General features: G+C 41.6%; 1 protein-coding gene and 1 long non-coding RNA gene across 2 annotated transcripts; both read left to right on the forward strand.

The window, feature by feature from the left end:
- The first annotated feature begins 28,360 nt into the window (after positions 1-28,360).
- On the forward strand, positions 28,361-57,809 carry LOC308077947. Its single transcript, XR_013932475.1, has 2 exons — positions 28,361-28,583; positions 56,485-57,809. It is a non-coding gene; the product is annotated as an uncharacterized lncRNA (long non-coding RNA).
- LOC308077946 (WD repeat-containing protein 5) lies at positions 45,983-57,809 on the forward strand. The gene is made up of 14 exons (XM_080418968.1): positions 45,983-46,128; positions 48,145-48,254; positions 48,479-48,587; positions 49,105-49,178; positions 49,261-49,350; positions 50,911-51,000; positions 51,527-51,610; positions 51,774-51,829; positions 52,709-52,755; positions 52,921-52,996; positions 53,850-53,883; positions 54,807-54,881; positions 55,039-55,126; positions 55,229-57,809. The coding sequence occupies exons 2-14, from the start codon at positions 48,177-48,179 to the stop codon at positions 55,327-55,329; spliced, it is 1,002 nt and encodes a 333-aa protein (XP_080275094.1). The 5' UTR covers positions 45,983-46,128; positions 48,145-48,176; the 3' UTR covers positions 55,330-57,809.
- Positions 57,810-72,089: the final 14,280 nt, after the last annotated feature.

Genomic DNA, 72,089 nt, shown 5'->3' on the forward strand with positions numbered 1-72,089 from the left:
TGGAAGCTGCTTCAGTATTCTTAGTTAATTAGAAGTCAATCTATGGTTAGATGGGGCAGTCATAGATCTTAGCTGTTAAAACACAGATCTTAGTCTGTTCTCACACAAGCAGCATTATGTTTTATCTGTGGCTCATTTGTTCATCAGGTCATGTCCCATCTTCAGTTTAAGCTTTAATTCAACAGAACAAATTTTAACCATCTGCATATTATCAGTTGGTGCACAGATCAACCGTTCTGAATAAAATGGTCCTTAGTGCCATGTTCGTCATGTGCGCTAAAATGGGGAGTTCTTTGTTGGCTCAGGATGTAATGAATACAAGTGTTGTAATAGCTAAATGTAAATGGTAGTTCTGTTATTACCATGCATATCTGGTGGTCGCTGGGTGAAGGTAAGGTGTAGCGTGACTTCAAAGTCATGTTAAGTTTTAAATGTTTCTTTAGTTGGCACTAAAGAGTTAAGCTGGTTGCTCAAACTCAAAAAAGTGGCATCATGGTTGATGCGGTTGGTTTGCATCATGGCTGATGCGGTTGGGTAATAGCATCACGGTGATGCAGTTGGCTTGCATAAGAGTTGATGCGGTTGGGGGCATCAGTAGGATGCGGTTGGGGGCATCAACTCTTAACACTAGGCATGTTAAGTTTATGTAGTATATTCTTCTATGTGGCTATTAGAGGAATGGTTAAGTGCTGCCTGTGCATGGCAGCTAAGGCCTTTTAGTTCACATAAAGTTAGTATGTCCTCGCTGATCCCAGACGCTGGTCTGTGGTGGATGGGATATCAGCTTGGTCAATTGGTATATGGGTTTGAGAATTCACCCCACACATAGTTTTAGTTCACATAAAGTTAGTATGTCCTCGCTGATCCCAGACGCTGGTCTGTGGTGGATGGGATATCAGCTTGGTCAATTGGTATGGGTTTGAGAATTCACCCCACACATAGTTTTCCTATCATATAGAATAAGGCTTACGGCAAGCGTAGCCATGGCTTCACATTCAAGTTCACATAATGTTAGAATATCCTAGCATGATCCAGAATTGCTAGCTGCATATTCGTCACTGTCTCCTGAAGGAGTCTATTGGGATATCTGCTAGGATGAATCGGTGAGCGTTCACCGTAGGGCGTTCTTGGTTCCGCGTGTTGGGGGTTATGTTAGAATATCCTAGCATGATCCAGAATTGCTAGCTGCATATTCGTCACTGTCTCCTGAAGGAGTTTAGTGGGATATCTGTTTGGATGAATCGGTGAGCGTTCACCGTAGGTCACGCGTGTTGGGGGTTGTTATGTTATGGTATATCTATCTCCCTGCTCTTAATGGTTAATGATGGCCGTATGATTGTGCTGAGCAGGGAGAACAAATATAGCAGAGCCTGAACGCCAAGATAAAATATTACTTCCACACTTGTATTCTCATTCTATTATATTGCTTAAATATATTCGGTCTATAATATTGGTTCAATCTATTCGTGAGTTATCTGACAGAAATTATACGTAGCCTGCGAGTTAGTTCTGGCAGCATACACTCGAGAGGTTACATGCATTGCTCATTCTATATGGCTGTTTACAGCGTCATGCAAGATCCTTACGTCATACACAGACGTGGCAATCAGCTGTCCAATTGGGCGGGTATTTAAGTTGTCTTGAATCGGGCATTCCATCCGGTTGTGTCTTCTAGCTTGTTGTCATGCAGCGTTTTCTCCCACCACCACCCCAGCACCACCAGTGGGCTCTGCTATTGGTCTGTTCCCCATGGGGGGTTGTTATGTTATGGTATATCTATCTCCCTGCTCTTAATGGTTAATGATGGCCGTATGATTGTGCTGAGCAGGGAGAACAAATATAGCAGAGCCTGAACGCCAAGATAAAATATTACTTCCACACTTGTATTCTCATTCTATTATATTGCTTAAATATATTCGGTCTATAATATTGGTTCAATCTATTCGTGAGTTATCTGACAGAACTATGTTATAAGTAAATGTCTGGAATTAAAAATGTGCTTGAGTAAAAGTACCAAAACATTGGTATCTAAATGTACTTAAAGTACCAAAACTAGAAAGTAGGCTACTCATTATGCAGAATATCCCATTGCACAAGTTGTCAAATGTGTGACATCTTTTGAAAATAGCAGATCTACAAGATCTGTGAGCTTGTAGATCGGCTATTTTCGAATGGACTAAATGTTTATAGGGGTGAAGTGGTTAATGTAAGTTTTGTAATAATAATCGAAATCTACGAAGTAGTACTGAAGTTGTCAAATAAAAAAAGGTAGGCCTACTGCCACATAACACTACAGGCCTTCACATAATGAACATAGGCCTACTGTAGTGTGCACATAACACTATAAATAGCAAGGTTAACATTAGCCTAGTACTGTAGTAGTTCAGATGACACCTTGTCAAAACAACTATACAGGAAAAAAGCAACATCACTGTGGGTGGAAACACGATCGCATCGTCCGTCACCAGCGTCATGGCCGAACTTCAACCAGTTTTTTGCACTTTCTCCATTACAACCAGAGATGGGAAAAGTACTGACATTCTGTACTCGAGTACAGTTACTTGTGTAAAAAATGACTTTGGTAAAAGTAGAAGTACTCATTCAAATAATTACTCGAGTAAAAGTAAAAAAGTACAGGCTCTGAAATTTACTTTATGAGTAAAAGTGAAAGTATTTTTACCGGATATTTCTGTGCAAAGCCAATTTGTACCCCAAGGTTATTAAACTTAAAAGATCCCCAGCAAACACACGTCTTAAAACTGGCCCAGGATTGGTTTCCAAACTGTGATGTGACGAATCATACAAGTAGTCGACCCAACTCTTATAATCAATAAGTGGTTCTCAACCTGGAAAATATTTGCTTCTCCAAGTAGGCTACCACCATTATGACTGATGTAACTGATGTTACAGTAGCGTAGTCCTACCCCATCCTATTCAGCTATACTACAGGATACAGATAGGTGGGCACTAGGGACATCTGGGCACCTCGATGTAAAATTAGGTCCAAAATGTTAAAAAAAAAAATATTTGAAAAATGGTCTAAAGTAAAGTATACATGATGTGAACATGCACGGTACATCATTATCAGACTTAATGTATCATTCAACTTCTAGTTTATGCGGCAAAATGACTAGATATACAGGTTTTGTAGGAATTTGTAGCAATTGTAGAAATATTAGACCTTAATTGTCGAATGTTTATGCATGTTCTAATCATATAGACTTTACTTTAGACCAGGGGTCTTCAACAGGGGGTCCGGGACCCCTAGGGGCTCCTCAGAGCTACTATAGGGGGTCCGGCAAATATTTGTGTGATAGAATGTTTTTTTTTTACATTAACCACTTGAACCCTATTGCATCCCTGTTCTCAGGGGAACATTAGCCGAAAATAGCCGATCTACAAGCTCACAACGCCTCGCGCTGCAAGGCGTTGTGAGCTTGTAGATCGGCTATTTTCGGCAAAGAGGTTTGGTGTAGGGGGGAAAAGGAGGAAATCAAGTACTATGTAGCCTATTGAAGGTTTTAAGTGGTCAAATGTCTGAAATTAATTAAAAAAAAAACATTAATTTACACAACACTGATGACAGCCTAAGCTATTCTCTGAAATCTATGAAAATGTTTAACACAATTTTATACAATATGTAGTAGGGGTCCCTGCTTCATCTCTCTCAGCTAAGGGGTCCCTGCTTCATCTCTCTCTCAGCTAAGGGGTCCCTGCTTCATCTGTCTCAGCTAAGGGGTCCCTGCTTCATCTCTCTCTCAGCTAAGGGGTCCCTGCTTCATCTCTCTCTCAGCTAAGGGGTTCCTGCTTCATTTCTCTCTCAGCGAAGGGGTCCTTGGCCTGAAAAACTTTGAAGACCCCTGCTTTATAGACCATTTCCCCCCAATAATTTTTTTTACAGTTTCAACAAAATATTTTACATTGAGGTGCCCAGATGTCTGTAGTGCCCACCTATCCTGTTACTGTTACCAGACAGACAGACAGACAGACAGACAGACACAGCAAGAGATGGCATTAACAACTGTACTGTACTTCATTCAAACACAGCAAGTGAGCCCACTAGACAAGCCTACTTCGAAGTAAACGCACACGCATGCTCGCGACCGCGCACGCGCACACACACACACACACACACACACACACACACACACACACACACACCAGGCTGACATTATGCCGCTCGCTCGCACGTTATGTGCTTGATTTGTCGTTCTATCGGCACTTTGTGTTTGGTTGTTGTAGATGAACTCACCTAATGATGCTGCAGAGGTTGAAAGAGTTTGACAAACTTCTAGCCTTGTTACAACTATGACCGTCTTGATCCAAGGCTACCACACTTCCACAGTACAACAATGTTTAAGTCAGAGGAGCATGGTTTGGCCAAAACCTGCGATTAATCCACGTGTTGTTGTTTATATTCGTCTCACCCGGTACGCACGCACGTGCGCGCTCGCACACACACACACACACACACACACACACACAGGTCTCAGACGCGATCAGACCGACGGTCATAACAGCTCGTGATCAACAGAAACTAACTTCCCCTAAGGAGTTCAAAATAAGAGCCACTGGTAATGATTGATTAACTTAGTTTTATTTTGGTGTGTACTTACAGGAAGTATATAGCCATTTGTAGTAACGTGACACACAGAGCTATAAATAATAACTCTTGCGCTTATTTTCGTTTGATCTGCGCGCAACATTACAACTAAAGTAACGAGCCTGTTTTGAAAATGTACTGAGTAGAAAGTACTAGTACTTGTGTTAAAATGTAACGGATAAAAGTAAAAAGTAGTAGTAATAAATACTGAGTAGTACAGATACTCCAAAAAAGTACTTCGTTACAGTAACGAAGTACTTGTACTTCGTTACTTCCCATCTCTGATTACAACCCGTACATCTACATAAACGTTCAGGTTTCAAATATAAAGTGCGTACCCCATGGCCATGGATGTTACAATTATATACGGGCCGTCAGAAGTACCCGTGTCTTCCGTATTGTTCAATGAAAAGCATCCTAATTCGATCAATGGCCTCTTTCTCCGAATTTTCTCCATGCTTTCAACTAAGCGACCCTAGTGGTTGGGAGGTGTATTGCACTCTGATACATTGTAACTGTATGAGGAAATGGTCGTCGATCGGATTAAAATGCTTTTTATTGAACAACACGGAATAAACGGATACTGTTGAGGAACCGTACATCATTATAACGTCCGTGGCCACGAGGTAAGTACTTTATATTTGAAATCTGAACGTTTATGTAGATGTAGGGCCTTAAATGGAGAAAGTGCAAACACCAGGTTGAAGTTCATCAATGACGGTCGTGACAGACGATTGTCTTAAAATCAGTAGTATATCCATTGTCAGACAAACCAAAATACGAAAATATCTCTGGCAAACACAATAACGCGCGCGCGCGCACACGCACGCACGCACGCACGCACGCACGCACGCACGCACGCACGCACGCACGCACGCACACACACACACACACACACACACACACACACACACACACACACACACACACACACACACACACACACACACACAATTCAATTCAATTCAATTCAATTCAAAGGGCTTTATTGGCATGAGAAAACATACGTTTACATTGCCAAAGCAGAAAGCATAATACAACAATACAGCAATACAATCAAAACAAAAAATATGTACATTTGAAAGTCAGAATCTAATCTGTGGGACAAACACACACACACACACGCACACGCACACGCACACGCACACACACACACTCGCGCGCCACGAGGGAGGCGGCATGTTGTGGAACCCATCATCCAGGAGAATAACAGGAGGATAGATTCCATAGCCCGAAGGGACAGTCATGTGTTTGATTGGTTGTTGTTGGTTGTCATGGCAATATCACAACCAATCGGTGGACGGACATTTAATGATGACGGGTGTTTCAGACCCTTTTTTAGCAAACCCGCCCCCTTTTTCCAACAGACCAACCAGACTTACCCAACCCCGCCCCTTTTTCACCGACGCCCCGCCTCTCTTTAAATAGCTTCAGAGGTTAACTCCCCGTTTTGGCCATTTGCCTGTTATCTGCGTGTTAGACTGGAGCTACTCTCCAGTCAAAAAGGAAAAAAAAGCTGAAAATGGAGTTAGCTGGTTCCCGCTGGACAGCAACGATATACACAAAGAAATGCACGCGTTAAGAACGTTACACTGCATTAAAGAACAGCATTTCACAATTGCCACAATCCACTTCCATTTTAGCTGCTACTGCAACTGCATAAAAAAATAAAAAAATAAAAAAACTATTGGACTAGTACCAACAAGGTCGACTAGTGGTTATACTAGTCGACTCGTTGGTGAAAGCCCTACTAAAGAGATACTGTGTACGGATTTGAGTGATGTTTGGACAATCTGTAGAAGTAATTTATTGTGTGTTTCGCAAAACCTGCTGCCTATAACAGGCCCATGTGAAAAATCTGGGGCAGAGGTTCTGCTCTGGCATCCAGGGAGTGTGTGCACAGTTTCACGTCGATCGGTGCCGGAGATTAGCTGTTCACAGACAGACGGACAGGGTGCAAAACATAGTCTCTGCCACGCATCCAGCCTGGCGGAGACAATTACACCCATAGGGGGTATGCAACACAAGTCAGTTTGTTGCAGGGTTTGTTTTTTCACCAAATTAGGTACAAATGGTCTCACAAATCATGTGACAGGTATCTCTTTAAGCATTTAGTAACATGGAGTGGTGTAGAGATCATAGATTTGAGTTTGGCATTTCAGGTGTAGAGATCATAGATTTGAGTTTGGCATTTCAGTTTTCTAATATTTCTCTTTTCATTCCTAGGAGATAATGCCCGAGCGTGTGGACAGAAGACCACATATGCAGTAATGCCTTTTTTGATGGCTTACCTGTCCTTGAGAAGACACGCTACACACGTTTCTCTAAGGGCTACTGCCAGAAGATGTAAATTTACTACAAAACAAACAGGATGGACCAGACCATATGCAGTAATGCATTTTTGGATGGCTTCCATGTCCTTGAGAAGAAACACTACACGCGTTTCTCTTGGGGTTACTGCCAGAAGACGTAAATTTAATAAAAAATGTAGCCTAACCCTCATTGTCTATGTTGAGAAATCACGATGCATGCAATCTTTGTGTAAAGCTTCCCCTTGCTCTGCTGCCCCCAAACTTTGTATTTCAGGCCGTCTCTCGCATCTGAACGATCATTGGAGATCATTGGAGGTCCTTGAGGTCCTCTATCCTAGGTTTGATCCATTTACCAGCTTTGTGTCCTGTCAAAGTATGCTTTAGGTAGCCTTTGCACATTGAATTGAATTTATTGTAACTTGCTCAGGACATGAGTATCACCCAAATAACCACAATTTACACTTATAGGGAACATCTGGACATTCCCGAGCTCCAAGATATCACGTTTGGAAAGGATGGAGACGTGAAACTGGCAGGTATGGTGTTTTTTATTTTAGTTGGCTGTCTTTTTGTAATTAATACGTTTTGGATTATTTTATTTGTAATTATCCACCATCATTGGCTGACTTCTGGAGTCTCCCAGGCGTTATTATGGATTGCACTGGTTCTAGGCAGACCCCACCCATAGACCTGCCCTACCTGCCTCTGATTAGCTTCTTGGCAGCAAGGGCCAGGAAGCCCAAGCCCAAAGCCACAATTCGAGCCCGTTGTGTGTGCAATTCTATCTCCTAGCAGACCACTTGTCAAATAAAAAATCGATCATGGGTCTGACCTTCGGACCGCTACTTTTATTTGTTAGTTTAAAATTGTGTTTGTTCTTTGCTCATTTTTGGTTAATTGGCAGCACACAGGCGCAGTAGGCCAACGGTTGAAAGACTATTCAACTCTGCCAGTGGGTGGGGGAGTGCATGCGATGAATGAACATACACACTTGTATCAGATTGCTCATTATACCTGCCCCATAGAGCTAGACCTGCTCCTTCACCATCTGAAAAGTCCTTAATGCTTAACCAAAGCCTTCCATAATCAATGAAAAGTTTGTTAACGTTGATTAGTCGGACTGATGCCGGTTTATTGAATGATCGGTGACACCACCGATCGTTCGGTGGCCTTGCATGTCCCAGCACCCAAAATATCTGCCGTTTCCATTACAAAAAAGTACCCCCCTCCCTTCTTGGAGGGGATCGACTTCAAGCGACTCCCTTCAATGTCTCGATCCTCTCTCTAACGGTAGACGCTAACGCGAAGAGAAATCTGCACTAGGAATACATTTTTATAGAAGTGGTGGACGACGTTTATAGGCCGTCTGGTCAAGGCCCTTTTCGTTCAGTTTCGTTCCCATCAAGTGGATCTAAATAATCTCTGCTTCTTAAAAAAGATCTATTGGTAGTAAGTAAGAAACAAAAAGTTCTCCATCTGCTTTCCTGCAGTATTTTTATAATCAGTGTTTAAAGTCGGTACTATTTCTTACTAGGTGTAGTAATATTTAGTGTGGTTGCCCTAACAGGGCAACCAGACTATTTTGTCCCGCTACTCCTCCCACAGTTTTTGCGCCACACACTTGTGCCATATGTCAAAATGACCGGCTTCATCAGGAATCGTGTGCGTGTATTTTGCTAAGAGATAAGTTGTATAATTTAATTGATATTAATTTATTAGTGAATTCATTTTCCCCATTGACTTGCATGAGAAAATGCGAAAACAACAATTTTTCTCTCCAAAACCGTAAGGGCTACAGTTACAAGACTTGGAGGGGAGGTTAAGAGTCCAGTGCCAAATCATTTTTAAAAGAATTACACAAGTTGACCTCATGAACCCGCTATAACAGCCCACTTTACGTTTCGGCCTATAACTCTTGAACGGTTGAAAACCTGGATTCCTTGGGTCATGACGCAATAGGCCACGCCCGTTTGCGTCTGGATAGATTTTCAGATTTTTAGATGTTCAAAACACAGTTTTTGCACCTTCTCTTACAGATTTTGTCCAAATCTCACAAAAATTGGTACACATAATCGCTGAACCCATGCGATAAACATATCAAAGCGGAAACCATACCGTTCGTCCATAATAGGCTTCCAAAGGGGAGGGGCTTGTTTTACAAATGATGCCAAAAATCATGAACAAAACTTCCAGTCAACCCCAAATTTGAATCACATGTCAACGGTGGTTTACTCAACAACACTTTGATACATAGGGGGTGCCACAAATGCGCAAAATGTAACCGTTTGATGCAAAAACATGATTTTTGGGGGGATCAATCCTCTCAAAATGAAATGCAAGTGATCTCAGGAGTGACTTGACAATATAATTGGCTTACAACATTTGTGGGAGGGGCCATTTTCTATAGTGGGAGAGGCTTACTTCTTAAAATCAAAACGCCATGTATCAGGAACGCAGGATCCGATCTGCACCGAATTCGGATCGCACGTGTACGGCCTCCAATGGTATTCCTCCCGGCGTATTCCTCGTGTCCCAGCGACCGCAACCCGCGACTCGCGTCGCCGCAACCACACTTGCAATTTCCCAGAATTGCGAATATTCTAGTTTCAATAGGGGTGGTGCGGTTTTCGGTCACATGCATGTTGTCGGCCAATAGGATGGCCGCCAAAAAAAACACGCTTCCACTCTGACCAAAACAAAGCAAAAATATTTTGTAAAATTCTACCGGTGTTTTATTGACATTAATGTGAGAGGAAAATAGCAGATCTACAAGCTCACAATGCATCTCAACGATTTCATATATATATATATATATATATATATATATATATATATATATATATATATATATATATATATATATATATATATATATATATATAATTGAGCCCAAGGCTGGGAGGCATTGTGTGTATGTATGTATGTGTGTATGTATATATATATATATATAAATACATATAATTGAGCCCAAGGCTGGGAGGCATTCACTCCTTTTGTTAAGAAGACTAAAGGTGTTGGTTATTTTGTTCAGATCAAGGATATTGACACTTATGTGTGAATTCCATGCTGCTAGTTTTGCAGCATGGAATTCACACATAAGTCATAACATCTATTTACCTTCTCATGGACACTATGGTACATACATAAACACCACAAGTATGTCTTTTATAATTATGGCAAAACAAACCTGTAAAAATATCATGCATCTACAGTGAGAATGTATAAACATGTTTGATCTCAGTGATAACTCAGACATCTTTACATCTTTGACAGCTAATACACCAGATGTTGGTGTGGTTGATGAGGTGTCTGTATTAGAGATATCCTGCACTTTTGACTCTAGCCTAGAGGAAGCCTTTATGACCAAGGTCATCAGAGGACAGTGTTACTTGAGGAGACAGGAAGTTCCAGCTAAACTAGTTTTTTGTTCGTCTACGTAGCTTCAATAGGTGTGGTTTTCATTAAGGTGAACAGGTACAGTAGACCTAATCCATGTTGATGAGAAAGCATGCCGATGGGACAAAGGAAAAAGACTTGAGTGTCAAAACAGATAATTGTGTATGATGAGTAATTCATGAAGGGCACGGCATGATCTAAAGGAATGCAATGTCACAATAGTTTGATTCAATGGTGCCTAACTTTGATGAGAGTTGAGGAGGAGGTCTCATGGTGAGGCTGTGGATCAAGGGTTTCCATGGATTATGCTTGTTGAGTGTTATTATAATTGAGTTGTTATTGTTATTATTGGACACTTTGAAACACCTTCTCTCAAAAAAAAATATTATGGAAAAAAGAAAAAGAAAAAATTGCCACGGACATAGAGTTTCATACATGTCCTGCCTAGGTATTTTAGGAAAAAGGTTTGGTGATCCAGGGCTGCAAGACATACTCATTGAGTCTGAAGTTGGTGCCCCAGAATCCATCTATGGTGTGATCAGTGGTCATCCACAGGAGATGCAGTCTGCACTTTCATATTTTGTCATATTTGTATACTATTTTGCTGCTGTTGCACTGTCTGACAATGTCACACCTTTCTCTGTGTGAGTGACACAGAAGGCCTGATCTGGGGGGTGGGTGGGGGGTTGATGTACAAATGACACATGCTGTGACACACTGTGGTATTTTAATACATATTTTGTAATAATTTGCAGCTTTAGTGTATTTATTTTAGTCTAGTCTATTTTTGGCATTATTCCAATAGGGGGGCGTGGTAGCATTTTGATTGATTTTCAGACATTTTGGGCCAAGGTGTGCTGTTTTTTTTTCTACCTTTCATTACACAGTAGGTTGTGATTTTTTTTGTGTATGAAACATAAGCTTTTAGCTAAATGTACTATGTGTATGTGTACTACAATGTTTCATTGTGCTGGGTGCCAATCACTTCCGTAGATGTGTTTTCTTTAAACAAATTTGCTACATTTCATGATCTAAATACCAATAGCACCAATACTTGTTTCAGATGTTAGGTATATGTATTTATGACATTTGAGAAAGATTTTGTGTTGCCAAAATCAATATAACACATTTTACAAGCAAAAACAGCAGCACAAGATCTTCGTTTTTTGATTATTCACTTTTATATACATTTCTGGCTTGTGAAAAAATACTGCAGGATATTGTGCGGAGACCTTTTAACCCAAAGTACACAAGGGTATTGTCTATGCAAAAATGCATTGAAAAAGTAGATCCAAGACGTGGGAATGAAATTCATTTTCTAGGCCCTTTTTGGTGGGTCACCGCACGGCCTATGAGGCACTCCTGACTCTGGGAATACCCATAAGGGTTCAGCGCCATCTAGTGGTTATTTGTGGGAACCTTATTTTCCACCTGGCTACATTTACATGACAGCAATAGATTCAAACACCTTCTCTCTGTTAGAGGCTTTTTCACACCTGGTTGCGTTTGACTACTTTGCCATTTGAAGAAAGATAATTTAATGGACTGTAAATAGCAACACAGTGCTTTTTTTTTTTACAGTACAGATGAGTGATTTACATTTGACAAAAGGCTATTGATATCGCACTGTAGTTAAATTATTTGTTATGTGATTTAATTATGGTCCAGTATGATGACCGGAGATGCAGTTGATTGGATCCACTCTGCTCCACCCAGGTTCCTCAGGCTCCTGATTCATCATGCAACTGTTCATCTCTTCGATCTCTGTATCAGTGAGATGCTTTTGTAAACGCTTCTCGGCCTCCACCTCCAGATTCAATGCGGCCAAACGTTTTGCAGATTGATCAACCATCCAGTCAATGTAGTGTAGTCCTTGTCAAGAGGTTCATCTTTGGCCTCCATCATGTTCTGTTGCTTGGTATTCAGGTCCTCTTTAAGGGTTTTCCATTAAGTTTTGAATGAGGGTGTACAAAATATAACATAACATAAATAAATATGAGCAGTTCATTTAAAATGCATACATAAGTCATTAAAATATACAAGTAATTCATAAATGCAAAATTGATAAATAATTGAAATAGTTGAATTGAAAATGGTTTGATAATGTTTAGAGTCAACAGTAAAACTGTACCTGTACAAAAAAAGAACACATCCCTTTAAGACAGACAGGTTACTGTCCCTTTAATGACACACTGTGTGTGCAGCCTGTCATTTTGGAGCATGAAGGAGACAGAAGCAGACTCGTCAGAAAATAACTTCGATTGATTTCAGAAAGAAAAAACTGTGATAAAAACGTTTGATACAAACCTAAAAAGTGTCTTAATACCTTTGAGAAGTGTTTGGTCAGACTTAGGAGCAGCACCTGCCTGGTTTGTTTTTGTGTTTGCACAGACCAAGTGTTTTGGTGAGTTGAAAACAAATGCAATGATCACTGCACTAAATATTTGTTCTTGCACCATTTAAATGGAAACGTTTTGGGTATGTTTTAAGAGTGTATTGTGTGTATTTTGTATGGTAAAATGTAAAGATTTATTCATGGGAAAACGCCAAGCTGTGTAATCAAGGCAGCTTAGCTGGGTAGTCAGTTGACAGCAATCAGTCATCAATTTGGGTCTAGTTGTGCCCACTGCAGCCACTGTTAATTGACCCACAGTACCTGAAGCACTTTATTGGTTGATTGATAGTGATTTATTTTCCTTATGACCTGTTGTACAGGTCAGTTTTTTTGTCCCTGTTGGAAGTTTGGAACGATACAGTGATTTCTTGGATACACAAGATGGCGAGCTGGGAGGCCCACGGACACTGATCAAAAGGAACCATTCTGCAGGCCAGTGCAAGGATCCACTCTGCAAGGTCAGACCACAGAGTAACTCACTGCCAGAGCGGTAGGAGTTTGGAATATCATTTTGATTTGATTCTTTTTATTTTTGGACTGAACTGATCTAAGGCACAACACTTGAACTGAAAAAAGACAGTATTCAAGTCATAGTGTCAGATACACTTAATTCTTTTGATACAGAAACACATTTTTTGAACTGAACCAACTGAATTGAAGTACATTTTGTTTTCATTTGTTTTCATGACATTCCATGTTGTGATTTAATCAGTGATCATTTCATACTGTTACTTACCTCTACTTGTGAAATCTGATCATCAAGTACTGGTTATTTTACCTGTGGAGAAAAGGAAAAAAAAGAGTTAACTCAAGATAGATAGATGAACAAAAATAGAGACAAAATAGATGCAAACTAGTAGACATTTGCGCTCCACTGAGCGAACCTTTCTACTTCTTATGTACTAAATATCACAATATTTGCTAGTTGCACACCTAGTACATCTAATTGAAAGAAAGACCGTTGGACCAAAGCCATTAAAATTTTTAAGGAATTTCAAAAATAAATATGATGGATGGTGGCATATGAAGAGTTTTATCCCAAACTGCAAATAAATCATTTAGAAAGGTTAGGTTAACCCCTTTCCCCGAAACAGTATCTAGTACATTGGAACAGTTATATTTCAATTACAAGACTCCTGGTGTAAAATTCTTCTGTAACGTTCTTGCAAAGCTTTTTGTATGCATACTGCATACATACATATGTGCAGGGGTGCACATAACTTTTTAGGTCTAGTACTCAGAAGAGCACCTGGAGATGTGACTTGGTGCGCACCAAATAAATGGTCCCCCCCCCCCGTTTTTGCAGATTTTCGCCGTTTTTTTTCCTCATGCCGTTAGGTGAAGGCCCCAAGGTTGGTGCCCTGTGCTGCGCTGCTTTTATCCGCCAGATTGGGACGTTCACGGCATATTTTGCACTATTACGGTGCGTTCATCATCGGTGACGAGTGCCTCTAACAGCCGCTGCTGGCTGCGTGCACGCAGCGAGGCAATGCGAGGCGATGCGAGGCAACACCATAGGGCAACACTCACACAATCACGTGCAGCATGCGTCCCCTCCCCCTGCGCCTAATGGCTGTACATGGGGCCGACGCGTGCTTTAGCGTGATTGTGTGAGTGTGGCTTAAGGAAGTAAATTCCTAGCCTCGATCTCGAGGCTTTTATTTTTTATTTTTGCTAAAAAATAAAAGCTTGGAAATTCCTGTCCCAGCTGTTGGTTTTATTTTATTTTGGGTGCGCATGCGCACCTGCGCACCAGTTATGTGCACCCCTGCATATGTGTTTGTTTACAAAACAATAAAATATACACCGTATATTTAACAGGAGCTCAAAACGGGTAGGTAAACTTATGTTAAACTGAAAAAGGTAGTGCACTAAATTTGTTTAAAATATACCTTTAGCAATAGTGTGTCAGTTGTATTCAAAAAGCAAAACACTGACAACTGGGAAGGAAAAGCCACTTGCCAGAAATCATTTTTTAAAATTTTATTTACATACTATTTTATATCCTGTTTTGTTCAGAGCACTCGTGTCACACACGTTTCCTTGTAAAGAGCCTGAGTACCTACTGAAAGAGTGACAGACACATCGAAGTGTATTCCTAATGTTGACAAGCACTCAAGAATATATCTGCCCATGTTTCAAATGCCAACAGGGAGAGAGATTCTTTTCCAACCTGGCTATTGTCAAAAATAGATGGAGGACGAGGACGTCTTATATACGAATGCCCCCGGCTGTCCCTCTTAATCATGGCCCCAGTTCAGATAATAAAACCCACAAAATAGAACCAGGGTAATAAATAATTTGTTCCGGAACCTCACAATGGAATGTCCCTCTGAAGAAGCTCTTCCAATCCAATAACCACAGAACGCAGAATGTACTTCAAGGAGGCTGTATTCAAGGTACTCCAATGATCTGCTTCCGATGCGATGTGGAAGAGACCGCCTGAAATAACAGGTTTGGGGGCAGCAGAGCAAGGCAAAGCTTTACACAAAGATTGCATGCATCCTGATTTCTCAACATAAATGAGGGTTAATGAATAGAATCTCCATGTTGCTAAACGCTTAAAGAGAGAATTCACTTTCAAACATGTTTGGGGTCAGAGAGGAAGAGATATCAGAGGAACATTCTTGGCAAATGCTTTCGCTTTTGTCCGTCTTGCGCCGTTTTTGGCATCCCTAAATATGAGCACTACTGTTGGCTATTTTGTGAATTGACTTCACAAACCTTTGCTGGTGACAAATATCTTATTACTTTACCCATGTCAAATTATTTCATAATGATTTTTCTGTTTTCTATACTTACTTTATTTAATCAAGAAAATCAGATTGAGATTTGCATTTTATTTTTAAGTGAGCCCTGTCCTAGGAAGTAAACCAAACAGTACAAATTATTTGTTTCAGGACTATTTCTAGCCGTTTCAAACCGTCATGTAGATGCTCTACTATTGGGCAGTAAAGTCAAATCGTACCTTTTCGTTATCCTCAAGGTCTGACCTGGTCATAAGGCGGATGATCATTTCTCCCAAATGACGCTTGAAAGTTGAACCTGTAATTTCAGGTACTCCTGGACGGACTACAGTATTTGTCAGAGAAAGAACGTGTTAATTTTCAAACACACCCTTTGGCTATTCAAAAATAGCAGATATACAAGCTCATAGCGGCTTGTATATGGTAACTACTATGAGCTTGTAGATCTGCTATTTTTTGGAGGTCCGCAGGCACAGACAAATCATTTTGGGGTCCTTGACAAGATACAGTTTGAGAACCACTGATTATTGCAACATACATTTTTTTCAAAAAACTGTTAGGATTTAGAAGGAATCCCCAGAATAAAACATTTGAGTTACAAATGTTTGCTTTGAAAAATATATATTCAAAGATTTGCACAAATTTTCACAGCGCGCGGCACATGGTGCTTGTATATCTGTTATTTTTGAATAGCCAAAGAAATAAAAAAAATGACACACAGATGCGTTCCCTGTCTTAATGGGTTACAGAGAGTTTTTCCCCTTCAAAACATAATTCTCTACCATGTGTCCTAAACCCATTAACCAGTTGAATCCTCGTTCTGGGGAAACATTGAGCAAAAAAAGCAAATCTAAACGCTCACATTAAGACACGTTGCAGTCTTGTAGATTGACAATTTTAGAGATTTGGTGTAGAAGAATGCATTGTGGATTGCAGTTCTAGGAAGACCCAATGAGGCCACCATAAAATGAATGAATCTGTAGAGTTAAGTCCAACTAAAAAGTATAATATTTGAGTCAAATGGGTCTAACTGAGTACATGTATTTAAGTTACATGCCACATTGTTGTAGCTATATGTTGCAGCTGCTTTTGTGTCCATCACAATTAGACTCGAGTTAACACTTCAGTTTAGAAAAAAATAAAGACAAAACTTAGTAAATCTACAAGCCATTATAGGCTACCTAAACATCCTTAAATTTGTAAGAATGTTAAAGTTGGATAATTACAAATAAAATCATCCAAGACTTATTAATTACATTTAGGGATATACGATGGCAAACAAAAACAAAAAAACACTATACCTGCTATTTTCACTGAGCCGTCGCATCCCAATGCAATGTGATTTAACTGAAGATACTCCAGATTGCACCTATAAGAGGGACATCAATGATTTATGATTAAATGTGAATTGTGGTTATCATACTCATGTCCTGAGCAAGTTACAATAAATTCAAGAATGTGCAAAGACTACCTAAAGCATACTTTGATGGGACACAAACCTGGTAAATGAATTAAACCTAGGATAGTATTTTTGAACCATCTATCTAGCCCAGTCTGTAGAATGTGACCTCAAGAGGGGGAAAGCTTGTATATCATTGTGGATCACTTTTTCTAGTCGAAATTGTGTTTGGGTCTGCGTAGTAACAGGCTCCTCAATGTTTGATTCATATTTGGGGTAGAGCTTGCCGTTCATGTTGCTTGCCATTGCCTGCCCCTCCCACAAACTTTGAAGGGGAATCCCAAACAGTTGGAATGTAATATGAAAAATCACATGACTATTGAGATCATTTATACCAATTTGTGTGCATTCCAATTTGTGTACGTTTTGGACAAAATCTGTAGTAGCAGCAGCTAAAAGTGCTTTTTGAATAGTTGGATAGAAACGGACATGGCCTAAAAAAGCAAAGTAGCCTGATATCTTGTCACCATATGAAACATTTGGGGTGAAGAGTCTCCCTTGGTCTACTGGGAGTGTGCATACAAAGTTTGACGCTGATCAGTCCAGTCAAATAATTTGTTCCGGAACCTCACCAATGAATGCCCGCCTCCACAATCTCGTTCATACCATCAGCCACTGCATGGAAAATGTACTCAATGGAGACCTGCTTCAAGGACCGGTGTTCAATGTCGACGAGACTGCCTGAAATACAAAGTTTGGGGGCAGCAGCGCAAGGGGAAGCTTTACACAAAGATTGCATGCATCGTGATTTCTCAACATAGACAATGAGGGTTAATTAATAGAATCTCCATGTTGCTAAATACTTAAAGAGATAATTCATTTTCAAACATGTTTGGGGTCTACTCAGGCTTCAGTGAGCACCCAGGACAGTGACGTTGCTTAATTCAGTTAGATATTAGATATTCATTTGATCAGACTTCCTATACAAACTAGAAATGGTCGGATGAGTTTTTTTTTTGGGGGGGGGGGGTCGATCACCTTAAATCGGCCGAATACTGACAAACCAATGCCTCTGAACATTGGCTTACAGTTATTGCACATGGCAAATGCAATAATAATATTAGGCTTGTCATTCAGGATGGAAAAAAATGTTGTCCTTTTGGGGAGAAGTGTAACTTAGAAGTCATTTTAAGTTTAGCATGAGGGAGAGGGTCTACCCTCTAAAGGGAATCATTTGATCGCTTTCTCTCCCTCTCTCGAAAAATCTAAACGTTTCTCTGACAGTGCAGTACTTACAAGCACAGCGTTCAGTCACCGTGAACATCCCTTCCTCTTCTTGAAAGATTGCGTGGATGGGCACCACGCACACCCACTGCTTGTTGTCGGTCTTCTCTGCCAACGCTTTTGCAGCTTTCTGTAGGTACAAGCACAGTCCAGAGGAAGGAATTACACACAAAATCAAAACATGAGTGATTGACTGAAAGAATCTCAAATATATTCAATGCCAATAATCTGTGCGCACATACACATGGATAAGTAGGAACCAAGCACACGGCACCTTCAAGCACCTTAAAGCATGGCATGACCAATAATGCACTCACACGGAGATAGACAGGAACGCCCACAAACGTCACATCCGGTTTTAGCTTCGGGGAAAACTGAATGATCTGCCTCGTAGAGTTACATTAAGTTACATCGTACACGATCGTTTGGATCACTTTCAGAGTGATTTAATGGACGCGTGCCAATGTTGACAATGTTTGGTTTATGTTGCCCCCAGAATATGGAAGCTGGGGTTCAAGTGGTTTATAATCAATCAGATATTATATTGCATGCAAAACCTTTGCTGGTGACAAATATCTTATTACTTTACCCATGTCAAATTATTTCATAATGATTTTTCTGTTTTCTATACTTACTTTATTTAATCAAGAAAATCAGATTGAGATTTGCATTTTATTTTTAAGTGAGCCCTGTCCTAGGAAGTAAACCAAACAGTACAAATTATTTGTTTCAGGACTATTTCTAGCCGTTTCAAACCGTCATGTAGATGCTCTACTATTGGGCAGTAAAGTCAAATCGTACCTTTTCGTTATCCTCAAGGTCTGACCTGGTCATAAGGCGGATGATCATTTCTCCCAAATGACGCTTGAAAGTTGAACCTGTAATTTCAGGTACTCCTGGACGGACTACAGTATTTGTCAGAGAAAGAACGTGCTAATTTTCAAACACACCCTTTGGCTATTCAAAAATAGCAGATATACAAGCTCATAGCGGCTTGTATATGGTAACTACTATGAGCTTGTAGATCTGCTATTTTTGAAAAATTGTGAACATATATATTTTTTACGTTTTTAACTCAAATCTTTGCTTCTGGGGGGGGGGGGGGGATCCCTGGAACAAAACATTTTGAAATGGAGGTCCGCAGGCACAGACAAATCATTTTGGGGTCCTTGACAAGATACAGTTTGAGAACCACTGATTATTGCAACATACATTTTTTTCAAAAAACTGTTAGGATTTAGAAGGAATCCCCCAGAATAAAACATTTGAGTTACAAATGTTTGCTTTGAAAAATATATATTCAAAGATTTGCACACATTTTCACAGCGCGCGGCACATGGTGCTTGTATATCTGTTATTTTTGAATAGCCAAAGAAAAAAAAAAAATGACACACAGATGCGTTCCCTGTCTTAATGGGTTACAGAGAGTTATTCCCCTTCAAAACATAATTCTCTACCATGTGTCCTAAACCCATTAACCAGTTGAATCCTCGTTCTGGGGAAACATTGAGCAAAAAAAGCAAATCTAAACGCTCACATTAAGACACGTTGCAGTCTTGTAGATTGACAATTTTAGAGGTTTGGTGTAGAAGAATGCATTGTGGATTGCAGTTCTAGGAAGACCCAATGAGGCCACCATAAAATGAATGAATCTGTAGAGTTAAGTCCAACTAAAAAGTATAATATTTGAGTCAAATGGGTCTAACTGAGTACATGTATTTAAGTTACATGCCACATTGTTGTAGCTATATGTTGCAGCTGCTTTTGTGTCCATCACAATTAGACTCGAGTTAACACTTCAGTTTAGAAAAAAATAAAGACAAAACTTAGCTAATCTACAAGCCATTATAGGCTACCTAAACATCCTTAAATTTGTAAGAATGTTAAAGTTGGATAATTACAAATAAAATCATCCAAGACTTATTAATTACATTTAGGGATATACGATGGCAAAAAAAAAAAAAAACACTATACCTGCTATTTTCACTGAGCCGTCGCATCCCAATGCAATGTGATTTAACTGAAGATACTCCAGATTGCACCTACAGTATAAGAGGGACATCAATGATTTATGATTAAATGTGAATTGTGGTTATCATACTCATGTCCTGAGCAAGTTACAATAAATTCAAGAATGTGCAAAGACTACCTAAAGCATACTTTGACGGGACACAAAGCTGGTAAATGAATTAAACCTAGGATAGGATAGTATTTTTGAACCATCTATCTAGCCCAGTCTGTAGAATGTGACCTCAAGAGGGGGAAAGCTTGTATATCATTGTGGATCACTTTTTCTAGTCGAAATTGTGTTTGGGTCTGCGTAGTAACAGGCTCCTCAATGTTTGATTCATATTTGGGGTAGAGCTTGCTGTTCATGTTGCTTGCCATTGCCTGCCCCTCCCACAAACTTTGAAGGGGAATCCCAAACAGTTGGAATGTAATATGAAAAATCACATGACTATTGAGATCATTTATACCAATTTGTGTGCATACCAATTTGTGTACGTTTTGGACAAAATCTGTAGTAGCAGCAGCTAAAAGTGCTTTTTGAATAGTTGGATAGAAACGGACATGGCCTAAAAAAGCAAAGTAGCCTGATATCTTGTCACCATATGAAACATTTGGGGTGAAGAGTCTCCCTTGGTCTACTGGGAGTGTGCATACAAAGTTTGACGCTGATCAGTCCAGTCAAATAATTTGTTCCGGAACCTCACCAATGAATGCCCGCCTCCACAATCTCGTTCATACCATCAGCCACTGCATGGAAAATGTACTCAATGGAGACCTGCTTCAAGGACCGGTGTTCAATGTCGACGAGACTGCCTGAAATACAAAGTTTGGGGGCAGCAGCGCAAGGGGAAGCTTTACACAAAGATTGCATGCATCGTGATTTCTCAACATAGACAATGATGTTGCTAAATACTTAAAGAGATAATTCATTTTCAAACATGTTTGGGGTCTACTCAGGCTTTAGTGAGCACCCAGGACAGTGACGTTGCTTAATTCAGTTAGATATTAGATATTCATTTGATCAGACTTCCTATACAAACTAGAAATGGTCGGATTAGTTTTTTTGGGGGGGGGGGGGTCGATCACCTTAAATCGGCCGAATACTGACAAACCAATGCCTCTGAACATTGGCTTACAGTTATTGCACATGGCAAATGCAATAATAATATTAGGCTTGTCATTCAGGATGGAAAAAAATGTTGTCCTTTTGGGGAGAAGTGTAACTTAGAAGTCATTTTAAGTTTAGCATGAGGGAGAGGGTCTACCCTCTAAAGGGAATCATTTGATCGCTTTCTCTCCCTCTCTCGAAAAATCTAAACGTTTCTCTGACAGTGCAGTACTTACAAGCACGGCGTTCAGTCACCGTGAACATCCCTTCCTCTTCTTGAAAGATTGCGTGGATGGGCACCATGCACACCCACTGCTTGTTGTCGGTCTTCTCTGCCAACGCTTTTGCAGCTTTCTGTAGGTACAAGCACAGTCCAGAGGAAGGAATTACACACAAAATCAAAACATGAGTGATTGACTGAAAGAATCTCAAATATATTCAATGCCAATAATCTGTGCGCACATACACATGGATAAGTAGGAACCAAGCACACGGCACCTTCAAGCACCTTAAAGCATGGCATGACCAATAATGCACTCACACAGAGATAGACAGGAACGCCCACAAACGTCACATCCGGTTTTAGCTTCGGGGAAAACTGAATGATCTGCCTCGTAGAGTTACATTAAGTTACATCGTACACGATCGTTTGGATCACTTTCAGAGTGATTTAATGGACGCGTGCCAATGTTGACAATGTTTGGTTTATGTTGCCCCCAGAATATGGAAGCTGGGGTTCAAGTGGTTTATAATCAATCAGATATTATATTGCATGCGTCAAGTTTCAGCACAAGCACCACTAAGATCGGACATGTTTCCGTCTCACCATCTCCTGCTCCGTCTGAATACCAAAAAGCTCGCCGCAAATCCAGCGGTATTCACCTGGTATTCCTAAACGTAACCTCAGTAAACTATGCCTAAACCTAACCTTATTCCTAAACGTAACCTCAGTTAAAAAGGTGCCAAAACATAACCTTATTCCTAAACTGAACCTCGGTAAAACTATGCCTAACCCTAAACTTATTTCTAACCTTATCCTCAGTAAAACAAATACAAAAACCGCTGGTCGGCAAAAAAAAAGGGGGCAAGCGTGTTTTTGAGCGAGTGTTGATATGTTTACATATACACAGTTGTTTAATCGCCTGGTAGAGACACTATTACAAGATATGATCAATTAAACTTACCATAATATCAAAACCCAACAGCAATTAAGTCATCAATAATGTTCATAATGAATTCAAAGTACAGTTTAGAGACCGGAGTCTCTAAAGATCTAAAGAAGGTATTATCTATCGTTAGGCGAAGTGCGCCATTTAATATCATTCTGGTTGGGCACATCGGTGGAGCGTCGCAGCGACACAGCGACAGCTTCTTGTTCTTGGGACACAGCGACAGCTTCTTGTTCTTGGAAGGTGCACTGGACGTTCCAACCAAGCCGATATTGTGATAAGCATCGAAGTATTTTGGCCATGGGTTTCGGATTTCCTTAGAATGTAAACAAAACAGTAGGGAAAAGACCCCGTAGCTGCGTCATTCTCGCTGTGAAGTAGGCTACACGTGTGTCTTGGCAAATGCTTTCGCTTTTGTCCGTCTTGCGCCGGTCCAAGAATTTCACCTCTACCGGTGCAATATGAATGCCTGTATGCTTGTAATCATGGCCCCAGTTCAGATAATAAAACCCACAAAATATTCCATTATTCCTAGCTGCGGTATTCAGGCGACTCGGGCCTGCTTTGAACACTATATATTTTTTCAAAGTACTGTAAACGCTCCGGACCCCAAGCGGACACTCAGCTAAGAGCATCGGGGGGGGGGGGGGGGGGGGACGCCGATTTAGGAATGGATGTTGGTTCTAAAGTTGATGCACTTTTTGGCAAGTGCATCGAGTTCTCCTGCGCTCTCTCTCTCTTGGAAAATGAAAAAAATAAATACAAAACGATCTGCGTATCCAGATCTTCAAATAGAAAAATCTTAAAGTTTCTCTGACAGTGCAGTACTTACAATCCGGCCGTTCCATCACTACGAAGAGGTTCTCTCCCTTGGCCATGAATGCCCATGGAATGCCCTACTTCTGAAGCTCTTCTATCCCTTCAACCACTGCATTCAAAATGTACTTGATGGAGAATGAACTCGACGAGGTCGACGAGACTGACTGACTGAAATACAAAGTTTGGGGGCAGCAGAGCAAGGGGAAGCTTTACACAAAGATTGCATGCATCGTGATTTCTCAACATAGACAATGAGGGTTAATGAATAGAATCATGTTTGGGGTTATTTTAACTCTCGAAAAATCTAAACGTTTCTCTGACAGTGCAGTACTTAAAAGCACGGTGTTCAGTCACCGTGTACATCACTTCCTCTTCTTGAAAGATTGTGTAGATGGGCACCACGCACACCCACTTCTTCTTGTCGGACTTCTCGGCCATAATGTTTGCAGGATTCTGTAGGTACAAGCACAGTCCAGAGGAAGGAATTACACACAAAATCAAAACATGAGTGAGTGACTGAAAGAATCTCAAATGTATTCAATGCCAATATTCCGTGCGCACATACACATGGATAAGTAGGAACCAAGCACACGGCACCTTCAAGCACCTTAAAACATGGCATGACCAATATATGACATGGGGTGTATTGCTATTTTTAGAAGTGGGGGAATGCATGTGCACACTATGAAAACTTGGTGACAGTGCACATTGAGTTACATAAGAAAACATTACATTTATTATGAAAAGTAAGAAAATGTGATTTACATCAAATATGAATGTAAAATAAAAAATATGTCAGCTGAGTAATGTGACTGGCAGAACACTAGGGTTGGATTATCATTTGGGTTTAAACCTATACCGGTGATAAACCGGTACGATTAAAACAGTGCTGGTGCCTAAGTCATACTAACTAGAGGTGCTCTGACAGTGCAGTACTTACAATCCGGCCGTTCCATCACTATGTAGAGGGTCTCTTGGCCATGATGGCAAATGTATCCAAAACATGTGTCATTTGATAGTTCCATGTTAGAATTGCCAAGATTTGGGCGTTTTGCTGTAGGTATAAGAACAGTCCAGGAAGGAATTGCACACAAAATCAAAACAATGATTCCCTTAAGAGTGTCTACCCTCTAAAGGGAATCATTTCATCGCTTTCTCTCTCTCTCTCTCGAATAATCTAAACGTTTCTCTGACAGTGCAGTACTTACAAGCACCGTGTTGAGTTACAGTGTAAATCAGTGAATAGTCTTGAAAAACTGTGCAGATTGGTACCACCCACTCAAACTTCTTCATAAATGTGTTCGCGGCCAACACTGCTGCAGCTTTCTGTAGGTACAAGCACAGTCCAGAGGAAGGAATTACACACAAAATCAAAACATGAGTGAGTGAATAATCTCAAATATATTCAATGCAAATAGAAGAAGCTCTTCTAGTCCATCAACCACAGAATGCAATAAGAGCTTCATGGAGACTAGCTGGTATAACCACGGCTAAACTCCTCGATAAAGTCCCCGAAATCCTGGCCTCCCACCCGTCATCCATCACAACAATTATTTTCCACTCAGGTGCACATGATCAGCACTCTGAGATATCAAGGGCGTGTTTTAATCGTCTCTTTGATCTCCTCCGTAACTGTGGGAAGACCATTTATATCTCTGGTCCCCTCCCCACTATGCATGGAAACGTTCGTTTCAGTCGGCTACTAGCCCTGCATTATTGGCTACAGTCTGCATGCCATAGTCATTCCCATAACATCAGATACATTTTTAACTTTTTTCTATTTTGGGCCCGTTCCTCTTATTTTATGCCAGATGGTTTAGACCCAAGCAAACATGGGACTCAAATGTTAGCAATTAATCTGCAGCGCGCTGTGGCAGCACAGTCACAATCTCTCCATTGACTACCGTTAGTACCTATTCCACATGACCAGTCTGTTTACATCACCGATACAACCACTTCCGGTTACCCGTGATTTACTTCCGGTTCACAACAATTACTAGGGCCTGCCACGCTAGCGCCCCCTTGCCTGGTGGTTTCATGAAACCTACCTCCTGTCATATTTTCCCTATTCCAATTTTAATTCGTACCAGACATCTCATGAAGCCTGGTCCACGCCACAGCCGTGGCATTGGACATACTTTCCTCCGCCCCTTGAGACGTGCCTTGTCCCGTCCAAACCCTGAGGTTAATTTTAACATGGCCTTGTTCAACACCAGATCAATTACTCATAAATCCTTTATTTTGAATAACTTCTTCACTTCACGCCACTTGGATTTTATGTTTTTAACAGAAACCTGGTCTCAGCCTGGCGATTGTGTATCCTTCTCTGAACTTCTCCCCCCCGACTGCTCATTTTTTAGCTCCCCGCGTACCACTGGCATTGGTGGTGGCCTAGCCTCAGTTTTTAAAGCCACTCATAAATGTCAGTTGACTCAACCTGAAGCCAGCTACTCCAGTTTTGAACTACAGTCCTTCGAACTAGCTCTTTCATCCCCTGTTTTTTGTACTGTGATATACCGCCCTCCCAAATATAATAAGGACTTCATAAATGATTTTAGTGACTTTCTCTCTAGTATTATGGTGAAATATGACCACATACTTTTGTCAGGTGATTTTAATGTGCATGTATGCTGTACGGCTAAACCCTTAGTGAAAGATTTCCTAAATCTCCTGGATTGTTTTAACCTTACCCAGTCCGTCTCTGTCCCGACACTTAAAAGGCCATACACTGGACCTTGTTCTATCCTATGGACTATCTGTTTCCCCCATGTATTATGCCCCTTATCTACATCCATCTCTGACCATATTCCCATTTTATTTTCAGTTTCTATTCCCTGCACAGAGCTTATTTCTTCTACCCCCGCACACCGTTCACGTGCTATTAATCACTCGACTCATCACAATTTTCTGCCATTTGTAATGCCTCATCACTCCATGCCCTCGATGACAGCGGTGATCTCAGTGCCGAGGTACTCATGTCTAGGTTTAATTTCACATGTACCGATATCCTAAACTCTGTTGCTCCCCTCAGGACCTCACGCACCAAAGCACTTTCTGAGCCATGGCTCAATGATTCAACCCGCGCTCTCAGACACGCATGTAGGCAAGCAGAGAGAAAATGGCTAAATGATAAATTGCATGTCTCACTAGAGATCCTACGAGGCCGCTTGTCCGACTACCAGAAAGCTGTCAAGCGTGCCAAAACGGAATACATCTCCACTCTAGTCTCAAAGAATTGCCACAAACCAAAAAGTTATTTTTAATGTATTTAATTCCCTCATAAATCCCTGCACTTTACCCCCCTTTGTGCCTTCACCCACCCTCTGCGAGAGTTTTTATTATTTTTTATTGATAAAATCACAACCCTCAGATCAGCTCACACACCCACGGTCCAGGCCCCTGGTCCCTCCCTACGTCATGGATCCTTGGATAAGTTTGATCCCATATCCCTCCCTGCACTGTCACATAGTCAGTCGGCCCTTCTATTTTAGCAGTCATCAACAAATGCCTCATTACAGGGTGCGTCCCATCTGCCTTCAAGCATGCTGTGGTGCAGCCTCTGATCAAAAAGAAAAATCTTGACCCCTCAGTTTTATCGAACTTCAGGCCCATTTCCCAGCTCCCATTCACACAGTTGCAATTGTTTTGATCCACTCACGGCATCTACGAAAAGTTTCAATCCGGTTTTAAATCAGGCCACTGCACTGAAACGGCACTTTTATCTACATTATCTAAGCCTTATGTTCAATAGGAGCTGGATTCTCCTTTTCTTTCAACGAACAGCTGGTTCACCACGAAGCCCTGGAGTGGACATTGTGCGGACAAAACTATACCGAGGGCAGTAAAGGGGCTGCAGTCGCTTAGGATCCTTGACTTTAGGACAAGGATCAGGCCACAACACCAGCCAATGGACATCGATGGCGCAGCTGTGGAGAGGGTAACCAGCACAACATTCTTGGGTGTACTGTTGACAGAAAATCTGGCCCCAAGCAGCAACACCACTGCCATCATAAAGAAGGCCCAACAGCGCCTCTACCCCCTCCGTCAGCTGAGGAAAGTGGACCTGCCCATCCCAGCCCTGACCATGTTCTACAGAGGTGCCATCGAGAGCCTTCTCACTTACTGCTTCACCTCCTGGTATGGAAACGGCACAGCTGAGGAGAGGAAGCAGCTAAACAGGACGGTGAGAACAGCGGAGAAGATCATCGGCACCTCGCTGCCATCTCTGGCAGACATGTACAGTCGGAGATGCATGAGGAGGGCAACCAACATCATCAGGGACACCACCCACCCCTCTCACAGCCTGATCTCCCTTCTGCCGTCAGGGAAACGTTACAGAAGCATCAGTGCCAGGACAGAGAGGATGAGGAACACTTTCTTTCCCCAGGCAATCCGATTCTTGAACTCAAATCTCCCTAGTAGATGAACTTTGGGAGGTGTATGCATTCCTATGCATCAAATCATGAACTAGTTGAAACAGATGAACTATGGATGAATTTAATTCAGTTTTAGTTTTAATACTTTGTTTTTATCAGGGTATGCTTGTTTTTATAGTGTGAATTCTTGGTTTTTAGGACCTTTTATTCAGGTCGATAGGGTATGTTTCTGCACTGTTTGTTTATATTCTTTTATGAATTCTCCTGTCTCTTACTGGGAGAAAAAAAAATTCGTTTGTTTTTCTAGCACTGCTTGCAGATGGAAAACTAATGACAATGTTTTGCGGTGAAATATACATTTCATTCTCTTGTTTCAGTGACATTTGTACACGCATTACACATTTAAGGCAGCTACTTTTGGTTAATGTCCTCGTTTTGTTAATTTGAGCACATAATGTGTGTTCGACCCTCCACTGCTCTACCATGCACTCAAAGTAATAAAGCAAGGGCATGAATTAACCCATTGAATCAGGGAGCGCGTGTCTGTCATTTTAGATTTCTTTGGCTATTCAAAAATAGCAGATATACAAGCTCAGAGCTTGTAGATATGCTATTTTTGAGAAATCGTGAAAGTGTGTGCAAAACTTTGAATATATATATTTTTAAAGCGAACATTTGTAAAATATTGAGTTCCAGGGACGCCCAAGCAAAGTTTTGCTTCAAAAAAATATATATTCAAAGATTTGCACAACTTTTCACGATTTTTCAAAAATATCTTTTATATCTGCTATTTTTGAATAGCCAAAGAAATCTAAAATGACAGATGTCAAGATGACTGTTCCCGGATTGAATGGGTTAACAAAGACGTCAGCATAGATTACACTAAAATGAGGGAATGCTGCATGCGCACACTCACACACACTGTCCGCTCCGGTGCTCTTTAGTTCACCATAGTATGATTTACCGTAAATTTCGGACTATAAGCCTTGACTTTTTTCCAATTTTTCGACCCTGCGGCTTATATAACGGTGCGGCTTATCTATGGATTTTTACAGCTAACGGCCACTAGGGGACCTCCTAAATCTATGGATTTTACACCCGCGGCTTATAGTCCAGTGCGGCTTATATATGTACAAATCATTCAATTTAGCTGCTGCGGCTTATATTCAGGTGCGGCTTATAGTGCCAGTAGCCAGTTAAGGATAGGATATTAGTGGGGACTCTGAAGAAGCACTATTAATTGTAAATCGTAAAATGACTAATTTCTCTATTCTAATGTGACTTTTGGGAAGTGAGTTCACGTTGTTTTCAAAAGATCTAGCTAGACTTCTCCACCATTTGCATGTTTTCACATTAAAGGAGCATTACACCCCTGGAAAAAGTTCCAGTCACTCAAACATACCTCTAGTGGTATGTAGTGGGTAGTAGTAGTAGTAGTGGGGAAAAAAATAAACATTTAAAATTGGCGTCCCATAACTGGAGGAAAAAAATAGTCTGTCTGTGTTTTATGGACTTGCAGACCACAGCGTATTACTGCCTATAACTTCAACTCCCAGAATGCTTTGCGCACCCACCCTCTCCGACGGGGCGCGGTCATGACTCCGGTCCCAAAAAGCAAACACCCACATTGAATACATAATATCGCCTACACACGCCCACGCTTGGCTACACTTTTGGCAGTGGGCATATTCCTGGGAATGCCCAAGCGTGGGTATGAAGAAGCGCCACATTCAATGTGTAGAGTAGGAGTTCAGAGCAGTCTTGATATCCCGTACTCTCAGACTTTGTGAGTATTTGCGACTTTTTGCGACATTATAGTAAACATGCCAGGAGGAAGCTGTGCCGTACCGAGCTGTACTCAGTCGGTGAGAAGTAATCATCCTGCTGATCCGCCGATTAGTTTCTTCACCTTTCCAGTCAAGGATCCGGATCGTTGCAGGATGTGGGTCAGAGCAATAAATAACCCAAAGCTCAACGACAACACACCGCCGTCGGGGCTCCAAAGTAGGCGAGTGTGTACTCGTCACTTCAAACCGGAGGAGATTGAACGTGGTAGCTTGCTGAGGCGCATGATCGTAGGAGCACCCCGAGTGAAACTATCGGATACCGCTGTTCCATCCATCAACTTGGTCGAAGACGAACCTCCGCCAGCGAAACGTAGGAGTCTAACTGAGGTACAACTCATTATGAAGTGACAGTAATTGTCAGAGTACTGTTTTGTTTTGATGCTATCATGGTAGTATTCCGGTCAGTACATAGAGCAAAGATCTAAGCGTAGCATAACAATGGGTAAATGGCTCTCGTTATATAATGTTTCGAAGTTGCCAGATTTACGGTTTCCTAGCACCATCTATGAGGACAGGTTCTCTACTTTTAGTTTTTTTTCTGTGTATCTATTCTATTCCCTAACGTATTTTTCAACACTCGCGTTTGTACATATGTGAATTTGAATAGATGCTCCAGCCTGGCCACAGATTTGGCCCAGATGTTTCACAGCACTAAAGTGATTTTATTTGCACTCCATTCACAGTGGTCTCTATTTGCCATTCACTCAGATATTCCACATCAGATTACACTTTGACATCACAGTTCTAAAAACAGACTCTAAACAGGAGATGTGTCAGAAGTGGGTGAAATTCTACATGGTCAAAGCATATTACTTTTTTTTTTTTTTACAAATAATGGAATACGAAATATAACTAATATGTATATTGCTCTCATAAGACTGTCTGATAAACTGTTTGTATTCTAGCGCTAAACCAGGCCTCACACAACTGTCATAATGTTTACATGTGGTAATAGCTCCTCATTTGTTTGGGGACCTAACACTTTTTGCTGCTGTTACCTACCAGCTACATACACAATGCCAGACAGAGGAACCGTCAACTTCCACATCGATGCAGATTGTTCCTGTCACAGTACCAGGGCCACATCAATCTGTAAGTTAGCTGAGCTGTTTGAAAAACTACTACTCTGGTGCCATCCATTTCTAGTGGCATAAAAAACTCTGCAAATACAAGTTTGCCCATGTTGAAGTGAACCTCTAATTTAGATACAATTATAGCCCCATATGAAATAGATCGTTATCAAGTTCTGTTTTTCATTCAGACCGCAGGACATATTTCCAGTGGCGTTCCAGTGACGTTGGGAGCCAGTGACGTTGAGAGCTACCAGCCTGAGACGACGTCATCATCCTCATCTTGCGGGGGGAAGAAAAAGGCGGAAGAAGAAGGGAAGGTGCTCGTGGATGTGGCGAGGATAATGTCCCTCTTCAAATTCTGCCAGGTGTGTGTGTGATTGATTGATTGATTGTTTTTTTTTTAGGCAAAAAGAATGTAAAACATCACAGTTACATTTATAATACTTTCGTTGCAGGCTTGTGGAAAGTCTATCCCTCACACAGATGTGCATAAGCACTATGTTGGTGCACAGCTGGTCATCAAGTGGCGGTGCACTGATGGGCATGCAGACACCTGGAGGTCATCGCCGAATGTCAGGGGAATGCCAGAGGTCAACCTACGAGCTGCTGCATCTCTTGTCTTCACCGGCGGCAGCTTCGCTGAGCTTTCAGCGTGGTCAAAGGCCATGACACTGCACATGTTTTGTCCCACAACTTTCTATGAAATTCAAAAGGCCTATGTTCACCCTGTCATTGAGGACCTGTACCAGCAGCAGAGGTTCGGACTCTTGGCACGAGTCTACTTTGAGCAGGAAGGCATAGAATATAGCCCTAGTAAGCAGCCACAACTCCTAGGAGATGCCAGATGTGACTCTCCTGGATTCAGTGCGAAGTTCTGCCATTACACCTTCATGTTGGAAGACACAAACGAGATTCTTCACACTGAACTGGTTCAGGTAATTTGTCTGTTTTGAAATGTTGTGTTCACAGCAGGAGGGTCTGTTTCTAACATAACATAGTGTAACATTGTGTTGTTATTGAAATAACTTTCTGTACTGCTGTATTTTGTTTCTTGCTGCTGCTGCTGCTGCTGCTGCTGCTCCTGCTCCTCCTCCTCCTCCTTCTTCTTCCAGGTCACAGAAGCCTCCAGCTCTGTTATGATGGAACCACTGGGCTTCAGGCGTGGACTGACAGGTTGTCATTATGCTTTATTGCAGTTATGTTACCTTGTTATAACTATTTCTTCTCATTTTGTGGGTTATTGTACAGCACCTTGTAACTATGTTTTGAAAGACACTTCATAGATAAACTTTGCTTACTTACAGAGCTGCTTGATATGGGGTTGCATGTGGACGTGGTCACTACAGACCGCTCTCCCTCGATCCGCAAGCTGTTGAGAGTTGAATACCCAGAGCTGGAACATCAGTTTGACGTATGGCATACTGCTAAAGGTTGGCTTCATTTATGAAGGGTGTAATTGTACTTGTAGAACACTGGCAGAAAATAATGTCTCTAGTTGCAAGCTGTAGATGTTATCATCAGATAATTGTGGCCGCACACATAATGTAACACGTAATTTCATGCAATACAGGGCACAATGTGTGTGTGTGTCTGTGTGTGTGTGTGTGTGTCAGAATCACAATAACAATCACAATCAGAATGAGAAGACTTTATTGCCATAACATGTAAAGATGTTTGGAATTTGATTTGGTACAGTGGAGCACAGTTTACAACAGAACAGATTTTTTTGCCCAAAGTATAAAATAAGCTTTTGCTATATCTGAATCTAAATATGCACACTAGGAGGAAAGTCTTTCAGAAGCGACTGTGCTGGCTAGCCCTGGGGTTTTGGCCTTGGAGTTTTCAGCCGGTGAATGTTATCATATTTCACTGGTGTCCTTGCGACAAGCACAGCTTACAGTCCATGAGAAGGCGGGGGTGGGGATGGGGGGCCTCGCTCGGCACTGTATCCCCCAGAGGAATGTTTGGAAAAGTAATCGGTTAATCCATATTTGATCCGTATAGAGCGAGGGAAATTCAATTTATTCTGGCTCCAATCTGCTCCTCAACAAAGTCACTTCTCCCGGCAGAGTTGCTTCAGTATCACAACAGCCTGCCCCCCAAGCTCTGTGCGCTGAGCCCCGAGCTCTGTGGGCAGGGCCGCCACCTCAGCACGCAGGGCTGCCATCTCAGTGTGCAGGGACGCCTGATCTCTGCGGATCTGGCCATTCTTCCAATTCTGCAGTGCAATGCCAGACCCAATCAACAGAAGAGCAGCTGTCACAAGGCCAACAATGTAGATATCTTCAATATCTTCCACCTGCAACATAGACAAACAAATGACCGTCCACTTATTGTAGTAGTCCCGTGTGTATCCAGCTGCAAATGTGCCGTCGGGGCGGCCGTGTGCTCTGAGAGGGGTGCTGGGACTTTCCTCAGCCTACTAGCGTGCCACCGCGAGCCGTCGTCGAGCAGGAATGGGGCAGGGCCGAGAAGGCGTCTGACCTGTCTGGGCTCGGACCAGAACGAGGCCATCTTGTTCTGTCGGTGTGGCCGTCGAGCCCTGACCCAGTCGGAGACCTGAAGGGACGGTGGCCTCGCCCTGCGCTTCTTGTCAACTCTGTCCTTTGTCTCCCGCTGTCGTGCGGCAACAGTCTCCCGGATTTGGGTCAGGGAGGGTTTGGGGAAGTTTCCATTTGGTGCTCGGAGCCTGTGCAATGGCAGTTCCAATTCTCGGCCGAGCATCAGAAACGCTGGTGACACCAGAGTGGTGGAGTGTTGGCTTTGTAGTCACAACTCTGTAGTGCAGTAAGGTCTGGTTGAGTGCCTCTTCGAATGCACAGCCTTGGGCCAGGTGTGCACGGATTCCATTCTTCAGCGGTGCGTTGAAACGCTCTACTCCACCATTGGCCTGTGGGTGGTAAAAAGCGGTTCGGATGTGTTTGACACCCCTGCTGGCAAGAAAGTCAGAGAACTCCGCAGACGTCATCTGAGGTCCATTATCTGTCGTCACGGCCCGAGGCACCCCCAGCGTGAAAAGAGGCCATCCAGTATCCGGATTAAGATGTGCAATGTCACTGTCCCCACCGGCACCACCTCCGGCCACTTGGAGTGGAGATCATACACGACCACCAGGAAGCGCTGGTGGTGGGGAACACCACGGCCATGGATCTCCCCACACATGTTCCCAGGGGCGGGAAGGCCAGGGGAGCGGCTGTAGGGGAGAGGTTGACGGGGGCCCGGTCTTCCCACTGAGGAGGCATGGTGAGCAGTCCTGGACCAGATGCTCTATATCGCGGTCTATGGCTGGCCACAACACTAGCTCTCGGCACCGCTGCTTGAGTTTCACGATTCCCAAGTGACCTTCATGCGCCATCGACAGAACACGTGCACGCAGAGTGTCTGGAATAACGGTGCAGAGCCCCCTCGAGACACACGTGTCTGCCCAGCAGGAGAGTTCGTCCTTTATCCTAGCAAACGGCTTCAACTCTTCAGGGATGCGGGACGGCCAGCCGTTTCTGATGTAGGTGCACAGCCTGGATAGTATTGGGTCTCTTTCTGATTCAGTTTTCAGTTCCTCCAGTGTGACTATTGGCTGTAATGGTGAATAGAGTGTTTGGATGAGGGCCGGTTCTTCATCGTATGACGGGACAGAAGGCGTTAGGGCTGTGATGGAGCGAGAAAGGTCTGCCACCACGTTTTCTCTGCCTGGTGTGAAGATGAGTTCGTAATGGTACTGGCGGAGACGTTCTGCCCAACGATGAAGTCGGAGTGGCTTGTGACCCGAACCCAACGTCGAGAGTACTGTTGTGAGGGCCTGGTGGTCTGTCCTGATGGCGAAATGACGGCCATAGACATACATGTGCCATCGTTCGCATGCCCACACACAGGCCAATGCCTCACGTTCACCCACGGAGTACCTCTGCTCTGTAGGTGTCAGGGCCCGAGATGCGAAGGCGATCGGCCGCTCTGTGCCGTCATGAACCTGCGACAGGACAGCTCCAACTGCAGCAGCGGAAGCGTCGCAGGTGATGAAGGTTGGGCTGGAGAGACTGAAATGGGCGAGGACAGGAGGTGAAGTTAATTGTTTTTTCAGCACGATAAAGGACTCAGTGCACTGTGGTGACCAGTCCCAGGGCTCCTCCTTCTTCAGGAGCTGGCGGAGGGGTGCTGACGTGTGTGAGTAGTTGGGCAGGAAACGCAAATAATAAGCGGTCATTCCCAGGAACGAGGCGACCTGTGTGGCGGAGGTCGGTTCTGGGATGCGCTGTATTGCCTCGACGTTGGAAGAGAGAGGTGCAATGCCATCTGCTGAGAGGCGGAAGCCGATGAAGTCCACCGTCGGCACTGAAAAGGGACATTTTTCGCTGTTCAGGGTCAGGTGATGTCGTGGACATGACCTTTTGGAAGCAGCTGGGGGCAGAGCTAAGACCAAACGGCATGCGTGTGTACCTGAAGACCCCAGCATGTGTCACAAATGCTGTCAGGTCCCGGCTGGCTGGGTGAAGGGGAACTTGCAGGTAGCCCTGGCGCAAATCCAACTTTGAGAAGACTGCTGAGCCATGGAAGAGAGTGGTGAGCTCCTCAGCTGTAGGTAGAGGGTATTTGTCTGGGATGACAGCTTTGTTGACCTGTCGCAGATCCACACAGACCCGGAGACCCCCAGATTTTTTTCTGTGCGACCACCAGGTTTGAGATCCACGGTGATGCATTTATTGGCTCGATGATGCCCTCTTCTAGCAGGGAGGTGAGCTCAGCAGTGACGCCCTCCCGGAAGGCTAGTGGCAGGCGCCTGAGGGGCTGAATAACCGGTGTCACGGCAGGGTCAACCAGGGGTCGATGAGTGAATGCTGTCAAGCAGCCCAGGCCGTCAAACAGCACTGGCCACTGCTGGTGAGTCGGGGACACCTGCATTATAGCCCTTCCACTATTGTCCATTAGAGAGAAGCCCAGATCAATGAAGAGATCCAGGCCAAGGAGGTTAGTTCCCCGCTGTGCCACATGAAAGGGGAAGGAGGGAAGGTGCGTCGTACCGTAGCGGACAGGCAGGTCAAGGGTGCCCACAATCTCAATGGCAGAATTTGCATACCCCCGCAAGCTTGTGGATGGGGGTCCTAGTGGCATGTGGGAAAAGAATTTCCTGTATGTGGTCAGATTGAGGAGCGACGCTGCAGCCGCAGTATCCAGGAAGAGTGGCACGCTAACCTCCCCCAGCTGTACTGTGCAGGTTTTGAATGATACTTGTGTAGAACGTATATTACTAATTTCTGTGTATCCAGAACCAGACTGGGGAAACCTGTGCTACTGTGGCACATTGGTTGGAGCTGAACGACAGACTTTAGCAAAATGATTTAGTTTAGAACAGTTTCTGCAAGCCTGTCCACGAGCAGGGCACTGTGATGCCCTTGTTGCATGGGAATTAGATCCACAGTTGCTGCAATTGCGTCTGGGGCCCACAGTGGGGCGCTTTCTACTCATTTGCTGCACAGCCAGGCTGTCGTCAGTGGGCAGGGCAAATTGTGATGACGCGTCTGTGTGCTGCAGCTGTTGTGCTAGCACTGTGTGTTGTGCTGCAGGGCTGGCTAGCAGAGCAGAGCATTCTAGGGCAGATTCCACTTGCAATGCTATTTTGATCGCGTCAGTCAATGATAAATCGTCAGATTCCATTAATAGTTTCTCTCGTGTCTTGTCACATGACGTGCCTTCAATCAGTTGGTCTCTGATCATTTGGTCATGCAACGCTCCATATTCACAGGCTCGTGCTAGCTCACGTAGATCAGCCACAAAAGTCTGTGTAGACTCACCGGGTCGTTGGTGACGCTTTCTGAGCCTGTACCGCCGTATCAAGACTCGTTGTTTTCCAGAGAAATGATCCGTCAGCAGCTTGACTGTATCAGCAAAAGTTGTAGCTGTCCCGAGCGCTCCAAGGACTCGCTGGCCCTCGGTACCGAGACAGTGGACGAGGAGAGCCGTCTTCCGTTTGTCTGGAAGCTGCTCGTCGGAGAATCCCAGCGCATCAATATAGGCATTAAAACCTGTAAGCCAACGTGTCCATGGCACTGCAGGGTCCCCGGGCACCGCGAGAAACACTTCGGGTGGGGGAAGGCTAAATCCAGCCATCCTTGTCGCCAAATGTTGTGTTGGAAAAGACTGACACGCACACACGATTCAACGTCAAAACATACTCTGCCATTTACTGAAGTCTCACACAGTACAGATCATACTTCCTTGTTCTAGAGCGCACTCCGCACGTAAACTCAACATCCCATAATAACCACACCTCTTAAAGGGACCTAACCTCTATATAGGAACATACAGCAAACCCCCTGTATTACAGTGTGTTATAGAACATAACACCGCCATTTTGAATTTTCTTCAAAACACACTTTTAGCTCCTTTTCCCACATATTTTGTCCAAATCTCAGAAATCGGTAAACATGATCTTTGGACCCATGCGATAAAGACCTCCAAACGGCATTTTGATAGTCCTTACCGTTTGTCCGTAATTGGCTTCCAAAGTTAGCGGGAGCGGCCCGTTTTACAAAGAATGCCAAAAATCACAAACGAAACGTCCGGTCAATCCCAAATTTGAATCACATGTCGAGGGTGCTTTACTCAACAAATCCCCAAAAGCATTTCCACTTTGATCCATAGGGGGCGCCACAAATGTGCAAAATGTCACTGTATGATGCAAAAACCTGATTTTTGGGGGGATCAGTCCCTTCAAAATGAAAAGCAAGTGATCTCAGGAGTGACGTGACAATATGATTGGGCCGTTACATTTGTGGGAGGGGCCTGTTTTTTTAGTGGGAGGGGCCTATTTCCTCAAATCAAAACGGCACGTGTCACGAACGCGGGATCCGATCAGCACCGAATTCGAATCGCACGTCACGCGGCCTCCGACGGTATACCTCCAGGCGTATTCCTCGAGTCCCGGCGGCCGCGACCGGCGTCGGTGCAACCACACTTTGCAATTGCCCTGAATTGCGACGCGTCTAGTTTGTATTTGATTTCAGTAGTGAGTCTGGCATGAAAGGCTTTTTGGCTGTGGGCGGGAGCTGGGCGGGAGTTGTACCTTTGACTGACAACCCCTTCAGCCAATCAGCAGTTCGTTCCACCACCACCACAGAGCAACGTGACGCAGTGGGACTTTTGAAAGGGCCATGCCGAAAATAGGTTGCTTTATACGGACGGATACATGACTATCACTGACCGCCCCTGCCGGTTTTCTAAATTTTTATTTTTAGATAGGCTATGTCATGATTAATTGACCACATATATGAAGTTAAACAACTAAATGCTATCCAAAAAATATCTTAAAAGTAAATTCCGTGCCACAAAAAAAGAAGTTTGAGAGCGTTTTGAAGTTTTAAAACAGCAGAGAAAACAGCGGACAGAGTTTTAATGGCCGCCGTTTGTTTTCGCTCGGCTGCACTCAGCTCCATTCGGGTTCACTTGGGTTCCACCTGATTGGCCAACGTGCGCTGTCGATCACAGAACAATGAGCGAGGACGCTGATAGGCTAGTCCATTTTGTGGACGACGCAGAAACGCCCAGATAAGCTCTCAGGCCAGACCCAATTCCTGAATTCAAATGCAAATTAGATTTCCGGAAGGGGGTGGTTTACCAGGCTAATGTTTTGCAACCTGTCCGTCCGTCCGTCCGTGTGTGTGTCCGTGTGTGTCTGTGTGTCTGTGAACAGCTAATCTCCGGCACCGTTGGCTTGATCGCAGCGAAACTATGCACACACTCCCTGGATGCCGGAGCAAAAAACCAATTTTTTGACAGTACTCCTACATATTTTGTCCAAATTTCACGCAAATCGGTACAAGATATCTCTATTGTCATTAAACAAAATGGGTATTTCAGATTTTTCATATTCCATCCTGATGAGATTGGCTTCCAAAGTTTGCAGGAGTGCACCGTTTTAAACTAAATCCCTAAAATCATGAACACAGCGTGGAATTTCCGTGAAATTTTGCACGCACATTCCCACTAGGCCGAGGAAGAAATGCCACTGATTTTTCAAATCAACCTCATGGTGGTGATGTAACAGGCCGATTCGTGTTTTTACCTATAACTGCACCAATCTGTGTAAAACTTTGTATGCGCACTCCCTAGAGGCCAAGGAAAAACCTTTGCCCTGCATTTTTCACATCTGCCTTTTATAGCGCCACCAGGAGGCCAGCTTATGTAAAACTTTTTTTTAATATATTACTCTTTTATCCAAATTTCACACAAATCGGTACACATTATCTCATAGTCATGTGATCAAGATGGTCTGTTTAATTTTTCTTATTCCATCCTGATTGGCTAAGATTGACATCTAAAGTTTGCAGGAGGGCCCGTTTTGAACAAAATGCCACAAATCATGAACGCAGCGTCCGATTGAAACTTTGCATGCACATTCGCACTATGTTGAGGAACAAATGCCACCCTTTTAACATTGCCCTATTATAGCGCCACCAGGAGGCAGAGTTTTGAAAAAATATATATATACATATTATTCCTACATATTTATTCCAAACATCGCACAAATTGGTACACATCTCTACAGACGAATCCACAAACGCGCTGCCTGTAGGCAGTCATAGCTGCGGCGTCCGCACCGCGACACAGCAACACCGCAGTTATGACTGCGGACAGGCAGCGCGTCTGTGGATTCGTCTATAGTCAAGTGATCAAGACGGAACAGTCCGATTTGTCATATTCCATCCTGGCGAATTCCAAACATTTCTGGCCCACAATAACCTACCTGACCTGTGCTGAGGAGCACTTTTTCTAGTTCCACTGTAGTTCTTTCTGACCTGGCTACAGTCAGTGTCATGCAGATACAAAGTCACATCACTGAAATCCTAGAGCTTCCATTCTCTGACCAGTGGCGTTATGTAGATTCATGTAACAATCCTGCTGTTGATATCACTCCGGGCAAGAGACTAGACAATTTATGTAAACGTTTTGTGGTCTCACCCAAACTAATATACCGTCTGACATCCCTGATCCCAGTCAATCTAACACCTGGTCAGAGCTAGCCGATTATTTTTTACCCCCTTTTTCTCCCCAATTTAGTCGTTATGCCAATTAATTCCTCCCCACACACATGTCTGTTTTGTCACTGCTATCGTATCCTACTGAGGTGGTGGGCAGTGACTTTACCACTGCGCCACCTGAGCGCTGGTCAGAGCTTGTTGAGGCCACTTACCAACACTTAGAGGACCCTATTAATCCCCCCCCCCCATCCCGCTCTCATTCTTTCACAAGCCCAATCAGTACGCATGATTTCAATGCACTTATGTCAGGTAAAGACCTTCCAAACCATAGTCATTTGACAGATTGTCCACAAGCCTTTGAGCTCGAGGCTGAAGACTGTATAGATTACTGTCAATGTTTAAGTCATTATTTGTTACCTGAACAGAACGACTCCAGTCTGGAGGGGGAAGTATCAGAATTCATTGTAACACACCCCCTCAGAGAAGATTCAGATCCAACACAGGAAGATACAATCAACCATACAGGTTGAGGTGTGGAACCATATCTCCTTTCTGTTAAAACAGCAGAGCCACATTCAAGCTGTCTACACACTACAGATAGTGACTCCTGGTTCGAGACAGACCAATATCCATCCACTGGTCTCCACTCTCCTTGGTGTTTCATCTCCAGTATACCAGCACAGTTACTGGTTCCTACCACCAACCTGACATCGTCAGACTCTGTACAGACACAATAGAATAAACAGTAAAAAAGTAATATAACTTTGATTAGATGACACCCGTTTTCAGCTTCAATCTATGATATTTAGTTGTTTGTTCTTGATTGTTTACCTGATGTGTGGTGTGTTGGTTGAACCTGGAGAGCTGAATAGAAAAAAAACAAATACAATAAAATAAATGAGTTTATGAGCAGTACATGAGCAGTACTGCAGGTTGCTTTATGTGTTGAAATACAGGAGATGATGTCCTTTGTTTCTCCTGTTTGCTGCTGTTTGTTTGACATTCACTGGGTGGGAATGAGTAACAGAACACTCATCGTTAGCCTCATAGCATAATTGCCTAATTCATATTTTTAAGGTTTTCAGGAGAAACAAAACAAAAAAATTGCTTCCTGCCTAAGTCACCTCGATGACTTAGGCAGAAAGTCATGTTTATCTGCCTTTATTTATGTCTGCCTAACTCTACTCTCCTAACACTGCTGATTCATCCTGCCTTATTGCCATTCTCATGCTATTCTCAGCTAGTCAGAATGCTTGTTACATTCAAAATAAGTCAAAACCTAGGCAGAAATTTACTTTCTGCCTCCGTCATTTTGGAACGAGCATTCTGATTGGCTTAGGACATAGGCAACAAGGCACAATGATGCAGCAGTGTTAGGAGCAACCCGATCTCCAGAGGAAACGTTCTCTTTGAACGTTTTTGAAGTTTTTGAAATTCCGTGAATAGACACGGAAAAACCTGAAATTCCGTGCATAGCCGCCTCGCATCTCCCCCATTGTGACTAAACCATGACGGAGGCGCGCAGTCACAGGCGAACTGTCACCCCGTGAAGGACCACCGAGGGAGCTAAGGCGACCGAGTTGCCGTCCTGAACGGTGTGACGTTCGCCTGTGCCTACTCAGCGCCGTTTGAGTTATGTACCGATAGGCACAGAATCGTAAATTTGGTTGTGGGGACTGCTTGCGACTGGTTACGCCCACCGTGGGACTCGCCGTACATATGCACGCAATTTCTGGGTTTCTAGGCGACTATCCACGGAATGAAGTGCACTGGATCCGTGCAATGTTACGGAGATCTCTGGAGATCGGGCTGGTTAGGAGAGTAGAGCTAGGCAAAAATGACAATTTGACCAAAAAGTTAGTTAGGCAATTATGCTTTGGCCTACAACATACTAATAAAACTGTATGCAGGAATTAATGTAAGACAAAACAATGGTTTGTTGTAAACAGATCAACACATTTTCACAAATAGTCGTCCTGTAGTGATGAATTGGGGAGGAAAGATTACAGAGCTGCAATATGTGATGAGTGGGGTGCAAAAAAGGATGAACTATCATTGAATATAGCTTCAAATAACATGAAAACATGTAGGAGGGGCAATAAGCTTGGTAATGTGCTCTGCTAAAATGTTTGGCCCATGTTCCCAAGCCCATGGGCTCAAATCCCATTGCAGGTGTGTGCGTGTGTGCGTACAGAGAGAGAGAGAGAGAAATGTGTGTGTGAACTTTGACCATAATGACTAATCCAGGATCTGAACAAGATCAATAAAATCTCATCATCACTGCTGACATTCTGATTTTCTTCTAACACCATGTCTACATATCTATGAACGCAGCATACAACTAACTGAACAAATGCAAAGCAACAACACTCATCCCTCTAGACAGTGAGGCTAACAGTTTATTATGTGACACATAACTTGTTATAACCTAACATTCTCTACAATAAGATACATAACCTAACATTCTCTAATAAGACACTAGACACATAACCCGTTATTAACTATGCTCTTAAACAAGACAAACTCATGAGCAGAACACAGCCCTGTCCCAAACTGAGCGTGTGCAGATAAAACATGTCAACATGGCAGATCTAAAACATGTCATCATAGTGACATAATCTCGTCTCACCTGGTATCAGGAGGTGGAGGATTAGATCTACTTACAATGCAGCTCCATGGTTAGAGAGGAAAGGAGCAGAGAGGTCACACTCAGCCACAGAACCATCTTCATCATGCTGTCTGCTTGTGTGTCTGCTGAATCTGCACACACCTTCACCCACTGTCTGCTCCTGTGTCTGCTGAAGCTACACAGATACCTTCACCCACTGTACTCTGACACTATGTCCTGATACGCTCCCTCCATAGCCTGCCCAAATGCCTACTTCAGGTCAGTCCTCTGTGTGCAAAAACAATTCTACAACAAATAAAGTTGAACAAGAAAGAGGATCGAAGAGTTGGTGGGGGAGGTGGAACAGACCGTCGCCTCCTATGAGGTGGGCAGTTCGGCAACCACTGCAGAAGAGGTACGAGAGAAGGAGGAGCTCGCCTTTGGGAGAAGAGGTGTTTCTTTAGGGAAATTTCCTCCAAGTAGGAGTCATTTCACACTGAAGTGAATACAATCCCTGTTATCTTTACTGAGCGCCAGGGCCCTTCCACCATTTCTTCCAACGACAACAACAGAGACGACTGCTGGCATTGTACGCCTTCCTGGTAGATGACCAAGAGAATCTTTTGCGGCAGCCAAGTAGATAACCCAGAAATGTGAAGAAACCAGTCTAAGCAGGGTTACTGCTTATATGCATTCAGATGTGTGTGATCCGTCGTTGTAATGGTCCTGTCTCAGTGGGCCCGGGTCATTATTGTCCGGGTCATTTGGGTCGTAATCTTCGGTGTGTGTATACAGTACGTCACATCAACTGGAAGGTCATCACTATCTTCTTCTCCCGTTGTCTTACCTTCCTTGTCTTCCATTCCGCAGGTTGGATGGATATTATGTTACTTGTCACAGAGGAAGGGATGTAGGTTTTGTAGGATGGGTTTTTGAAGAACAAGTTATTTGGTGAAATGTTCATATAGTCAATAGTTTCTTATGGTTACTTAAACGATTGAAAATAGCAGGTCCTCTGTGTTGATTCCCTGTGTACGACCTTGCAGATCGACTAGTTTTGCTATTGTTGCGTGAAATAGTGTAGTATAACATTATTATAATTAATTAATTAATTAATTAATTATGAATATATGTATTTGGTTGCAGAATAATTTACGTAAGCAGTAATTAGACGTAAGGTGTAATTTAAAATAATGTGTTTGTAATTTGAAATACTGTGTTTTTATTAAGACAGAAACAGTTATATTATCTCTGACAGGCAGAAATCAGCTAACTTCAAAATGTAAATTTTTCAGGAAATGAAAAAACTAAATATCATTTTTTCAGGAAATTAAAGAGGTGGTGCCATGGTTTTGCACTTTTTCTATTTTTCATGTGTCTATGAGGTTGATAGAACTTCATTAAGCCCCCTGGTGGTGTTTTTATGGTGTTTTATGTCTTCTCTGACTATTTTGAGTTTCTACCTGGAGGCTGAAACCTTGAGGGTCAAACGTGCCAATAGAAAAACAGCGCTTTAGTGTCATAGTAAAAATATACCCTCCCCCTCATTATCATAACACAACAGGTGCGGGCATGAGGAGGAGGAGGGACTAGGACAGGTGGGTGGTGCTAAGGTGAGAACCAGGTATACTTAATGAACTGGAGGCGTGTCCACATAAAAAGCATAATTTTAACAATTTCTGTACACTTTTTTGAAAAAAATCTTCCTCCTAGTATAACCATAATACCTGATGATTATGTTTTAGGGGGGGGGGGGGGGGGAATCACTGAAAATCACGGCACCCCGTCTTTAAGAAAACCTTAAATTTTAAAACAGAGCAATACTGCCTCATCAAAATTGGTATTGTGACTTTATATATTGTCAGATACTTGCATGTGTCATTATATTATCACCACTTTACCCCAATCCAGCGCAAGTGGAGTTAGGAGGTTTTGTCCATCATTGATAAGAACAGCTGACAATGATTGAATGTTGGTGCGGTCAGAGCTCTTGATCACCTCCAGGCATTCCTGCATTCCATCTCTCTTGTGGATACGGGTGCTGTTGCTGTGACTGCTAGCATGGACTGATGCTGGGATGATGGAATGCAGCTCTCCAACCTGTCCGTTTCACGATCCATGTCTTGTTCTGTCTCCCTCTTGTGTTTTCTTGTGTTCCTTGTTTCTTAGTTATAGTTAGTTCTTGTGTTCCTTGTTTCTTAGTTATAGTTAGTGTTAGTTAGGTGTAGTAATGTTCTGGTGTCTCTTGGTTTCCTCTGTTGCTGCTGTTACCTGTCTCGTCTCACCAGTCCTGTGATTAGCCAATGTTTTGCATCTAGTTGTAGCCTATTCCTGTGTTGATTGTCAGTTGGTTCACCCGTGTCTAGTTAGTCCCTGTGAGTTGTATGTGTTGACCTCTTGATTCCTTGTAGTTTTCCCAGTGCTTTCCTAGCAGACTTTCTGAGCGGCTTCCTTGTCATTTACCTCCATTGTTCCCCATGTTTTGTGTGTTCATAAACACTTCTGAATCGATCTGCCCTGCCTCTGCCTCATCCTGCGTTTGGGTCCTACACTGTAGTCTGTACCATTTTCTAACAGGAGCTTCTGTGCCCTACAATGTCTCAATCTTATAATAGCTATTATCCCCAATATAATCTTATGCTCTCTCCCTCTCTGCCCATGGAAGAGAGAAGTTGCCTTGCAATAAAATTATATTTGATTCACAGAATTATCACTCACACATTGCTGTTTATAGATAACTTTAAATTACAGCAATCTGCGTGAGTTCTGGATTAATTAAACAACATGGTCTGGTGTGGTTATAGCAAATGCAGATCAAACGACATTGTATTAGTCTTTGATAAGTTTAAAGATCTAAAAGGGTCCATTTGGTTACCAACTCCATCATTTAGCTGGGGACGACCACGACCACCTGGAAACTCCTCAAGGACCACTGGTTGAGAACCTGTCTGACATAAAGCACTGAAAAAGTCTGGTCGTTTGTCCTTTCTTACTCGCCGTTGCCTCTTAAAGCAACACGCATGCGCAAAACCCTGCACTATTCCCCCGCCTTTGCTTTCTGTAGAATTCAGGTCCCATAGGTTGGAGAGGTGCTCGCCCTGTGAATGGTCAGTTGGTTGTTAAGCAACCGCGCAGACACGTTGTTCTTCCGTCCCCTTCATACATTTTGACACAGATGATAGAATCAGGCGAGAGAAAAATGTGCCACAAAAACTTAATATAATAAACTAAGTAAAATAATTAATTACTGTAATCAGTGAACAGCCAGTGGTTGCATCATGATGACAACCCACTAGCAGAGGTGGAAAAGGTACTCACATTTTTTACTTAATTAATGTATCAATACTGCAATGTAGAAATACTCTGTTACAGGTAAAAGGCCGGAGTTCTTGAGTAAAAGTATTGGTATCAAAATTTACTTAAAGTACCAAAAGTAGAAAGTACTAATTTATGCAGAATGTCCCAGTTCACAAGTTTTAATAAAAATCTTTTGAAAATAGCGCATTGTGAGCTTGAAGATCTGCTTTTTTCAAATGACCGAAATGTATATAGGGCTGATTGGCTGAAGTGTATGAAGTGTATGTTTTGTAATAATAATCCAAAGTAACCAAAGTTTTTGTAGTGGAGTAAAAGTGCAATATTTGCCTCTGAGATGTAGTGGTGGGGTAGAAGTAAAAGTACTGAAAATTGGAAATACTCAAGAAAAGTAAAAATAAATTATAAAAACTCAAACTTGTACAACTCAAGTACAGTACTTGAGTAAATGCACTTAGTTACTTTTACACCACTGCCCGCAGCCCACTGTCCCTCCGGGCTATGGGACTATGATGACCGTAGTAGCTTTCCTCCTGCTGCAGAGAGAGGGAGAGGGAGAGGATCACACACAGACACACATTCATGGCAGATTGTCGTGGCTCTGTCTTACATTTAGTCAGTCTGTCTGTTGTAAGAATAAAGTAAAACATTCTCTTATCAAGAGGAATAACAGCGTCTGTTGTTGACCAAGCGACTGGGTGAGTATTTAGGACACAAACCGTGGTTTACTCTGTATTGTTTGAATGGCGGCCCACGGTGCCGTGATGATGATACACAAGTAGCATTGCTATGCTAGCTCTGTTAGCGTCTCTACAAGCCAGGTTTTGTTAAGAGAAACAAGCAACCAGGTCTATGAAAACCAGCCCAAAAGAAACAGCCACAAGAGCACTCTCTAACCCAGTGATTTTCAACCATTTTCATTTCAAGGACCCCCAGTTTGACATGCATTAGGGCTACGGACCCCCATTTAATGGCATTTCTATATTTGGGACCCCCATTTCTATTGTAAAATCAATGTTAATTTAACTCTGAGAGTGTACAAATGGAACCAAATGGACCCTAACGGGTCCATTTGGTTTTCATTTGTACACTCTCAAGAGTTGCAGACCCATAAGGGTCCATGTGGTTACTAACTATCCATCATTTAGCTGGGGACCCCCTGGAACTCCCTCAAGGACCACTGGTTGAAAACCACTGCTCTAACCCTATATGTAGTTTGGCTATTTAAAGATAGCAGATCTACAAGCTCACAACAAGGTAACAGGGTCTACATGATTAGAGCATGCTTAGAACATGCTTAGACAATGATCCTTTGTGTTTGATTAACTGTACGACCATTTAAAATGTATATTTAAACAACCTCTAATAGGTATCTAATTATTATTATCTACTTGTTAGATACTAATAATAATTAGATATTAGAGGTTGTTTTACTAGATTGTAATGGGAGAGAGAACCTTGCATTTTTTTCCCATCTATTTCTTTTTTTTGCTTAATGATCCTCAAAAAAATGTATGGCTACCATATTTTAAGGCATGGGTCTTCAATAGGGGGTCCGGGACCCCTAGGGGGTCCTCAGAGTTACTACAGGGGGACCACCAAATATGTGTGTGATCTGTGATCGGATAACTATTTTTACATTAACCTCTTGAACCCTAGCATCCCTATTCTGAGGAGAACTGAATGCAAAAAATAGCATTACAAGCTAGCTAGTATTTTCGGCAAAGAGGTTTGGTATATGAATTCAACATATTAAAGAAAGACATTAGTTGACACACAACACTGATGATAGTGCTGATGACAAGCTATCTATGAAAAAGTTGTAATATGCAACATACAATAGTGGGGATCCCTGCTTCACCTCTCTCTCATCTAAGGGGTCCTTGGCCTGGAAACACGTTGAAGACCCCTGTTTTAAGGACTTTACAATATGTCAATTGAGTAATGTTTAATATGTCACGGTTTTATTTGGTTTGATTAGTTGATTCACGTGAATCAATCAAGTTCTGTTGTCGATATAGTTGTGTCTCACAATTAAACCCTCCAGAGATAATGTGCCGTCATTTGTATGAAAAAATGAGTAGCAGGAAAATTCAGTGGTGGAAAAAGTACTCAAATGTTTCACTTAAGTAAAAGTATCAAAACTGCAATGCAGAAATACTAGTCAATAGTTTCTTTGGCTATTCAAAAATAGCATATGTACGAGCTCATGCGAGCTTGTAGATCTGCCATTTTTTGGGAAAATCGTGGGTCTTTGAATATATATATATAATATATATATATATATATATATTCAAAGACTATGTTTAGAAAACTATGTTTAAAGCGAACATTTGTAACTCAAATCTTTGCTTCTGGGGATTCTACAAATGTCTTCTAAATCCGATTTGTTTTTTTGATACTCGGTGCCGCGCTATGAGCTTGTATCTCTGCTATTTTTGAATAGCCCAAAGAAATCTTAAAATGACACGCAGATGCGTTCCCGGTCTTAAAGGGTTAAAGTGTTCATTCAGGATCTTTGGCATCATAAAGGGAAGTTATAGGAATGCATTGTCTGACACAAGGTTTGCCGGTAGCGAAATCGGTGCACAGACATCAGCTCATGCACGCGTGTCTTCTTCTTTGTACAAAGATATGATATGGCTGAATATTTGTAACTCTTTATCAAGTTCCAATTAATCACACTGTTATTTGTCCCTTATTCTTGCTCCTAGTGGCACACTGTAAGCCATTCCCATTTCCCGACATGGCAACGGAGGATAAGAAACCAGAGACTGACACAAAACCTCCAAATGCATCATCAGCATCTGCCAGTCAGTCCAAGGTATGCATTCTTTTCCACAGGTTTATCTTTTCCCCCTTGCATGTACACCTATGTACCTATATTCCTCCATTGAAACCTGTCACGTATAAACATTAGTCAGCAGAGATGCTAACTTGTGATCATTTGCATTGTGTCTTTTATTTTTCTGCCATTTATATGGTTGCTATTCAAAGTTCCAAATTAGGTTGATGATTCGTAAATCTCTCTTTCTTTCATCTTTCCAGTCTGCACCAGCCAAGCCCAACTACAGCCTGAAGTTCACGTTAGCAGGCCACACCAAAGCGGTCTCTTCAGTGAAATTCAGCCCAAGTGGGGAATGGCTTGCCACCTCATGTGAGTTGATCTGTCGCTTTACACTCCAGATAGGTGTTTGTGGCAGAAGTCCAAATGACACAGCAGCTGCAACTTATCTTCTATGAGTTGTGGGAGTTATGGACCACTCATTATCATAATGGATACCATGATCATTAGATGTGGGGGGTGACACGTAGCAAAGGTCGTCGGGAACGGGAGTCGAACCCGCGACACGCTGTCTGGCTTGCATTGCAGCCTAGGGTGCGTGGACCGTCACGCTACGGCCAGGCCCACTCTACTTATTTCTAACCAAATGTTACTGCAATTTTTGATTGGGTACTGTAACAATGGCCTTTTTTCTCATTCTATGAAAACTTGAGTGGATCTTTAATTTTAATATAGCCTCATACTCTTTTCTTTTTTTTAAACATACCTTTTTACGATGTAAGTGTAATTCTTTTAAACACATGCTCTTTATCAAAAAGGATCCAGGAGTGCGTAATGTAGTTTACACGGAACATTATTACATAAATATCTTGATGTAATGTCTTTACAGCTGCTGACAAGCTCATCAAAATTTGGGGTGCCTATGACGGCAAGTTCGAAAAGACCATATCTGGACACAAACTTGTAAGTTCCAATCGCTGTTGTCGCAGTTGAATTTCCTGGGGGATCAGTAAAGTGAAATTGAATCTTATCTCATCATCCACAGGGCATATCCGACGTGGCCTGGTCCTCTGACTCCAACCTGCTGGTGTCCGCGTCAGACGACAAGACCCTGAAAATATGGGACGTCAGCTCGGTAGGATGGCAAGGGACTCCTAGCAGAGCAATGTTTTAAGTGATGATGTCTTAGTTTGTGTCTCATCACCCCCAAACACTTCTGGAAGTTGATTTAGCCACCACATTAATAATGTGTAAATGAAATGCATATCCAAGCCACATACAGCAACTATGCCTTACATACATTATGTTGTAATTTGCCACCTCTAAATCGAATATTCACACTTTCACACAAATTGAACCGAGACTTGTTGCCGATTGGCGAATGTATAGATCAGGGGTCGGCAAGTAAGTTTGGCCTCAGGCCAAGTCATTAGGTGATGGGCCGGAACTTTAAGATTTGCAATTTTGACATCTTACACAGTAATCAATATATTAATTGCTGTTTATTACTGTAAAGATGTGTGTTATAACTGCATCCTGATAGAACTGTGCATGTAATCAAATGTCACAGGTTCAGAGGGATATACTTGGTATAATCATTTTGTGAAGGCCACATCCTTGAATGAGGACTCGTAGTTAATTTAAAAACTAAAAGTCAGTCTATAGACAGACAGACAGACAGACAGTCATACTCCCTTTTGAACAGAGATAAACAAGCCTCTTTCATTGAATAGGAGCTCAAGGTCTCTTCTTAGATATGGAGACAAACTTCATGAAACGCATGCCTGTGAAGCTCTCCCAACATGGATTAAAACATTCTTAACCCATTCAGACCAGGAACGCATCTGTGTCACTTTAAGATTTCTTTAGGGCTATTTTTTGAAAAATTATGACCATTTGTGCAAATCTTTGAATATATATTCTATAAACAGTTTTTAGAAAAAAACGTTTGTTGCTATATCAGTGGTGCTCCAACTTTTCCATGTCAAGGACTCCCAAAAATTCGCTATAAAACGTATATGTATATTCAAAGATTTGCACACATTTTCACGATTAAAAAAAAAAAATAGCAGATCTACAAGCTCATAGCTTGGTGCACTCGGTGCCGTGCTATGAGCTTGTAGATCTGCTATTTTTGAATAGCCAAAAAAATCTAAAAATGACACACAGATGGGTTAAGGTGGGGGTAGATTCTCTATTTTATTTATTATATTACTCAATTTGGTATGCAAATTTAGGTCACGGAACCCCATAACTCCGAGAGATATCATCACTTGTTGGCTTACACCGTCATAGATGAATGGCGATGTTTTTTTTGTTTTTTGTTTTTTCAGCTAGTTATCGCCCTCGCCCATTCACAGGTTCAGGTTATGCGCTTAATGTATACTACATCATACAACGGTGTTGTGTACCAAAAATAGCAGTCGTCTTTGTCGGTGGCTGCTGGATGGAACACTACTCCACTTAATGTTTAGGGTGGTTGAGTGTTAAAGTGGAAAGAAAAATGATGTCACCAGCTTTGTCTTTGACGTTATGGCTTCTATATTATGATATAGTAGGAGAAGTCATGTCTCATACAATTCATCTCTCTTGTTTCTTTAATGGTAAATTCGTAACTGTACAGAAAACATTTCCGATTACTTTTTTTACTTGGTATTTATATATTTATTTCTGTATTTGTAATCCTTGTTTCCAGGGTAAATGCTTAAAGACCTTGAAAGGCCACAGCAACTACGTTTTCTGCTGCAACTTCAATCCCCAGTCCAATCTTATCGTGTCAGGATCGGTAAGTCCAGAACTCCTATTGACCCTGTAAGACCGGGAAAGCAGCATTTGTGTCATTTTAAGATTTCTTTGGCTATTCAAAAATAGCAGATATACATGAGCTTGTAGATCTGCTATTTTAGAAAAATCGTGAAAAGAAAATTGCCGATCTACAAGCTCAAAACGCTTGTAGATCTGCAATTTTTGCAATATCTCAATTGGAATCCAGATAGTTTTTTTGCTCTCTTTTTAATTGGAATCCTGAAAAGTTACATTTGTATTTAATTTCAAATGCATCATTTAGTTATACTTATGTTTACAAAATGAACTTAAATACAAATACATTGGACATAAAAAAAAAAATAGAATTGTAATACTAGTCATTAAGCTACTAATATAGACTGAAGTAATTAAAGTGGGTCATGTTGGCATGTTTGGAATTGTAACAGCTGAAATCAATAATATATCAGTATTCTGATATTAACCTGCGGGCCGCATTAAGTGAAGGTGGGGGCAGATAATGATGTACATTTGTTTTGTACCCATAGTTTGATGAGAGTGTAAGGATATGGGACGTCAAGACTGGGAAATGTTTGAAGACATTGCCAGCCCACTCAGACCCAGTGTCTGCTGTAAGTCTTTTTGTCTTGATAATATCACTGTCAACTCCAAATGTAAATGGCTCTTTATGATTATGGCCTAACCGTAACGCCTCATTCCAGCAGAGTTACAATGACATATCCTATGAGTGAAAGGTTGACTTTTATTAAGTTATGACTATATTTTGTCTTACAGGTTCATTTTAACAGAGACGGATCTCTCATTGTATCCAGTAGCTACGATGGCCTTTGGTAAGAATGTATTCCTTTTTTGTTTCTCTCTTTTTCTCTCTCGCTCTCTCTCCCTTTCTCTCTATGAATGGGACAACTTTAGTTTAGTAAAAAGACACTATTTTGGTACTAGCACACTATCATGAGCAGTGCCATTGTGTTGGCAATTTTACAAACTTCCGAGGCAGCACAGTGGTGTTCTTTTCTGTGTGTTTTGGTGATTCATCGTGCACTGATGTGGGAGAAACCAGCAAAGCAATGGTGGTGCTGAGTATGAACAGTGGTGGAAAAAGTCCTCAAATGTTTTTTACTTAAGTAAAAGTACTCTGTTACAAGTAAAAGTTCAGAATTCAAAATTTACTTGAGTAAAAGCACAAAAGTATTGGTATCAAAATGTACTTAAAGTACCATAAGTAGAAAGTACTCATTATGCAGAATGTCCCATTCTGCAAGTTTTCAAATGTATACAAATCTTTTGAAAATAGCAGATCTAAATAGCAGATCATTTGGCCGCGGACCCCCATCTCAAAATATGTTGTTCCAGGGACCCCCAGAAGCACAGATCGGAGTTAAAAATGTTTGCTTTAAAACGTATATAGATATTCAAAGATTTGCACAAATGTTCAAGGTTTTTCAAAAATAGATCTACAAGCTTGTACATCTGCTATTTTTGAATAGCCAAATAAATCTAACCAATTTAGAAATCTAAAATGACAGATGTGTTCCCGGACTTAAAGGGTTAAAGTACTGTGTGATGTTTCGGGCTACACGCCCAAGTCTGATGAAGGGCCAAATTATGTTTTCATGATGCAAATTACGTATGGTGTATTCTATTGCCTGTGAGGTTTTGTATTGCAGTTTTGTAAAGTAACGTAGATAATGTGCATTCTTATTTTGTAGCCGAATCTGGGACACTGCATCGGGACAGTGTTTAAAAACACTCATCGGTAAGTTTCTACAGCTTGCTGCTGCTATTCATGCATGTATGAATATGTGTAGTTAATTAGGCTGCAACAACACATGTCAAGTAATCATTTCGGTGCATCACTTGCAATTGGTTGCTACAATATTCATCTCTAGCCCTTTCCCTCCCAACTTTCTGTTTATGCCAGATGATGACAATCCACCTGTGTCGTTTGTCAAGTTTTCACCTAATGGCAAATATATCCTTGCTGCAACATTGGACAAGTGAGTATTGCCTACAATAGAATTGTCTCGCTGCCACATCCAGTCCAATGGACTTGTATTTATTTATTTATTTATAAAACCGAGTGAGGCAGCAGTTCCTTTTTAGAAAACTTTCTTCCAGGTTGGCTGAAGGCAGTTGTAAAGTCTGAAGGGAAATGCATGGACTTATAAAGTTAGACATCAAGGAGTTATTTTTTCACCCTTTTGTATTGCCCTGAAAAAAGTGTTTAGTGAGTGAGCAATGAGCATTAATGTCAAATTATGTAAACAAAAGGTAACCGTAGTCAACCAGATATGATTGTGCTTCATGTGTCAAGGCCTATCTGTTACTATTTGATCACCTCGGTACCACGACAGTCATGTATAACGCATCCTTTCACAACTCATTTCATTCATAGCATTATCTATGCACAATGCATCTTCTTATGATGTCAGAATTATACATGTGCAATAGACTGTAGTTCCCTTTTCCAGAAGGTGGCATTCCTGTTTTCCTGTTTCGGAGGAATGTCACCTTCTGTAAAAGGGAACTACAGTTATGCACAAAGCCTATTAACTGGCCTAAATCTGTTTAGCCAGTAGAGGGCACCATAGGAGTATTATAATACCATTGTCTCACCTACTGTAATTGTTTATATAATGAATGTATAATCAAATGGCTGCTTTGTGTTTTCTGATTAGAAATGTTCCCTCATTTTGTTAAATAGTGCACACAATATTAATACATGTCATTTAAGTATCAACTTCCAGTGGTATGTTACAACAGTAACCATAGGGAGTCGGAGATTAATTACGCTTCTTATTTTTCCTTTTTTTGTCTCTCTCCCTCTCTTTTTTTCTATTTTATTTACAGCACTCTAAAGCTGTGGGATTACAGCAAAGGAAAGGTAATCGTGATAATACTTAATGTTAGAATATCAAAAGTTATGTATACATATTTCGTTAACTTTAAAGGAATAATTCATTCAAGAAATGCCTTATTTCTATCGTTTACTTGGTGATGTCTTGAATACAAGGAGAATTTTCGTTGGTAAAACATTCCTTATACGGTGAATAAAGAATCCCGAAACAAAGAAAATACTTGTTAATTCAAGTAAAACAGAGGCCGAGATTAACAACAGCAAAACTATATGAGAAACCAGTTTATTAATTCCAGTCCAAAACATTGCTCATAGTGTAATCCCAAGTGTTTTACCAAGAGGTAGCTGTATATTTCTTGGTTCATGTTGATAAAAAGATAACGTTTTTTATTCACTTAATAAAAAGAAGAACGCACCTGGATGTGGCCGTGTGGTTCAAAAAGTTCAAAAATGATGTTCTTGCTTATATTTTGGAAAGGTAAACACATACTGCAGCTGGATAGAAGTTTTTAACCAGATTTTTTAAATAGTTTTGCTCATGTTAATCTTGGCCTCCGTTTCTATTTCAATTCATAAAGTATTTTTCTTCTATTGAGACATTTAGATCGTGTTAAAGGTCATGTCTCACCTAGACACAGGAGCTGACGTGAATTTTATCCCCTGAGCAAGCAGGCAGGCTCTATTAGCTCAACGGTAAAGATTTTCAGCACAGGAAACCGGGTTCAAATCCAGGGTAGAAGAGGAAAGTTACATAGTGCAAGCTTTAAGGAATGTTTTACAAACAAAAAATTCTCCTTTTGTTCAAGACATCACAGGTTAAGTAAACTATAGAAATACATATATTTTTTAAACTGACTACTGGATGAAGATGTTTGTTAGGGGATAGTTTGTTTTGTTCTGCACTGTATGATTGCACTGTGTGACAGTTTGTCATTCATTTCCCACTTTAGTGCTTGAAAACCTACTCTGGCCACAAGAACGAGAAGTATTGTATATTTGCAAATTTCTCAGTCACGGGTGGAAAGGTAAGGGCTTCCAGTTGTCCTGTGTTATTTATTAAAAGTTCACCGTTGAGAAAATGCATGACAATAAAGACCAGTTTTGTCATAGTGAGTTTATGCACGTCAACACTTTGATTATAGAGACAAAAAGTACATTAATAACAGCCGTTATGTTTTTCAGTGGATTGTCTCTGGATCAGAGGATAATATGGTTTATATCTGGAACCTACAAACCAAGGAGATTGTACAGAAACTCCAGGGCCATACAGGTAAAAAAAAACCTTTAAGGCACCTTTTTTGTGCAAAAGGTAGTTTAGCAACGAGTTGATCTCCATGGACTGCATTTCACGGTTATTTTCTGTTCTTCGCAGATGTGGTTATATCTACTGCCTGCCACCCCACAGAGAACATCATTGCATCTGCAGCATTAGAAAACGACAAAACCATCAAATTGTGGAAAAGCGACTGCTAAGCCCGCTGGCTGTCTGGGCTACTCTTACTTTATTTTATACATCTTGTTGTTTTTTTTGTAAGAGAAAAGGCCCTTTTTTTATTTCTTTTGGAGAAGACCCTGAGGAACGGCTACCTTATCAGCAAGATCTTCACCATCACAGCCACACACCAGCCAACTAAACAAACTCTTGACTTGTACTCATGTACTATACCCAATAGGTGTGATCTACATTATCTAAGCCTTATGTTCAATATGAGCTGGATTCTCCTTTTGTTTCAACGAACAGCCGGTTCACCACGGAGCCCTGGAGTGGACATTGTGCGGACAAAACTATACCGAGGGCAGTAAAAGGGGCTGCAGTCGCTCAGGAGGTAGAGCGGCTGTCTGGTAGCCGAAAGGTTCCCGGACCGGACCCCGGCTCCTCCTGGTTGCACGTCATAGTGTCCTTGAGCAAGACATTGAACCCCCTATCCGCTCCCGATGAGCAGATCGGTACCTTGCATGGTTGCCTCTTCCGTCAAGTGTGTGAATGTGTACTATGTCTTGCGGTGAAAACATTCTCTTGTTTCAGTGACATTTGTACATGCATTACACATTTAGGGCAGCTACTTTTGGTTAATTTCCTCGTTTTGTTAATTTGAGCGCACAATGTGTGTTCGACCCTCCACTGCTCTCTCTCTGCTCATGCCAAGAGCAGGGAGGGTGGAACCTGTACCATGCACTCAAAGTAATAAAACAAGGGCATAAATTAACCCGTTGAATCCGGGAGCGCATGTCTGTCATTTTAGATTTGTTTGGCTATTCAAAAATAGCAGATATGTAGGTATGGTATTTTTGAAAAATTGTGAAAGTCTGTGCAAAACTTTGAATATATATATATTTTTAAAGCGAACATTTGTAAAATATTTAGTTCCAGGCATGCCCAGAAGATAAGTTTTGCTTTAAAAAAATATATATTCAAAGATTTGCACAACTTTTCCTGATTAAAAAAAAAATAGCTTCTATATCTATTTTTGAATAGCCAAAGAAATCTAAAATGACCGATGTGTTTCCCGGATTGAATGGGCTAACAAAGATGTCAGCATAGATTACACTAAAATGAGGGAATGCTGCGTGCGCACACTCTCACACACTGTCCACTCCGGTGCTCTTTAGTTCATAGTATGAGGTAAGGTTACGCGTGTACTACAGTATGGTGGCCTGATCTCGTGCATGTAAAGTTGCCTTCGTTAAGTCTTACAGTGTTTGTAGTCCAGATGTTCTGTTGTGTTGCGCTGGTTCTACGCATCAAATTATTTTATTATACAAAAATAAAAGGGTGCTCTGGTCTTTTGTACGGAATAATCACTGTCCCACTCATTTACACACCAGAGGATGAACTCTTTCATCAGATTCGAACTTGCCAAAAGGATTAGTAGCAGTTATGCAGACTGTACGGTCTTGATTACATATTTTCCTTTCACAAAAGTAATTAACTTGGCTGTCAGGCTTTTGGATGATTAAAAAATATATATATATTGCAATTTTTTATTATATATGCTTTTGTTGTATATGTAATATTTTGCTGTAATTCTGTAACTAACTTACCAAAACCAATTTGACCAGGAGTTCAGTCGTGAAGCAAAAGATCTCGGAGGATCATAATTTCTTTTTCTGCAGATTTTTTTTTCTTTTTTCGGTTTTGTTTTTTGATGCATTAGGATTTAAGTCACTCAGATGTTACTGAGTGACCTAAATGTACTGTACTGTACACTTGTGTACAGTGTTGATTTGTAATGCTCCAATGTCAACAGGACGAAGGTTACATTAGGAGGGATATTCAGCTGAGGGAAATTAGAGAGGGCTGTTGACGCCAAAATTAAATGTTCTAAAAAGGTTGATCACATCTGTATTTACTTTACTTGCCAGGTTTGAGGGAAGGCCTTAGCACACATTTTGTCAAAAGGAAAGGGCATGCCATGCAGCTAATTTCATACCTTTCAGTATATGCTCATGACACCCAGGTTAATATTTTATCAGTGGCAAAAAGGCGAATGTTTTGTACTTTGCATTTTGTACATTGTGTTTTGTGATTTGTTAGAAGAGTAGTTCAAGCTGTCTTTTCTTTGTTGTTGGCCTGTCTAAAAGTGGTTCTCAAACAGTTTCATGTCAAGGACCCCCAAATTAACATGTATTTGACTGTGGACCCCCATCTAAGATGCTTTACCAGGAAGATACTAGATTTGTTTAGTTAAAATGTTTAAAATATAGTCAACTCTTTTTCACTTTTCAAGATAAAAAAAGGTAAGCCGATTTGGTGCTGTATTAACCACCCAGGGGTCCGGGGACCCTACTCTGAGAACCACTGGTCTTATCTCACAGCTCCTATTGTCCTGCTGGCATACAAAGCTGGCAGTCGTCATTATCTGCATTTAATTAACCAGCATTTTGTGGTACAGTATACTATGGAATTGGACAGCTCTGACTTGTGACTTAATAAAGAAACATTTTGTAAGTTGTATATTGTTTGACAGTAACAGTGATTTTATGTAATAGCCGAGGTGCATTTAAATCATAGCCATTTAGGTTAAAATGCATCAGGTTAAAATGTACATTTTATCATGTACATTTAATTTGAAAATAGTTTTTATAATGAAAATTGTGTCCAACATGCTTCATAACCATGAAGTATGATGTTAACCATTTTGTAGTCTCTCAAGCCTAACTAACAAAGGGGCTACTCAAGCCAGACAACTGTTCCACAATCTTCAAATGGAGTTCTGTTCAGGAAAATATATTTTTCAATTATCTTTCAAATGTTTGCTGCTAAGCAGCAAGTTGGATTATGCTTTGACTAATTAAGATTATAGTAGGAATTATTTATCTTGACCCTGTCATTGTTTTGTACAAACATTTCTTGAAATGTGATGGTGCTATTTTTGTTCTTTTCGTATTTACTGATCAGGGTGAGGTCAATTCCAACCCATAATTCCACTGCTAGGTATCTTCCATAATACATAGGGAAGATATTATCCACTTTGTCCTCTAGATGTCACCTTTGTCTCAGTTGTGTGAGTTTGTGACCTGAGTCTAGTAGAAGGTTAAATATGACTTCATTAGCACAGCACCTACAACATGCACAGGGTGTGTATCATCAAGATGAGAGGACAGCAGAAAAATTGTCTTTTTTTGTTTTACTTTACCAGCTTAACCACATTCAACCTAGTGTCCCTATATGGGCATGTCATTAATGTCAAAATATGTCAAAATCCATTTAAAAGACGTTTTAAAATGGCAAGCTACAAAGCTGTGCCAGCGTACGACGTGCCGCCATGCCTCTGCTTTTGATATCCTCCGTCTGGTCATTAATTTTTATGGACAGTTTTATACCTGCTTCTGGTCAGACTGAATGAAAAAAAAATCTATTAACACATTTTCAAAATGTGCCAAACTGCAAGCTTGTAGGTTGGCTATTTTTGCTATTTGACATACAAAGAAGTATACAGGGACTTAAGTGATTAAGAACCCCCCCCCCTCTCTCTCTCTCTCTCTCTCTCTCTCTCTCTCTCTCTTTTTTTTTGTTTTTTAACACAAATCGAACCCAATTCCTGTCCCATCTCTGCCATGTTCTTATTGTCCTATAGCAGTGGTTTTCAACCCTTTTCATATCAAGCTCCATTATTTATTCGGCATTTGAGCCAGGGACCACCGTTTGATGAGATTTAGACTCAGACCCAAAACTTATTTTGAATATCTTGTTATCTTTGGATGAGATTTTGTCCACAATTTCCATGCTGTATTGATGTTGGTACCATAGGAGAGATAACAGGCAAACGTTGATCAAAATAACTATTCTTTAATTAAGTAATGCAGATGTTTAACAATATTCTAACTCTTGAGAGCGTAAAAACCAAATGGACCCTTACGGGTCCATTTGGTTTCATTTTACACTCTCGGTCACACACACGGTAATTACTTATGTAATGGCACTCTACACGGAGGCCTGAACAATTGCTACTGCAATGGTTAGCATTCAATTTACCCTATGCGGGTGACATTATCACTGCAATTGGATTACTTCTTAAAGTCTTACTTGTAATTCCACCTACTGTAGGAGTAGAAATCTGTCACTTGTCTTTGTTGTACCGGCATAGGAACGATCAGATCTGGGTTGTTTTTTCACTTGAAAGGGTGTGACATCTATGGCAGAGGTCTTCAACAGGGGGTCTGGGACCCCTAGGGGGTCCTCCGAGCTACTATTGGGGGTCCGCCAAAACGGTGTGTTTTTTTTAATTAAGCACTTGAACCCGAGCATCCTTATTCTGAGGAGAACTTTAGCCAAAAATAGCAGATCTACAAGCTCACAACACCTCGCGCTAGGGGGTCATTGGCTTGAAAACGTTGAAGACCCATGATCTATGGTGTAATTGCCAAGCCTAATTATTATTATTCAAATATTTGTATTGAATTTTTCAAGAAAAAGATACACATACAAACATATAACAAAGTACAAGACATCACAGACACTAGTACTCAATACCCAATGAAACAGATACTCATATCAACCAATTATTAATTGACCGAAAATGCAAGGACGTTTTAGTACAATACATTGGCATGAAAAGCGGTATTGATATCACAAAATTAAAGTCAATAAGAGAAAAGAAAAAAAGAGAATAAACAAATAAATGCAGAATAAAAGGAGGATTGGAACAGATTTTTCTTTTTTTTTTAGTAGTGAAATGTAATGTAATGTAAGTTGTAATGTAATGTAAGTTGATTGAAAAAATCTGTAAAATAAATGAATCGACTATAACTGGGAAGAAGAGGGAAAGGGAAGGGGGGGGAAGAATGGCAAATGGCTATATTGCAACAGTAGAATACACCTCCTCAAAGTATGACAGAAACGGTTGCCAGACTATAGTGTACTTCTGAGTGGAGCCTCTGATCGTATATTTAAGCTGTTCAAGTTTAAGATGTGACATAACAATTTCCAAGCCTAATTTAACCACCTCAAGACTCTGAGAACCAATCCCCACATAAGTCAGTATGACATTTCTCTGATATACTGAGTGTATCTTGACACAGTGTCCTCAGTCTCTGTGAGTTCATCTCAAAATATGCTCAGACATGGCAAAAGTGCCAATGTAATAGAGTGTAAACATGGACCCTTGCACTCTCAGATTTAAATTGACACTGAGGATTCTGCAGGGTATGTGATTTACAGGTTAGTTGAAGGCTCTCTACTTTTGTATCCTCTTTATTGGATAGGCCAGTACCTCTTCATAATAGTATTCTGTTTAAAGATGATTACATACAGTAGAGACATGAGAAACTATGGTGATTCTATCAAAATGATCAATAGAAATCATACTTATCTAAGTCATTCTAAAGGGCTGATTAAGTTTTGATTTATTCAATGAATAATTAGTTCATTAAATCGAATCAGGGTGAGTGGTTATAGTGTTATTACTGTCCATTAGGACAGCTTAGCTACTGTACACAGTGTTAATGTATCCATTTGTAGCTCTGAATGTGTTCAAATGTAACGAAATCTGGTTACATTTTGGACACCCTCACAGTTGAATTACCATGTAGTAGTGTCACAAAAAGGGAGCAGTAACTGCAGCAGCTTTTGAAAATGTCAGTAATGCTGTAAGTGCAGCTTGAAACAAATATACACATAAACACTTTAACCCTGGTTAACTCTGTTTTCGGAATGTTATTATATGCGAAAATTGTTTTTGGAAAAAATAAATGAATGAATGTTTCTAAAATGATGTCTCCGGGACACCAGAGACAGAATCTAAATCAGTTTATTTGATAAATAGTACAATAAATGTACAGCAATTTCACTTCACAACACACAACAATAAAATGGAACACTACACAGCAAAATCCCCTCTTCTGTCTTCTGTCTTACTGTTAACCACTTATAGCCCTAAAACCTATATTTCTGTCATTTTCAAATAGCAAAAATAGCAGATCTACAAGCTCACAAACACATTTATTGTCTCCGCCAGGCCGAAAGGCATGGCGAGAGTATGTTTTACCCCCTGTGTGTGTGTGTGTCCGTCTGTGACCAGCTAATCTCCGCCACCGTTGGCTTGATCGCAGCGAAACTGTGCACACACACTCCCTGGATGCCAATTCCGAACTTCTGCTCCAAATTTTTCACATGGGCCTTTTATAGCTCAACCAGGAGGCCGATTTGTGCAAAACATATTTTTTGACAATACTCCTACAGATTTTGTCCAAAAATCACACAGATCGGTACACAGTATCTCTATAGTCATTAAACGAAACGAGTCTTTCAGATTTTTCATATTCCATCCTGATTGGCTAAAATGGCTTCCAAAGTTTGCAGGAGTGCTCCGTTTTCAACAAAATGCCTCAAATCATGAACACAGCAGGCAATTTCCGTGAAATTTTGCACGCATATTTCCACTATGCTGAGGAAGATATGCCAATTGAAAATGTTCATATCAGCCTCATTGTGACGCTATAACAGGCCAATTCATGTTTTTACCTATAACTGCACCGATCTGTGTCAAACTTTGTATGCGCACTCCCTAGAGGTCAAGGAAAAACCTTTGCCCTGCATTGTTCACATCTGCCTTTCATAGCGCCACCAGGAGGCCGACTTATGTAAAACATTTTTTTTTATATTACTCCTTACGATTTTATCCAAATTTCACGCAAATCGGTACACATGATCTCCATAGTCATGTGATCAAGACGGATGTGTTTGATTTTTCATATTCCATCCTCATTGGCTAAGATTGACATCTAAAGTTTGCAGTAGTGGCTTGTTTTTAACAAAATTCCGCAAATCCTGAACGCACCGTCCGATTGCAGTCAAACTTTGCACGCACATTCACACTATGTTGAGAAACAAATAACACCCTTTTAACATTGGCCTTTTATAGCGCCAGGCCCACCACACCAGCAGGTCTAATTTAGCAAAACTTTTTTTGCACAAAATGCCTCAAACCGATTGCCGTGCAAGGCCTAAGAACAAATGGCACCCTTTAAACATTGGCCTATTATAGCGCCACCAGGAGGCCACAATAACCTACCTGACCTGGCGGAGACCTGTGCTCCGAGGAGCACTTTTTCTAGTTTTCTTTATTTTTTTGTTCATTTGTTTGTTTTTCACAAAGGTTAATGCGGTTAATTTATGGAAAATGGTCATTGGTAAATGTGTAAAATGAACCTGTAAGGGTCCATGTTGGCTCATGTGGACAGGAGGCATCAAGTTAGTATTGTTCAAACAGATGCAGCGCAAAACAAACAAACACAACAAAAGCTATGTAAAGCTAATCTCAGGGGAAATTAACCATGATCCCATGTTTCAGTTATTCATGGAAAATCTAAGTGACAAGGCCGGTCTTTTTTAAATGCCATACAGAAATGTCAGTTAATATTTTGGATAATGTCAATTATGTGTTCAGTTGCGACCATTACTTCACTGTGTGTGTGTGTGTGTGTGTGTGTGTGTGTGTGTGTGTGTGTGTGTGTGTGTGTGTGTGTGCGTGTGCGTGTGCGTGTGCGTATGTATGCGTGTGTGTGCGTGTGTGTGTGTGTGTGTGTGTGTTGTGTCACTGTTAGTGTAGTACTCAATGAGTCCACCAGATGGAGTCCTCTACCACCACATTGCATCAGTAAAGCACATGCACTGCAGCATGCTGGTCTGTGGTGTGTTTAAACTTTTGACTGGTAGAATGAACCTTGTGACCTCTGTGAAATTAAACAAATTATGCTTGATATAAGCAGCGACATTGATAGCTATTGTGAAATCATAGATCTGAATCACTTCACGAATGTGTTCATATTACTTATACATATAAACAACACATGAAAGGAAAATATAATACAAAATGTTCATTGGGATAAAATTAAGTTTACTTAGAATAGAGCACAGACAATAGGGCAGGTCAATTCAATCAATAACCATGACAAATCCCTCCGTAGTTCCTGTTTTTTTTTTTTTTACAGGAAATCAAATGGCATTCTACTTGCCATTTCATGGGGCCTTTAAGGAATCTCAGATTAGAAAAATTGGTAATTGTTCAGTTTTTTGTTGTTTTTTACAAATCAAGACATACAGTAAAGATGTCTTGATTTCCTCATATGGCACAACAAGGCCAATCGTGTGTTCATTTCGTCTTGTGTAACCAGACAATCAGAGGTCTCCACCTACTGATACGCCTAAGGACATCTAACTTCAGTGAATGGTATAAAACTAGGAACAATTCGGAAATAAAAAAAACTCACAGAACCAATGCAAAGACTTTAGGGCGTTCCTTCATAGGATGGTATCAGGATTTGTTTTCAATGCAGTGGGCGTAGGTTTCTCACCACTGGTTTTCTTCCGGCATCCAAGCTATTCACTGAATTTAGATTTCCCCATATGTATAGATCTCTGATTGTCTGACTATATGTGTGACTACTGTTCATTCATCAACTCAATTCACTCAACATCAATTTAAAAAAATGTGGGTATCCATTTAGCCTGGTAAACCCTCCCTCCGGAAATCTCATTTCTATTTGATTCCAGGAGTGAGTCTGGCCTGATAGCCCTTTGTGGGGGTTTCTAGTGGAATTACCAGCTAAAGTATCATTCATAGTCGGACGTAAGGATACGTAACTAGCGCCAGCGCTCCTTGCGTTGTCGTTTTTGTCTCCCCCTCCGTCACTTACGGCTCCAGGATTTCCGTCCGTGCAGTCTACATTCACCGTCAGGCCGACGTACGTTCGTTTGTACGTTGGCTGTAGTACCAGTGGAACCCGTTGGCAGTATAAGGAAAAAAAAGTTTTCCTCTGGCCCTCTTTCTCCAAAAAAAAGACCCACGGTGGTTGGTGGAAGTACTTGAGTAAATGTACTTAAGTATAGACCCGTCGATCCACGGTCTGTGACAATATATAGCATATATAGCACAGTGCAGTAGGGGTCGAAACTCACGTTTTGTAGACAACCATTGTTTTTGTCTAGTTTGTGGACTAGTTTGTGTCTTTTATTGCGTTGTTTTGGCTAGATGCTACAATGGTAGCTTCATGTTGTTAGCTGCGCTGATGCCAGCAGCTGGCTGTGTTGCCAGGTTTTGTGAGAGAAATAAGTAACCAGGTCTATGAAAACAAGCCCAAAAGAATCGACTAGGATATAGCAGATCTACAATATATGTTTGAGAATTACTGGTTTAAATAATAATTGGCCCAAATAAGCAACTACACTTTAGAAACAAGCCCAAATAAAACCGCAACCACCAATACAAAATTGCTTGTTTGTTTACAAGCAACTTTACAGAAAAATAAGCCCAAAGTCGCTTATAATAAGTAGACATGGCAACATTATTGGTACGGCGGTACATACTAGTGGCCATCTAGTGGATGATAGGTGTATTACGCCTGTACACTTTAAAATAAATAAAATAACCCCTAAATAACGTGAGCGACTATGCATGCGTCTGTAAAGAACGGACGGAATCCCTCACCCCCTGACGCACGTTTTAGACCCATCTAGGGACTATGAACGGGCCTTAACCGAGCCTATCAGCGTCGTAGCACATCGTTCTGTGATTGACAGCGACAGTTGGCCAATCAGGTGGCGAGTTCGAGTGAGCCCAAAACACGAACGGCAGCCATCTTTTTCTTGTCCGCTATAATCTCCGCTATTTTTTTACTTCAAAAAGCTCTCTAACTTCTATTTTGAGGCACGGAATTTACTTATAATATATCGTTTGGATAGAATTTAGTTGTTTAACTTCATATATGTGGTCAATTAATCATGACAAAGCCTATTTAAAAATAAAAATGTAGAGAACCGGTAGGGGTGGCCAGTGACACCCATGTATCCGAATAAGGCAACCCATTTTCGGCATGGCTGTCTCAAATGTGCCGTTGCGTCACATTAGACTGGTGAATTGAACTGATTGGCTGAAGGGGAAAAAATATCATTGGCTGAAGGGGTTGTCAGTCAACGGTATTACTTCCGCCCAACTCAGCCTGCAGCCAATATTGCAGAATGGGCGATCAGCCCAGACTCACTCCTGGAATCAAATAGAAATGAGATTTCCGGAGGGAGGGTTTACCAGGCTAGGTATCCATTCTTACGCTGCTCTACTTTAGGTGCAGAATTTTTGGTTGTGGACACATTGAGAGCTTGTGCCAAGTAGATCTGCTATTTTTGGTTACACGTAAGACGAATTACAAATCAGACTTACCTCTGTGCATAGCCCTGATGAAAATACATATGGCTACCGGTTTTCCTGTGAATGATAACCTGGTGACAGGACCCCAGGCTGGACTCATAATGCTTCTCTTCTGGCAGATCGACATCACAGAAGATAATACGGAGCAGCAGGGAGGAAGTAGAGAGGCAGAAAAAGGGACCGCACTGCCAAATGTTTATTTAACTCTGAGGGTGTAAAAGCTGAGGGACCTGTAATGGTCCATCTTTACCGTAGAAAGGGAGTGCACTGCAAATTCCTGAGTGTTCATTTAATTCTGGGTCAAGTTTTACGCTTTCGGGGTTACAGTAAATTTACCACATGAACCCTAGCGTCTATACTGTGGGCAGGTCGTAATAGGTGAACTAAAATAGGCAACATAAAGTAAACATTAAGCAAAAATAGCAGATCTAAAAGCTCAGCATGTAGATCGGGTAAAAAATTTAAAAGGAGAACAATGGCGTTCAAGTAATGTTGGTTCGTACCTGAGTAGGATTCAACTATAATGGTAATCAAGGGAGCGCTGTGGACTATGGGGCTTTGGGAGATGAAAAAACGTGAATGTGATAGACAAATTCTGTCAAGTGACAAATTCACTTGACAGTTTTGAGTGAATAATAAAGTTTGACTGTGTTCCTGACGTTTTCTTGAGTTTAATATCCTCCTTATCCTATCTGACAAACCTCTGTCACGGTGTCATGGACCAAAATTGCTCTGCCCGGTTCTCCTCAGCGGCTGGAGCAATTGATCCGAAATTGCACACAGCCATTGACCATTACCATGTGCACCTAACAGCGAAGCCCGTTTTTCGATTTCACCAAATCTCAGCTGTTTATTCGCGTTTTTATGTAGTCGCCATGGTTACGGGTTGCCAGATCATGTGCGGATATCCCCCCAAGGATGCGTGGACCGGGTATGGACTAGTAATAATAACAGAGAAACAATACACAACCAAAGCAGTGTGCGCTGACAGTCTTTGAAACATCGCTGCGCTCTGTGGGCACCCAACGTAACGCCAACAATTGTCGTATGACGGTGTGTTCACACGGGCAGATTAAAAGATACATGCTACAGTACCATTAATTTTCAATGGAAACCAGCGACATGAAGATACAAAGGTACATCCGACGTTTGTAGCTGTAGCTCTAGCGACAAAGATACAAAGCTCCAAATTCAAGTTGAGCAGGGTTCAACTTCCAGATACAAAGAAACAAAGCTACAACTGTAGCTCCGATGTCCACACAGATACAAAGCAACACAGCGACAAAGATGCAGTGTCTTTTTGTATCTTTGTATCTTTTAATCTGCCCGTGTGAACGCACCATAACAGTGTCATCACTGCATCCAGTATTTTATCGGGCTGCATCTCTAGGCCCTTTAAATTACATCCTCATGTCCTACACTTGCATCCTTTCCTTGCATGTTAGTCCCTCCCACTGAGGAAACATGTAGGAAACAAGAAAGGGAGAGAGGAAAGGAGGACATGTTGTTTAGAGAAGTGGGACGTAAATTCCTCTGAAGTGTCGTGTTGTGCGACATCCATTTCTGATGACAACAGCACAGCTGACCTCCCTTGTAGGAGTGTTACATTGCCAGCTGGAGGGGCATGGTCATAACACATCAGCTTGGAAAGTCTTCGTTCGTGGCAGGAAGCACTTGGGTTTCCTACGTCCTACCTCCTCACTGATGCTTCCTAATCCTATATTTCCCATGTCCTTTGAGCAGGCATATAAGAGACTTGACACAAGGAGAAAAATGGCCTACCGACTTCAACGCTGGGTGTAGGAGATATGACAGATGATCAGAATAAGGACCTAAGACGTAATTTGGTGACGCATCCAATCGCCATGGGCCGAGCGGAACACTGCAACTTTGAAAGCTATAAGGCCAACACGTGACCTTGTATAAGCGACGTGGTTGGTTAAAAACAAAAAAAACTTGGCATTTGACGGGAAACCGACACACTACAGACATCTAGTAGGGTCGGTTAGTCTCGCTATGCGACCGCCGGCCGCCAGTGGTGGAAAAAGTACTCAAATATTTTACCAGTACCAATACTGCAATGTAGAAATACTCTGTTATACGTAAATGTTCCTAATTCAAAATTTACTTGAGTAAAAGTACCAAAGTATTGGCATCAAAATGTACCTAAAGCACCAAAAGTAAAACTACTGAAATGTTTGAAAATAGCAGATCTACAAGCTCACAACACGTTGCATCGCAACGCGTTGTGAGCTTGTAGATCGGCTATTTTCAAATAGCCTATAGGTATAAAATAGGGCTAAAGTGGTTAATGTATGTTTTATAATGTAATCATTTATATCTGCAAAGTAACTAGTAACTAAAGTTTTCAAATAAATGTAGTGGAGTAAAAGTACAATATTTGCCTCTGAGATGTAGTGGAGTAGAAGTAAAGGTATTGGAAATTGGAAATACTCAAGTAAAGTGTAAATACCTAAAAATTGGACTTAAGTACATTACTTAAGTAAATGTACTTAGTTACTTTCCACCACTGCCAGTCGCTAGCGAGACAGAAAGCTTTAATATCATGCTAGTTGGTAATTGAACATGTAAAAAAAAAACATGTTTTGACCAAGAGGTGACAATCATCATGCAGGCAAGCACACACTTTGTCTGCCCTGATGAAGGCCACCTCTTGGCTGAAACATGTTGGCTTTTTTTTACCTGTTATTAAAGCTTTTTTTGTTTTTATTTAAAAGAAGAGTGCCGTGGACTCATGTTCGCTCTTTATACGAAGTACATGGGATTTTACAGTAAGTGAGATAGAGAGTGGAGGGTGTCTGACAGAGGCAGAAAAATGGAGGGAAGAAAGCGGAGGGTGTGTGGGGGGTTGTGATAAAGAGAGGCCTGCCTCATTAATGTTTTATTTATTTATGTAAGAGGCATAGAGAATAGCTCCCCTGCCTGCCGAGCAGAGCGCAGCGGATCTTTGGGAGACGTGAAACAATAATATAAATCTCAGGGACATGTGGGAAATGTATCAATTGAGATCGCTGTAAAATATTACGAGGGTGAGTTATTATAATAAAATGTTCATGCTGCCTACCATCCCCGGCGAGGCATAGCCTGGCGAACAGTGAACAGTATGCCCTGTGTGTGTGTGTGTGTGTGTGTGTGTGTGTGTGTGTGTGTGTGTGTGTGTGTGTGTGTGTGTGTGTGTGTGTGTGTGTGTGTGTGTGTGTGTGTGACCCCCCCCCCCCCCCCCCACCCCCACCAGCGCCCCATTTCTTGGAGCCGGACTCCGAGCCAGTGGCGCCACACTCGCAGCTGACAGCTTAATACTGCTGCAAAAATTGGTTTTGTGGAGTGGGTAAAAATGAGATGGGATTTTTAATGGCTTCTTTTTGAGTGGGCTTTTGCTACGCTGTCATCCTCATCATCTGTCATATTTTGCCTGTCTAATGATGTTTAATAACAGAGTATAGTGAGGCACACGGCGCGCGGAGAAAACTCTGCCAACTATTGTGCCTCCATTTATTCTGATGATGAGTTGAGGTAAATGTTATGACGCACAGGAGTATTTCCACTCACAGGCAATGCTCTGCCCAGCCAAGTTAGCTGTCTGTCAAATAGATTCTCTGCTGGCCGTGGTTTCACATCCAGTAGAAGTAGTGATTTCCTTACAGTAGATCACACATGTCTATATGCTGTGTGTGTGTGTGTGTATGCCAGCGTGTGTGTGTGTGTGTGTGTGTGTGTGTGTGTGTGTGTGTGTGTGTGTGTGTGTGTGTGTGTGTGTGTGTGTGTGTGTGTGTGTGTGTGTGTGTGTGTGTGTGTGTGTGTGTGTGCACGCTCATCGGCGATTGAAGTGTGTCTTTGCTACTCACCTGGTTTCTTTTTACTCTGAAACGTTTGCAATGCTGTTAATTGAGAACTCAGACATTAACGTTCGTATCGTTTTATTATTTTGCAGTTTTCACCGTCATGTTAATGAGGAAGAGCAACAGTAAATGGTCAAATCTTACTTAGACTCTGTCTTGCGGTTTACCTCTGTGTTTAGTGACAGTTTCCTACACCGCATGAGAACACTACACCATATCTTCTACTTTAAAAAAAATTCAGATCTACAAGCTCACAACAGCTTGTAGATCTTCTATTTTCTCCATTAGATCCATTGGAGCAGGATTTCTTTTATTTTTCATTACATGAAAATCTTCTTTTTTGTTCATGCAAGGTTTCCACCCAACGGCGACAATGCGGGTCTTTAGTGAGTGAGCACATGTGAATTCATGCCCTTCAAATACTCACACAGTGTGTTCTTTCATTGTGCAGTTTGCGTCACAGCATCAAACCCCCTCACTTTTTTCCCCCCACAAGATAGCCAGGGGCCAAAGAGCCTAGTTTAGTTGCAGCCTTTTAATTGAAGCTCATCATTTTTGTGCTCTTTTGGTTCAAGCCTGTGGGCACATTAATCATGTTGCTCAAAAACGGACTCAGGACTAGTCCAATCTTGTAAATAAAGCTAGCTTTACGCTAGCCAGGAAGTGTGGAGACAGGTATAGCTTCCACTTCAAAATATTATTTTTGGCAGCAGTTGCGGCACTGTACACAAACTCCCTTTGTTTCACTCATAAATGGCCTTCATTTAACTCTTTGAGACCGGGAACGCATCCGTGTGTCATTTTTAGATTTCTTTGGCTATTCAAAAATAGCAGATATACAAGCTCATAGCGCGGCACCGAGTGCCGCGCTATGAGCTTGTAGATCTGCTATTTTTAAAAAATCATGAAAAGTTTTTTTTCGGCAGACATTTGTAACTCAAATCTTTGCTTCTGGGGGTTCCTGGAACAAAATATTTGACAAATGCTCGCTTTAAAAAATATATAATCCAAGATGTTGCCATTTTCATGATAAAAAAAAAAGCAGATCTACAAGAAGAAATCTAAAAATGACAAACAGATGCGTTCCCGGTCTTAATGGGTTAAAATAAAGTTTGCCCAGAAGCAATAATGACATCTGTGTTTTGCTTCAATGGGAAATTATGTTCAGAGGAAGCGTGCCACTGATCACGATATCTCTCTGAGTGACATTATCTATTTCAATTGACGTCTTGCTTCATGGTGTATAATTGGAATGGGCCATACTGTTGTGTGATCTCTGCATAAAAGAGTCTATTGTTATAGCTATGCCTTAGAATCCACCCTGGGCCTGCATTAGTGTTCACGGGCGCTTAACAAGTGGATGTTATGCTTAGTTTATACTCTTTTTTGTAGGACAATGTCGCTAGCTACAGTATAGCAGATCTACAAGCTGTTTGAGCTCGTAGATAAGCATAGATCAGGCTTGAGACTCAGACAACCTATCGAGGACGTTGTCCTTAAGAACTCTGCCATGTGACTAGCAAAAGCTACAGAACACTCATGCTCTACTGTCATGTATATGTTGTGTTTGCTGTGTGTGTGTGTGTGTGCGCGTGTGTGTGTGTGTGTGTGTGTGTGTGTGTGTGTGTGTGTGTGTGTGTGTGTGTGTGTGTGTGTGTGTGCGCGTGTGTGTGTGTGTGTGTGTGTGTGTGTGTGTGTGTGTGTGTGTGTGTGTGTGTGTGTGTGTGTGCGTGCGTGCGTGCGTGTTCGTACAAATGTAGGGCTATTTCCGCACCAGGGCATGTCTGGAGAAGGTTAGCATGGAGAGTGACAGCTCCAGAGAAAGGGTCAGTGGCAGTGTTTCCATCACATGATATATACAGCAATACTGTTCTGTAAATTCAATTCTACGTGTATGGTAATTACATTTCCTTCATAATTGTTTTAGTGTAACATGCGTCTATAGGCACTGGTTCCTAACAGGTTTCACACTTTGACCTTTGCATGGACTATATAAGATATAAGCACTATCAAGATGAATTTGAATTAAACAGCACATCGGTTGCTCTATTAAAGACCACCAAGGTTGTGTTTGTCCACAACCCTATCAGATGATGCTCTTAAATATTCCATGAAGCCTGTCAGGCCACAATTCAAATGATTAAAAACAGCAATGTGTCCAAATGAAATGAATGTCGCTTTAACAGCATTTTCTAGTTTGTATCATAGCCATGTCCCGAAATAAGTTGATGAAAAGTTGAATTACAGAGCCCATAGGGATCATGTGTCATGTCATGTAATGTCATGTCATATCATGTCACGTCCGCTTGGAGATTTACTGTATGCAGTCCACCCTGTGTCTGTCTGTCTGTCTGTCTGTCTGTCTGTCTGTCTGTCTGTCTGTCTGTCTGTCTGTCTGTCTGTCTGTCTGTCTGTCTGTCTGTCTGTCTGTCTGTCTGTGTGAGTGTGTCTGTCACATTTAATCTCACATACTACTAGGCGAATCATCGTCATATTTCCTGTGCATACTACCAGCAGACCGGCCTCACTTCCCAAATATTTTTCAAATTGGTCAATGACAACTTTTTATGAAATACTAATCACAGAGAAATTGTCCCTCCAGGATGTGGGATAAGCACCCCGCTACTTAACTGGCCAATTACAACACTTCTCTCCCACAGGTTTATGGGATGTAGCCAATCGCAGGCACACATTGCTTGTTGCGCTGGCAAGAAAGTTCCATTGTAGA

This window comes from Gymnoscopelus braueri (assembly GCF_963280865.1).
Source record: "Gymnoscopelus braueri genome assembly, chromosome: 22".
NCBI lineage: Eukaryota > Metazoa > Chordata > Actinopteri > Myctophiformes > Myctophidae > Gymnoscopelus > Gymnoscopelus braueri.

Bases quoted from the DNA above. Each gene is read 5' to 3' on its own strand.
- LOC308077946 (XM_080418968.1), top strand. From the start codon at position 48,177: ATGGCAACGGAGGATAAGAAACCAGAGACTGACACAAAACCTCCAAAT. The intron at 48,588-49,104 runs GTGAGTTGATCT...ATGTCTTTACAG, and splicing joins GGAATGGCTTGCCACCTCAT to CTGCTGACAAGCTCATCAAA. The intron at 51,611-51,773 runs GTAAGTCTTTTT...TTTGTCTTACAG, and splicing joins ACTCAGACCCAGTGTCTGCT to GTTCATTTTAACAGAGACGG.